This window comes from Ciconia boyciana, chromosome 3, assembly GCF_034638445.1.
Source record: "Ciconia boyciana chromosome 3, ASM3463844v1, whole genome shotgun sequence".
Taxonomy (NCBI): Eukaryota; Metazoa; Chordata; class Aves; order Ciconiiformes; family Ciconiidae; genus Ciconia; species Ciconia boyciana.
This window is the reverse complement of record NC_132936.1, coordinates 27,539,390-27,611,478: the sequence shown is the minus strand read 5'-3', so window position 1 is coordinate 27,611,478 and position 72,089 is coordinate 27,539,390. Positions and strand designations below refer to the sequence as shown.

Genomic DNA, 72,089 nt, shown 5'->3' with positions numbered 1-72,089 from the left:
TGACTGTTTTTAGAAAAAAAGAATAATAGTTTAGGAACTGCTAATGCAGTTGCTATGACCAAAGATTTGGCTCCTGAGGATATTGATCTGAGACTCTAAACACTGTCTTGAGATCCAGGATTATGAACTTTACAGTAAGTATAAATGCTACAATCTCTAGATGCCTGTTAACTTGTATTTTTTAATTTTTCCTAAAATGTTCTTCAGGAGGAGGAAGAGGGAATTATTTCTGATGTGTCTGAACATACTGCTTGTGCAAAGATATGGGCTTAAGGATACTGAAGGACACAAGTCCAGATAAAGGCAAGTGTTTGATACATCTTACCTGCTCAGGGCTTTGAGCAACCAGATCCAGTGAAAGATGTCCCTGCTCGTGGCAGGGAGGTTTAACTAGATGATCTTTAAAAGTCCTTTCCAACCCAAACCATTCTATGGTTCTGTGATTCAATGATGTGTGAGAAAAGATGTTTCAAATGCCGCAGGAGTTAATTTCCCAAATTTACCTTGGCCTCTGAATCCACGTTAAGCTTGAATTTGCACTCAGTTCCTTCAATTGTTGTATTTTAGGATGACAAGGACATCCTTTCTCACAGTAGTCTTTGCAGTTTACCATTTTGCTTATGATATGCTATGCAAAAAGGTGCACCCCTCTTCACTAAGTACCCTAAGCTGAGAATTAGCTTCTGTGCCAAAGTATACTTCCTAGGACTAGCAACTCCTTTATTCTATCTACAAAAATCTAAACAATCTAATACAAACATCTATTAAAAACATCTCTTGCTTTTACATAGAACTTTTCTAAAGTTGATTTCATGCTATTTGGATGCATCAGTTAGCATATTATATTATAGAAAAGACCTTGTTTGAGATGATAATCAAATTAAACTCTAGCTATTTTCTATTGAAAGGGCATTTTGATTCATCTTCTAGCTATCTTTCTGGAAGAAAGGAAGTATTCAAGAATGGGCAAAGAAGCAGCTTATCTGAGACAAGGATAGTATAACAAAACAAGTAAAGGACTTTAGGACTTTAGTCTGTTGTAAAAGATTTCAGTTATCGCTTTTGACTGTGGTAGTACCTGAGGACTCAAACAGAGTTAGACCGTAGACAAAAAGAGATACACAGAGATAAAGGATATGTCTAAACACCCAGATAAGCCGGGATTCAACCATTTTCCATTAATATCTCCTGACCTCCCACATTTTTTTGCACACAAATTCATAGGTAGGTACAGAGATTGACTCAAATCCAGAGGTCTCTGGAAAGTGAGAAGCTGAGAACACTTGGCACCCCATCACATATCTAATATTCCCCTTTGTAAGCAGATGGATCAAGCACAGGCAAGGTCAGCAGCTTTTCTGCCAGCAGCTACTCAAAATCAGCTCTTCACAGGCATAATGCTGGTTCTCTAGCACAAGAAGAGCAGAGTAAGTGTTTACATTCAAAGACTTAGGATGGATAAAGAGGGAGAAGATATATGAAGCTGAAAACACACGCTCACATATGAGTGGCAGGACTATTATTATTACATGGTGCACATCTCTTCCCACCCCTCCCTTGTTGACCCCCACAACTTCTGCATCTGGACAAGGTGAATTTTCTTACAGGAAAATAATATATTAAGGTTTTTTTCATGTTAGCTTGCTCATTGTTTAAATTATCTGACAAATGGTTTAACAAACAAGTTGCATAATGGTAAGTAGTCTTCATTATCCTACAGTATTCAGCATTTCAGAGATTTTACTTTAAAAGTCACATTTGTTTCCGTTATCAGTAAGATAAGAAATGTTATGGCTGCTCTCTTTGTGTTATCGTCATGACACACCTTGGCTTGAGTTTTATGGGCTTATGGCAATAAACAAAAATGAAGAACTGCTCAGTGTCTGTGTTGTTTCAGAAGTCTTCCTGTTGTATGCTTTCTGTCTTTCCTTTCTATTGGCAAAGCTGGACTGAGCTATCATACCAGATAGGGCAAACCTGTCTCAGATTGTGTTTACTATTTACAGTACAGGTTGTGTGAATAATACAGTTTGGGAACTATTTAATTCTAATTAAGGATGATATTTACACATTCTTTTCTGAGGCAGAACTCAGGATGAACCCACTCAAGAAAACAGTGTCTGCTAAGTTCAAGAAGACCTTTAGTAGGAACTAAAACTTTTAATATTAATGAAGGAATATGTTTTTCTGTGATGTCAGAAAATAAACTCCCTTCTTTAGCAGAGCAGGCCTGCAGGTAGGGGGAGATACATGTGTGCCAATGAATGACACTTCTTTCATCTGCAGTCGTAAACATGCCTGAGAAGTATTGCAAAGAGGTAACTTAGGTCAGATTTCATACCTCATGACTTAATTGAAGGCCTGTTCTTCATTCTACCCTAATCTTACATCTGTTTCCATGGAGATGCAGGTTTTGAATGCCTTCATCCCTGAATGACTTCCACTCCTTTGTTATTAGGCAGGTGTGCAGCATGCAAGACAACCACCCCAGAGAAATTCTGCATATTCACATTGCTCCAATGAATATGAACCTTTCTTGATATTTTGTAAGCTACACTTTCAGCTGAGTCAACAGGGAGTATCCTTAAATGGATAGCCATGCCCATAAACAAGAGCTTTGACTTACAGACTTCGTAGTCCCTATGGGGTGTGCCACCTCTGAGGACAGTCTAAAAAAGTTCAGAGTAGGTGAATAAAAAATGTAATTCTAGTGAAAATGCTTTTTAATGATTTTTTTGTTCTGCAGGCAAACTTTCCCTGCAACTGTGTCAGTGTCATTACTATGGACATGTTCTTGATTTTTGCCCTCCTTAGAGCTAAATATTTTGCACTAAGGAGAGTTCCAGGTCCCACTTTCTGACATAAATATAGAAATCTCCTAGGTCATTTCAGGGTAGATTCAGAGAAGAAATTTTAGAGAAGAATTGATCAATTCCACTTTGATATAGTTCGCATTCCCTTAACAGTTTATCTTGCCGATTAGTTATTTATTAGACTTGACTGACATTTGTGGTTGAGATCTGAACCAAGTGTTTTTAAGAGCAATACTGTCATTCAATATAAATCAGTGCAGCACTTTACAAAAAAGATCAAAGCTGAAAATTTAACAGCATGTACTGAATCTGTATTCAGAAACATGGAGATGCCATTACAGAGCACGCAAAATTTCCCAAACAGGAGTGATAAAATGAAGAGTCCCAGCACACAATGAGTCATATTTTATCTAGGTTTGAGATATGCACAACTGAGAAGAAAGCAAGAGTGTAACTAGGTTAGCTGTAATTCAAAGAGAAACATATTAACTAAAAGCTAGATCAGTGGAGCTCTGGCCTCTGCTCCCTCCCCAGACATCCATACCGCAAGGTGATCAAATTGAAACAGAAGCAGGTAAGGCTGTGAGCGGAAGGAACACTGAAGGAATCCTTGTTTGGACATTTGTAGCCAATTACCTGGGACCAACCAGATTTCTAAGGCCTAAAATCTGCCCATTGGCCCCAGGGAGTCCTTCGAGGCATTGGTCAGACTCACCAGTTGATAGCTTTAAGGTTTCTCAGCTTTAGTCCTACAAAACTATCTCACTACTACACATTTGACACCTAAACCTCAAAAATACTGAATAGGATTTTAATAATGGGTATTAAACGATTACATGTCCAACTTCACACAAAATAACAATATTAACAGCAATAAAAGAATATATACGGATTATGGCTGTGAGTAATGACTTCAGTGCGGGTGATCCTGACTTACATGATGGTACGGCAAATCTTCTGTAAGGCACAAACACACATGAGAATTCTGTCCAATCTCATACACTGAAATGCAGGAATATTACTGTGAAGGCCAGTGAATTTGTTCAGATGTAAAACTAGTGACAGAAGAAACAGTTTCCTCCAGATACGGTGATCATCATTAATTTGCAATATTCCTAAACACTTAATGCCTAGAAAACTTTGTACAATAGCTGCATGTTTAAGTATAATAAAATACTTTGTGTTCACTATTTGTCTTCTTTCCTGCATGCTGTCTGTAAGGGGTTACGAAGGGTTAACTACACAGTTAGGAGGCAAGGAGATGCAGGGAAATGTAACCAGCTTTTGAATGAAGCATCAAGACATGAGCAGGACCATTACTTGAGGCAGTTTCCCTGCCTAAAACAACAGGAAGCATCATCTACTAGATATTAATTTTTAACAGCAGACCTTTGAAGTGACTTCAAAGACATCAGGTGATTAAAACAGATAGAGGAAGCAAAGGGAGAGGCTGACCCTGGGCCATGGGAGAGGCTAGGACACAGAGAGGGATGGGCTGGGGGTTGCAGACAGGAGCCTGGCCAGCCGACCCACTTTCCATGTGCTAACACAACAGCCTCCCTCAAGGACTGTGCTATCGACTGCTTTCAGGCAATCAGTACATGCTGGTTTGTTTCATAGAGAAAAAAGTCCTTACTTGCTGATGGTCTCCACCTCGTGAGAGCAGCACCCTGTGACTTGCCCTGCTCTGAGGCCACGGGGGGAAGGAAGGATCCTGAGGCTCTCAGGAGCAGTAGCAGAGTGAACCAGGATTAGGAGAGGTTGCTCATCTACAGGAACTGCATCTGGGGCTAACTGCGAGTTTTCCGTGAGGGTATATTGATAAAACTCTAGCTGAGAGCAAAAAATATTCTTTGGGATAAGTCCACAACATATCCTTCACATCCCCTAAAACTTATTCTAAGACATCTTTCCACAGAATATTCTTAACACAGAGTGGAAAGCGAGCAATCATTTCCTTCTATTTCAGAAAACAAAATTTAATGCAGCTGCAGTATCGCAGTTGGCAATTACAGAAACATTATAGATACAATTAAAGGGATTTTCTGAAGGTTTTATCCATTATCTCACAAACTCATGAAAAATCTCGTTATTAGCATAGTTGGCATTAGCACGCTACACTTCTGAAAAAAAGCAGTGCTTAGAAATTTTAACTGTCCAAGTTGGTACTATGTTGTGGCTGGAATATCAATAAAGTGCAAAAAGCCTTTCAGAGCATCTAAAACTAAAGCTAAATTAATTTCATTTAACTGACATGTCAATTAACTTATTTAATTAAAGGACCATCTACTATTTGGAGGGAAAAAGAAAGGACTATCATCTCATGCAGTTTGAACACAATGCTATTCATTTCCAACACAGAACAGTCTAAACATTAAGTACCCATTTATTACCTAATTTCCCTCATTTTGCTTCATTTTGTGCTTGACTGCATAAGAAGGTTTTGGGGTTTTTTTTGGGGGGGGTGTCTGCAATCATTTTGTGGAACATCTTTGATGTTCTGTGGAGCAACAGCAGTTCACAGGCTGAATAATGCTAAACTAAATCAGGAAACACTAAATCTGTCAAAATAAGACCCCAGAGCAAACTTTGTACCCCCTGAGATGGCTTACATAGACATATTCTGCAGAAGATAAAACAAAGTTATAAAATGCACAGTGCAGCTTGCACGTTAAACCCAAAGGTTACCATAAATAAATATTGTGCATCCCTTGAGGATACTGTCTCAAGGAAGACAGATTGCCATGTGAGAAGAATAGCAACAACTCTACATGCAGCAGCAGAAGCTTCAGGCTTCATGCAGGAAGGGGGGAACTGAGATTTCCCTCTCCCCCCCCTGTATAACGCCTTTCTGCCTCCTGTGCCACATGCTGGGGACATGCCCAAAGCTGGGGGTTGCAGGCAGGAGCGGGAATGGGACACACCGTACTGGGCTGCTGCACAAAAGTGCAACTCCTAGAGCTCCAGCAGAGCCACAAAGATGCTGGAGGGCCATGCAGCAGCCAGCTGTTTGCAAGTGCCCGAAATCACAGTGCAATAGAAGGAGAGATGAGATCAGAGGAGTCAGGCCTAAGTGCTGGTAGGAAGGTGGAAAGGCAGCTCCTTTAGCCTTCCTGATAAACTAGGATGACAGGACAATTCAGGCTGGGAGAGATCCCAGGAGGTCCCCAGTCCAACCTCCTGCCCAAAGCAGGGCCAGTTGTGGTGTCAGGCCAGGTTGCTGAGAGCTTTATCCAGTTGGGTCTTGAAAACCCCCAAGGATGTACATGGCAAAACATCTCTGGGCAACCTGCTCTGCAGCTGGGCTGTCCTCTTGGAGAAAAAGTTTCTCCTTAGGCCTAGTCTGAACCTCTCTTTTTTCAGCTTATATCCTTCGTCCCTTGTCCTCCTTAGTTCACACATGTTGCTGTGTATCTAACCAGCAGTAACACTGTTCTCCTTTGGAAAGCAAAACAAGGAAGGTTTGATAGTAACACTGACGATAAATCTTCCTTCCTTAATCTGCATGGTTAATAACTGCTTTGTGTTTTTAACCTGTTCCACAGAGTAATGATACCAGAGCTGGGAAGGAAACCTGTTTTCCACCTCTGACTGCTTTTTTGAGAATTAGAGAGTAGATTCCAGTTCAAAACCAAAGACCAAAACTGGAATTTTTTTAGTAAAATAAGTTTCAAAATTGTATTTACAAAGTCATTCCAGTCAATCATGTTTGGCTGTTGTTTATGTTTAGACTTTTGTACATGCACTCTTATTTGAAAGCCAGTGTTCATTTTGAACTGGATGGGCTGGAATTTCCACTTCCAGAATGACTGAACACAGTGGTCAAGCTGCTTGGAAATTTTTTCTAAATCTTTTCAAGTTGAAAAATTCACAGAAGTAGCTCACCCTGGAGGGGCAAAATGGAAATGAGAAATGAAATGAAAAAGCTTTCATTTCAGGGCATTGGTATCTCCTTCCAAAAATTTTTCAGCTAAAAATCCCTGACTAGCTATAGTCTGTGCAGTTCATATTCAGTCCAGTTATGATCTTTTTTTTCTTTAAGGAGTGATTAGATCTTTTTTTTATTTTTTTAAATTACCAAGATGAAAGTTAAGAAGATTCACTTATGCAATGATGTATTGATAAAGATATAGGTGCATGGGAGTAGTTTAATGGCATGATAAACAATGAAAACAGACAAATAGTAAAACTGATAAATAAAAGCCAACACCAGTTTGATTTCGAGTATTTCTGGTCCTGTATAGCTATTGAGTTCAAAGTGCTTTAAAGAATGTTATAATCAGAGAGGTGCTTAGCACTTTATAAAAATCTCTCTCTTCTGAAGGGTTTCATACTGGTTGTCTTAAAATGCATCCCAGGGTACAACATGCAGATCTACAACCAAAAGAAATTTGTTACAAAGAAGGAAAAAGAAAGTAAAGTTTCTGATTTTGAAATAAGCTCCAGACTGATGGTCGCCTTTATCGGTGCTAGCCCAGCTCTTTGCAAGGGCGTGTAGCACATCGTTGTGTAGTCAAGTTTAGCCTCTGGCTTACAGCAGGTATTTCAATCGTTTGTTCAATTAGTGCAGCCACTCCCTCAGCACGGCTCAACAAAAACCTCCTTAAAACATTGGGAACTACTGGCAGAGGCTTGGTGATTAATTTTACATCTTTTGTGCAAATCTCAGTGAGGAGATGAGCTGTGGCTTCCAGAGGCTGGGGGTGCCAGGGTCCCTGGGGAGGGTTACCAGCTGTAGCCCCCATGCTGTCTGCATCCAGAAACGTCCGCATCCAGGTGCAGCTCAGCCGTCCTCACTGCTCAGGTCTCAGTCTCTTCACCAGTTATTTACAAGGATACCTTGGATTTGGCCCACCTGGGAGCCATTCCACAGAGGAATCTGCCTCTGTGGCCAGCGAGAGAACACGTAGCTGATGAAAGAGTACAGTGAAACACTCCCTGACTCTGTAGAAGGTGTGTATATCTTCCACCATCCTTTCTAGGTGGTTTGTCCGGGAGCCCCCATCACCCTGCTCACTTCCATGGGACGCACCAGCAGCCTGCCTCCTCCCTACAGCACAGCAGTTGCTTTGCTCTCAGTGCCATGAGAAGAAGCAGCCACATGGACCCTGGCATTTGTCAGTCCATTTTCCCATCTTGGCGGAAAATTGTGAGAAAAAAAATCAAAGAGCAGAGTGGAATTAATCCTACAAATGTTAAGCAACGTTGCTTAAAGAAGAAACAAACAAAGGATTACCCTTTTATTGCCACGGTATATTTCTTAAAGTAAAATCAAACGCTCTAATTTAAGAGCACTATTGAAACTAATACAATGATTGCAGAGCAAGTCACGTACAAACCTTCTTAGTTAAAATTTCAAAAAGCCAAATAAATTTATTTAGAGCTGTACTGCTGCAAGTGCTGTAAATTACAATGACTAATGTTAAAAGAGATTTACACAGCACAGTTGTTCCCGTCTTTTTCACAAGCCTACAAAGTTAGATCCAGCATATTCAAATAAACCTAGTTGTAAGTTATAGAAGTAGTTCAGCCAAATGATGAAGCAGGAGAAACTTATTCAGCACTCTGTCCTGAAGGTTATAATGCATATAACCAAGAAAATTAAAAAATGGATACATTAAGGGGCAATTTAGGATCTCTTACTGGGTAGACAGAAAGGAAATGAGACTGCAGCAGTCAGCTGTACAATGGGCACAGCGGAGATATTGTGACTTGTCCCTGGCAAGATAGAGACAGGTAAATGGAAGTGTTTTTTTTCTTTTCTTTTCACAGTGAGGTTACTATGTACTGGGAAGAGCAAAAATGGACCAGAAACCAGATCAGCAAAAGTACCACCTGCACAACACCCATTTTAGTCACATTGATCCAAATTTTTAAGCCTCAAAAGCCAGCCTTGTTTCTGTCTGACTGGGAAGTCACTGGAGCCCAGTCAGCTGTCAGTATTACAGTTTTCTGATCACTTAAGTTCTGCTTTTAGTCACCCTTAAGGGGCCTGGATCTTGCTGGCAGAGAGAGAATCATCATTGCTCTCACACCTATGTCTTTAAAGTTTCTCAGTTAAGCTTTCCTTCATTTATTGCACTCACAGTACCTGGTCCATCTATGCCTGGTCTGTGTGTGTCCCTGGTCGATGCAGAAGGTTCACACAAAGCTGAGGGGCAACCTGTAGCTCCTCAAAACTACCCCTGTAGGAGCACCACTGTTGAACAGAGCCATCAGGTAACAAAACACATAAGGACAAAAAAGAGGTGCCTGTTGATTGAGGCATTTATTCAGGCAAAGAAGGAATCCTGCCTTTTGGTCACTTCATCCAGCTCTGCTTCTTTATTTTAGCTTAGAGGACAAATGGAAGATACAGAAATGTGGTTGCACGGCTTGTTTAGAAATCAAGTCTTAGCTGGATACATAAGAAACCTGTGAAGAACTGCTGAATCTTAATCTCCCAAGTGGTAGTCCAGTCCTTCATTTAAAAATATTGCCCATCCTGAAAATCAGGACTTGGAACTGCCCTGTCTTGGGTGTAAATCAGCATGGAAATTGCCACAGTGTTATTTAGATGTAGCAGCTGTAGGCTCTAGTATTAGCTGGAAGTAATGAATACATTATTAACTGTGTTTTACAGCAAGCAGAACCCATTCATTCACACTACTTTTATTTTGATTCATCTGTAGTTTTTCATCTATACAGGGAATATGCATCATGTACATGAAAAAAGAAAAAGAAAAAGATATTTGAAAAAGTCTGTCATCAGGTTCCTCTTTTCTATACCCTTTCTTCTGATGATCATCCTTTTATGCCTGCATCATCATCATACTGAAAGCAAATTAATTATATGTTTCCTAAGTATCATTTCATATAATTGATTAGTAGCTAAAGTGAACCTCAAAGAATGCTCCATTCTTAATTTTGGAGGTCAGTAAGGAACCATCTGCAAACCCAGGGCTGTTTATTAATATGGCCTTTATTCTGAGGCATTTTAGTACCTTGTCAGGTCAAATGTATAAATATTAAATTTTTAAAAAACTTATTACAATAAATATTATATATACAAATATCACGGGATATAATCAGTTATCATATGAAGACTGCTATCATACCAATACATTGGTACCAAACCTCAGAAACTGTGGATGGCTTAAATGCCAGTTTCATCATCTCTTCTATGGCTGTGTGTATACTTTTGCCAACACAAAAGAATGGAGATATCTGAGCAGGCTTTGAACTATGGCACTTCAGATACTTTAGCAATCTCATTATAACTGCAAAATTGGCTGTTGCTTGAACATTTATCTGGAGTATCATTATGCAGTGATGCTGTTGCTATGCTGTACCCATAAATGCGTGGGTAGTAGCAGTGTGGGGAGGAAAGGAATTTCATTTGGGAAATGAGGAAAAAAGTGAAGACCAGGTCTTTTATCATCATTGCATCCATGAAATTTTCATCAGACGAGGAACACCGCAGACCAGACTTGCTTGAGACTTCTCTGAAGTTCTTACAGGATCAGAGCTATTAACTTACTGTACTGGTAAGGTCAGTACGTTTCTTATGGTTTTATGTAATTTTGTGTTTTCCATTGGAGAAGTGACAAATCACACCACTGGTCCCTTCTCCTGCCTCCTCTGCACTTCTCCCTGCCACAACAGTCTGCTCCCACCTGAAAAGGGACTTCAGAAATATCGGCGAGGGAAGACTTTTTCGCTTTTTCCCTTTCTGTGATATTTAGGAAGATGTTTCAGTTTCGCAAACTGCCCACCTGCCAGTAACAGAAATCTCACTAAGACCTGGCGTGGTCATTCATCAACATCAAGAGAAAAGATTTTGGGACTGGCTTTTCTAACTATTTAACCTGACAGTGCATGAACCAGAAGAGGATGCAGGTCTTCTACCTCTAGATTTGAGCTCCGCACTTGAAATAAATAAATAAAACAATTATAGGGAGGATAGGGGATACCTACAGAGTGTTTGGACAGGAGTTCATCCAGCTGCTGGGAAGCATTAAAAACACCAGGTGAGGTTCCCCCTCCGCTGCGCACTGAGCGCCATGCTGGCACAGCCTCTGCCTCACCTCGGTGGTGCTCGGCCTGGGCAAACTCAGCTCTCCGCTCATGTAGATAACACAGGGTTGTAGCTTTTGTAATTTTCTGAGACTCGTATTTAAAGACTAAAGATGCAGGTAAGCACGGTGCTCTGTGTGAAATGCTACCTGGGCTTTACAATATTTTTAGTTGTCACCTTATTTTGTTTGTCACTTCAAAGCGCTGCAAATTTGGCTTGCTGCTGGCAGGGAATTAAAATATGCCAATGTACATTTTGGCTGCCTCGGGCAGATGGAGGGACTAGTATCTCTTTTCTCTTCTCTGATTCTTTTTCCCATTTAATTAAGAGATTTATAGGCATGTATTCAAGTATTATGATATAAATGCTTTGACCCACATTTCCTCTCACCTTAAAACAATTTCTAAAGAGTTCAAAGGCATAATGGTTCTTGCTTCTCAAGTAAGAGGAAAAAAGTATTCAATTACTCGTGAAAGAACACAGTAAAATATGCTTCATGGTATACTTCTTGAAATTTGAGGTAGTTAAAGTTTGCAAGGTCATGTCTTTTGTGTTTCCTATAATTTTGGAACCCAAGGCAGCCGTGGTAATGAAGGGAGTTATTTAAAATTCAAAGGAAGAGGATTTATTAATTAATAAAAGGTGTTTGATCTTGGGGAAGGAAAAATTAAGATTTATTTAGAAAAAGAGAAACCAATACATTATTCCTGTGCTAACATATATTTATTTTTTATTTAATTTCTTTATTATTCAGACTTTCTAAGACTTGCCATCTAAAGACGCCTATACATTCCTGACGTTCTTCTGAAAATAAGCTCTCCAAGTTGTCCATGTGACCAAAATTCAGTATGTTATTCCCTAGAAAGATGCTCCCTCTAAAGTGCAGACTCAGGTGTGAACCCTGGGACTCTCATTATGTGACTGAAGGCATCCTTTCCAAAATCACACATGTAATTTGCAGGCTTTACAGATTTGACAAGTAGTCATCTCTCTCCCTTAAAAACCAGTAAGAGTTGAGCATGATGAGTCTTTTTAAGATATGCTTGTCTGCAAAATATAAGGAGTAAGTCCAGATATTGTGCTTAACACCCCCCAAAATAAAAACAAACAAAAAACCTATCATCTCAGTGATTTTGAAAATGTGACTTCAGTTTCCAAATCCCTGCCATGATTTTTAACATTTTGCTTCAAAACTGAGCATGAGAGATTTATAATATCTGCTGTTGTTTATTTCTTTCTGTTGCTACTAGGTCAGTAAAAGCAGGTGTGTATCAGACCTTATGCAAGTGTATATCCAAGTGTAATGCTCACTCTTTTTGATGAGGTTTAATAGTGCTTGCTCAAGGAAATGCAAACTAAGTAAATGTTGATTGAATTCAGACTGTCAACTATCAACTTCATTTACTATTAATCTCTCAAGGTCACGAGATAAACATTGTTATAAATAATTGATCTGCAAATAATTCAAACAAATTATTGGCTCGTGAACTGAATAAAATATTGCCTGTTAACCTAAAGATTATAGACTGTAAATTTTTATCTACTGAGAAAGTAATCTCTTTTGAATTGTAGATCATTGTTGAATACATTTGATGTCTTTAGAGCTGATCAAGCTGGAAAATAAGCATGTGTGTGTATATATATATGTATATATATATAACCTTCAAAATATTAGCCTTGTAACAAGTGATACTCCTCAGGAAAAATATATTTCAGTATAGATTTTGTTTTAAAAATCCCGCAGAAGGGTGAATGAAATAATGCGATAAACAGAGGGGTTAAACACAAATCTGTGAAAAGTGGGTTCGAAGACCAGCATAAGAGGTGCAACTTGAGCCCGTAGGTTTTCAGCGGAGAGCTAAAACCAATATGTAGTGCAGAAGCCCTGGTAGAAGAAAAAGTATGAACACGTATGAGACACAAAGGTGTCCTCTGGTTTACTCTCATTTTCATTGCTTTTTGCTCTCTGGCCACGTCTGTGGGGTGGGTGGGGAAAAGAACAAAAATGCTCCAGGCAAAACTTTCATGCTGTTTATAATCTCCTTAAGGTTCGATACTTTATTGTTTGGGCAGTTCTATTGTTTTACATCTGCACACTGTGTATGACAAAACCATAAGGAAATTAAGTTTAAAAAAGCTAGTTTGTGGAACATCCATTCTTGAAATCTGCAGAGGGAGGCTCACTCCTCTCTTGCAGTTTATGTCTTCCCAGCAAGTGAGAAGGACACTCTTTTAGATCCGTGATTTGTGATCCTGTCTGTGCCTGGTCATTTGAAGCATCGAAGGACGATGGCATGGTCCCTTGGACAACGGCAGAGAGGCTCCGCTGTGAGTTACTTGGCTGAAAAGAGATTGTGTACAGTAACATTTCTCCAGAATATTCCCCCCACCACTAAGAATTTGAAGTGCAGGGACCATCTGAGCCAGAGATGGGTGTCAGTGAAATAACTAAAAACCAGCAATATACTTTTTTAAATGTCAAGTAACCAGTGACAGATGTTGTCCTCCTAAAGGCTTTTTATGTGGGGTGTGAGAAAAAAATCTGCTGACAAACAGGTTTCTGATCTTCCCAAATCTTTTTTCCTCTAGCTCCTCGTGTTTTTTTCCCAAAGCCCTTGCCCTGCTCAGAAGAGGAACAGAGGATATGAATCTTGAGGTGTTCATAACACCTCTACAGCACTTCTCCAGCTGACAGGCTTATCAGTGTGAGAATAAGCATATGGCAACCACCTGCATCCCTATGGCTTATATTGTTCTCTGTAATACTTTTAATTAAAGAAAACATCATGAGGAGTTTCCAAGAGCACCCTGACCCCTAGCCCTGGCTGACTCTGACTTGTCCATTTAAAGACCGTGTCCTCAGCTTCACTTGGATGCAGGCATCCACAGACTTCCACAAAGCTGTACCAAACTGTAAGAGTTGACTGTCTGTCGCACCTTGAAAAGCACTGAGATATTTTTATTTTGAGGAGCAAGTCAAACAGAACAATTGAGAAGACTGTGGCTGATGGGTTTGAAACTGGCCATTGCACACAAAGAGTAATGGTTAATCTTGTTTGCTATTTAAGTGTTGACTATGTACTGACCTTTATCACCATATAGTGCCCCAAGTACCACTAGCCACTCCTTCGAGATTAAAAATAGCTGTGTGTCTCAAATACAGTGTGAAAGTTGGTCATTTTTGAGATACATAGGGAAAAGCTGTTTATTATATACAAAGATCTGCAATATCAGAAGTGACAATTTTACATGCACTTAATAGAAGCAAGATTTTTCGGTTAGTATGTGCTTGTACTAAACAAGACCCAGTTTACACACCTGGAAATGGACTCTCCAAGTCACTCATATTATTGGTAAATTCAAGGCAGTGGAACTGGGTGGAGGTAAACCAAGGAGACACCCGTGTCTGCACCCACAGTTGCTCTGGCGTGCGAGAGCAGTGCAGCCTTGGGCTCCCCATCCACCGAAAGTGGATGACAGCTCTAACTCAGCTACAAGGAATTATTTGAGATTGAAGTAATTCTGCCATAATTCACTCTAATTATTCTAGCTTTCAACAATGTTTTGCCAAAAATTGGCACATTTTAACTTTCAGCATGCAAGTACTTTCCTGTCAGAAATCCCCAATGCATGTGGCCATCAGTCTTGTCTTCATTTGGCCACAGGCATAGCTTCCTACTCAATCCAATTGATACGTCCACAAAATTTCCCTGCTCATTGCAGGGGGTTGGACTAGATGACCTTTAAAGGTCCCTTCCAACCCAAACTATTCTACGATTCTATGAAAATTAAAGGGTTTGTGGTTTTTTTAATATTTACCTAGTGATGCTGAAATGCTGCAGACAGAGTTGCTGGCAGGGTAAGTTTAGGCTGGACCTAAGTGAGGAAAACAGGAAGGAAAGGAGAAGAGATGGGAATTATAATGACTTCTTGTGTGTGGGAACTGAGAAAAGGCTTGAGCTCAATTAAGTGAGATGAATTTTACTTATATTACTATGTAAGTAGAAGTTCCTGTACAAGTAAGAGCCTTGGTATTATGCATATGGGTACATGCATGTGTGCCTGCATACACACTGCCACAACCCCAACCATTGGAGTTTTCATACGCGGTAACTGAGTAACCATCTCACTTTTATAACCTTTGTCTTTTTAACTTTTCACTTCCTCTCGTCCTCTTCATTTCCTTCCGCCATTAAGCCTAAATATAGACCGCAAGCTGTTCAGAAATGCAACTATGTTTCCTGCTGGTTTTTCAAAGGCACTGAGCAAATATTCAGGATTCAAAATCAATTTCGTATTAGCCATTCAGTAATAGCATGCACTCATGCATGGAGTTGTCTGAAGCTAATTCTCTCAAGCAATGTGATGTAAGCGATTTTTTCCAGTAGCATTTACAAGGCAAGAGGTAGGCAAACAGACTTCTGAAGGATGTTTCATGTAAATAGGAAAGAGGAAATTAAGGTGGAGATGGAAGGAGGACACAGAAAAGACTACTGAACCTGACATTGCTAGCAAGGCAGAATTAGCAGGAAGGCAAACAAATCCAAAATATCAGAGCAAGGAAGTGATACAAGGCTCTGAAAGTAAACATGGGGTGCTAACATAGTTGACCTTACCCTGTTTAATTTTTGATCCAGCTTATTGATACCTACACTTTATTCCAGAAATTTTACATTAAAGTGAATGTCAGCTTTGGTCTTTTCTCTGTTGTTTGGTTGGACTCTTGGTCCTGTAGAAGGTGCAGCAGTTATGCAAAGAGCGATGCTGCCACAAAGCAGCTTTGAGACCTCAGTTTACAACATTTCACTCCACATTTCTGATGTCAGCATTTCTTAAAAAGATCTTCTAAATTTTGAAATGAAAAATGTTAATAACAGTATGAGCCAGTGAAAACAAGAACACAGGAATGAGCTGAGCTTTAACAGAAACATTTTATTTGGTAAAAAATAAAAGTAATAAATTATTTCAAGACATTTTTTGGTTTGTATCTGTATATACACAGTATATCCATAACATAGCTGCTATGTAATCCAGGAATTCCATCTGAGAAAAAGGATTTACATATCAAGTAACAATTTTAAATGAAACCAGCAGTCTTCTACATCTGTCAGTATTGAAACCAACTTAATGGAATCCTGCCCCCCCCGCCCCCCCCAAATTACCCAGTAATATCTGTTCTGGGTCTTGTGTGTTTGTAGCACCCCTCATGCTTGTTTTGCATCATCTAGATCAGTGTTTCTCAGCTTTTTTTAATCAAAGAGCACCTGATCATTACTTTTTTTTTTTCCCTGCAGCATTGGTGTACCAGCTTTCATTTTCAACTGGTAAAAAGTACATTATGAATGTTCACTTATGACTTTATCTTCTGATTTTACTTGCCTCCTTTGCTGTTAAGTGGAAATACGCACAAATGCTTTTCTGTTTTGTCTGGTTGCGTTTTTTCAGTCACCTGAATTCAATTCCATGTCACCTTTTGAAATCTTGTGGATCACCAGGGATCCACAGACCCTGCACTAAGAAATATTGATCTAAACCCTGAAACCAGAATAATTATATTTTAACACCAGCATATGTGACATTTGGAAGAAACATGCCAGACATGGTGTCGAAATGTGGTGTTGCCGTAGGTCAAAATTAGACATGGCCCAAAGAAAAGAATGAAACCATATACTCAACAGTCTTCTAAAATACATCAGCTAGGACTACACTGAGATTTTTTTTACACCAAAATCTAACAAACACATATGCCTGGTGTTACGCTTTATCCTGGGACTGCCTAGTTTAAAAAGCTAAGCGTGTGTTTAATGCCTTGTTGGATTGGTTCTTCAGAGTATTATTCAAGGGCTTGGGAAGCTGTAGACAATCAGTCTGAATTTTGAGCACGTTGATTGCTAAATGAGGCAAGAACAAACAACGTACAACAGTCCTGTGTTTGAATGCTAATAAATGAGTTGCATTCATTTCTCAAACACAATAAAATAGTGCCAGTGGTGCGTAGTCTTTAAAATATTTTTACTTCAACTGTCATAAATTTTGTCTGATTCGCAGAGAAAAGAAGCATTTTTTTCTCCCAGCTGTGTTTACATACGGAAGCAACACTATCAAAATAAATGTGTTTCATGGGCTTTTTATCAGAAGTGATTATTTTTCCCCAAAAATGTCTTTTGCACTTATCCGTGGAATTTTTACTTAGAGTAACACACATGGTGGGAGAAAGATACAGTCTTCACAACAGCTTCTTGTGAAGAGATGTCCAGTCATTTTTAGTAAACCAGATTGTCTTCCAGAAATATGCAAAGATATTTTCAAGATATACAAAGATTGACTTGGGAATCTAACACCCTATATCGCCCCTGCCTTTTCAGAAATAGGACTTGACCACTTTCTAAAGTGTTACATATATGAAAATTGCTTTTAAATACTGACCTGGGAGGAACCATTCTAAGCAAGAAGGAGGTTAAGGGGATTAAAACTTAACTAGTCACTGTCACTAAAGTAGAAATCCGCACTACTAGCTTTGCTTAACAGCAAAGCAGCTCTGTTCTGAGCTGTCCAAGAGCAGATGTTTTCTTCCATCCTGTTTCTCAATACAGAAAACAGTTCTGATAACATGCAACATGTCTTTGGCATCATGTCAAAATGTGAAAAATGGAGACCTAACTGTAACTCTTAGCTTTGAGTTGAAAACGATGAAAAATTTCAGGCTCTATAGAAAGGTACCAAGACATCTGTAAGCGCCTATATGAAATAAAGAATGAAATGGCAAGACAGCCTTCCAAGCATTGCAGTCTCCTTTCTTGTCACCGGGGTGCTAATGGAATATGTACTCATGCAAGTGAAGACAAAATCGGAGTAACATGTCTCAATTACCTGTGAACAGCTGCAGATTTATGTTGCTCTAACTCTCCTGACTTAAATGAAAACAAACTAAAAAAACCCCAAATATTGTACTGTGCAGTACAATATTGATATGGGGAATAAACTACAATAAGTACCATAATAACTTTACTGATCTCTCTGCATTGCAGCTTACCCCACATAATGCTACAAATGAAAAAAATATATATTTATCATACAGCTTAGTGGAACCATTTTAAATTTTATTTTTACATTGTCTTGCAACAGATTTTGGTATTATTTTTCTTATGACTTCTTTTATAAACCACAACATTTTCTAATACATTTCAGAAAGCTGAAAAATGATCAAACAGTTTTTTCTCTGAATAGTAATTTTTCACCTATCAATGCACAAACATCTATTGCTTGATAAGCTTTTTGTTTCTCTCAAGGTTTGTAACAAATACTACTACCCTCATGTATTAGGCAGCTGGGAATGTATTTTTTCTTAATTTTTAACCTTTCTTTACATCTAGTTCATGTTTGTTAGCATGAATAAAGAGTGCAGCGCAAGCTCATTAATAAGAGAACAATGAACATTTTGCAATCTGAGAGGCGGTAAAAACTGTTTATTACAAGGCTGAAGAAATGAAGCAATTTATTCACTGGGTATTATGACCATATGCAGGGGTGGTTTATTTACGTGAATTGAATGGGCACCGTATGAGGAGCCTGTATCTCCCAGCTGCACTGCCCTCCGCTGCTGACGGTGCTCCCAAAGGCCACGCTCAGCATTGCATAACTCTGATCAGCTTTTGCACAGCCACTCTCCTAGATCTATTATGGTGCTAATGGAGTTTTATTTATTGTGGAAATGACACGTCATTTTTTATGGGTTTCACAACTCCCAAGCCATTTGGCCAGATGACCGTCATGCATGGCAACAGCTATTACTTCACAGCCTTACAAAACTGGGAGTGCATTGGGTGTGTGCGGGGTGTAACAAACTTACAATGTACAGAGCACATTTAGGACACGTTGCACGAAATGCATCTCCTTTGAAAAGCAGAAACATTAAGATAAACTTTGGGAAAAATGAATTTCAAAAATATAAACTATTTTTCCCTCCAAAAATGCGCATATCCCTTTTCTTGGCTGATGCAAAGAGCAGGTATCTTTTTTTTTTCATACTTTTCCTTTCTATTTTGTGAAACAGCTAGGTTCCCAGACAGACAAGAGGCAAATCAGACAGGACTGGGTGAGCATTGTTTTCTCACCTTTAACACCCAGTTCTGGAAGGAACGAAATAACAGCTGGTCCTTGCACCACCTGTGGAGCTCCCCAGTGTGCTCCCCCACCTTCAGAGCCCGAGCTCTGGCAGGGCATGGGGCTGCTGTCCCTGTGGTATCAGAGCCTCATGCTCCCCAAGCAGCATTTGGTCTTGTAACATTTCTAAAATAGTGGTGTCAGTACATTAAGTGTCTGATCCTACTTCCACTGAGGTCCACGGTGGTCTTTTGCATTCATTTCAATTAATCTTGGATCAGGCCTTAATGTAGCACCATTCCTATGCGGGGTTTCTGAGGAGAGATCTGAAAATGAAAAAAAAGCTAGTTCTACTGTGATTTTTTTTTTTTCATTATTAAGTCCATGAGCAGGCTCTTCACTGAAGGCTCTTAATCTTCTGTGTAGGTACAAAATAGTAGTATATACCTATAAACATAGATGACTTGGTAAATTAAAATATCTGCCTTCTCAGGACCCTCTAATTAGCAATCTACTTTGAAAACTACAGTAAAATATTTCCAAACTGTGTCAAAATAGATTTCCCAAAGTTTACTACAACATGGAAAGCACTGTCACTTTAAAACTTGCCCCAAGACCCTTGTTCTTCCTCTCTCATTTCCTTCCAAATATGGTACTGCCTACAAGTGTATGTCGGAGCTCATAAGAGTACAAGGGAAAACTAAAGATCCTCCTAAAAACTACCCACATCCTTTTTAGCACCACCTGCATCTTGGTTAAGTTCCTTTGCTGTACTGTTAATTCAGGCACCATCCTGAATAACTGTCTGCTCTGCTAAAAATAGTAAGAGTTGTAAGTAAGAGTTGTGGAAGTATGTTGTGCCTATATTGAAAATACGCCTGGAGCACCAAGGAGACACTCCTTGCCTTGGGTCTGAAAATGTTCCCTCTGTCGGGACAAAACATTTCAGTATAAACGTTCATTTGGGAAAAATACCAACTTTCGCATTTCAGCAAGGAGTGAACAAAGTGACCACTTTTCATCAAGAAATTCATAGACTCTCTTCCATGTTCACAGATAAAGGGGAGACCTAAACTTTCAGCAGAGGATTGAGATGCAAGACTTTGCCACTCTCATAGATAAATACCATCCCCACAGTGAAACAGTTATGGCTATTATGCATTAACCTAATAAGGTTGCCTGAGAAACAGTTTGAACAAAAAGCTGACACTGCTTCACTGAAATCACTGACAATAACTATGGTGTGTTCACAGGAGCTAGAGCAGATTATTGGTGAGAACTAGATTTCCATATAAAATCTCTTCCCAGGGTCACAGGTAGAAGAGACAAATGAACTCGATCTAGCTGGCGCATGAAATGCCTTTTTGGCGTTTCTTTCTAAAGAATAAAGCCAAAACCTTCCTGGTGGGACTCCTCCATCGAATGCTGTAGGACCTTTCAGATCTAAGAGTGAAGCAGTCTCCTAAAACATGCTCCTGAAACATGAAGACCCTGTATAAGGATTATAAGCTTTCACTAATGAATTTTCCCAAATTTCTGAATTTGGAACAAAATCGTTGCAGAGCATCTTGCAGCTAAATGGTTATGGCATTCTCCTAAGAGACAAACTCCACATCCAGGAGGACGTGAGCCATCTAGATGTTCTGGCTGCACATTGCAGATGAGAAGTGGATGCCATGCTCCTGCCCAAACACCCTGCCTGTGTTCTTTGTAAGCACTAACCTGGCATACGCACTTAATATCAGGAAATTTTTTATGACTGAGAGGCTTGGATATACAAAAATGTGTCCCTTAGACTACAGTTAGGTGCCTAAATACCTTCATTAAGGTTAAACACTTGCTACTATCACCCTTCACTGACACTTTCTTTGGCTTAGGAGAGGTGCCTTATTGTTTGATGTGGTGACTTTTATGAATCTCATTTTTAGATGCCTAATTGCTCCTGGCCTTGTAATATTCATCCTGACATAAGGCAGCATTGCAGGGTTGAGCTTGCAATCTCCCTCATATGCCTAGTCTAAACACTTGCAACCTTATTAAAAAAACCTAGGTTATTAAAGCCAGAGTTGCAAATATACCTGGCAACATTTAAAACATGTTGCATGTGAAACTCAAAAACTTACCTGAGAAATAGAAGTCCATGGACAATTTTTTTTTGAAACACCAAATAGAAAAATGTAACAAAAGGCTATTTTTAGAATACATTACAGAATACTGGCATGCTATACCAATGTAATTAAGCCACTGAAATTTAAACTAGTTGTAAGTTATTTTCAAGGCACCTTATTTTATAAATAGTTTTTTTTAACGCTCATCCTACATTCACACTAGTTTAACCATGTAAACAAGTCTGTGAAAGCTCAGATTAAGGTCACTTTAAGATCTGTGTGCCAAATACTTCAGAAAAATATCATATTAAAAATTCAATAAAGTAAGATAGATCCATCTGCTGCCCAAACAGTTCAATAGATGCTATAGGGTAAATTATTAATAAGATGAAGCCTAAAAGAGGTTTTCAAAAATTAGTTTAAAGATAAGTAACATGCAATGCATTAACATTTGTGTTTATCATTTGAAAGTGTACATAAATGCTGAAAAAATGCAAGCCACTATTCCTAGTGCTATCCTATTTTTAAAGGGCAAATCTTTGGAAACAGTATTATTTGAAGTTTAAAAACATCCTCCATCTTTTTTTCCCCACACTTAGTCTTACAATATGCTAGTACGTACTTTCTTCACAAGGAAAATGTATAAAATTAATCTTACAATATAAACATTATAAACAGCCCTTGAGACATCTTTTGGACACAGAATTTCTGTAAAGACTTAAGTATAACAATTCTAGGATAATTATGTAAAAATATGTACATTTATTCCAATGCCCTAGACCCAAGAAGAAACCCAAGTAAGCTCTACAAAAGTTGCCTGTCGGTCTTGTCCAGTTAAGATTATGTCCAGCTCTGCTACTCTTGCTGTATTTCAACATAAGCAACAAAAGTTTTACTTGCTTTTGTGTAGGAAGTTCCCAAACTTTTGCATAAAACCTCTCAGCTTGTTTTCATTAGGCTGCAACGGATGGTAAGCAGTTGAGTTGTAGCTGACCATATGATTACTCCTGCCGTAATTATTCCCAAAGGTCTTGCTTTTGATATCTGAGAGATGTGAACTGCTGTTTGGTGCATTTCCTGCAGGTTGGCTAGCATTTTCCATCCTGCAGAACGGCTCAAAGCGGCTATAAACACGCCTTTCACTCAAACGAGACCTTAGCTCCTCTTGGCGTTTTGAGCTTGCCAGCTGTGGTGTCATTGAACTTGCTCTTTGAAGAGCAGAAACAGGGGCACTTTCGGGAGTAGTATTTGTGGTGATTTCCTTTACGTCTTGATACTGAATCTGTTCTGTATTAAATCTTGGGGTAGATGCATCTCCTGCGGTTTCTATGAACTTACTTTCAAGGGGGCACAAGAGAGGACACTTTTTATTGCTTTCATCAGATGGAGGTTTTTGAGGTTTTGGTGACTTCGGAGACTTTGGAGATTTTGTTGGGCTCCCAGTGACATCTTCTTTACTTCTGTTCAAGCTACCTTGAGAATTTGATGGTGTGTTTCTCTTTCTCCTTGGGGAAGAATCTGTCTTATTCTCAGAAATCTTTGGTTTTTGATTCTCTTCTTCAGAAACCAACGTGTCAGAACTACTACAAATTCTGTAAAAGGCAGGACCTTTGTTTTTTGACAGGTTTTCCTTCTTGTCTGGTGTGAGATTAAGAAGTGACCGCAATTTCTGGGATCCTTTCTTCAGAAAACTTGGGGAATTCTTACTTTCCTTCTTTGATGTACAATCCTTACAAGACTCCTCCTTGCTAGCTTCAGTGAGAGCAGCCATAGAGATTGCCTTGCTAGCAGTCGGGCTCTTTAGCTCTCCTTTGAGGTTCTTTTCCTTCTGTGGCAAGTGGTTGGTCACGCTGTGCAAACTTTTAGAGCTCTTCAGCATGTCTTCTGGAAGTTTTGGACTAACTGGCTGCTTAAGTCTATGCCTAGTCAACGTGCTGTAAACGTAACTGGATGCATGTTTGTTGGCACCAGGGTCTAATATGGACTTTGAATTAAACATGGGAAAACTTCTCCTTTTTAGCATATTTTCATTTTGAAGGTTCTTCAAATTTTCTGCATGTTTGTCTGCACACAGTGTTGTGTACAAGTAGAGAGATGAGTCACCCACTGCATTTGGATTTAAACTAGGTTTTGTGTTGTCTGCAATATGAATGCTGTGGTTTTTTGGTGCATCTGATTTAAGTGGGACGTTTTTGCTAAGCTCTTCTAAAATACTATCTGTTCCATTTTCCACACTTGGAGCATGATTAGATGTCCCTTTAGGTGTTGCACTTCCCTCTGACCCAATTATAGTTGAATTTGAAGAACTTGCACAGCTGCTTACTTCCTGCTGTTCAGGTAAAGTTGGCTGAAACACCAATGATGATCGTAAGCGAGAATGAGAATATAATGCATGAGCTTTAATATTTTCAGCTGTGTCATAGCTATCATATCTGTCACCCAAGGCCGACCCATTAGACTCTACTGGATAATCTGATTGATCATTCAAATATGACTTAATTCGCCAGTTACGTAGAAATGATTTAGTTGTGTGTTCGAGGGTTGGCATCCTTTGCTGCAGATGACGGATATGATTATCTGTCCCATTAAAAGACCTCCGTACAATTGAATTTCTTTCTGCGAGATTTACTTTTGGTCGTGAAAACTGATCGGCAAAACTTTGCTGGGGTGTGTTGTAGTTATTTGCATATCCTCCTCGTAATGAAGAAACAATACTAAGGCTATCAGATGGCATTTTCCAAGTATTTGATGGATTGTTGGCTCTGTTAATAGCTCTGTTGAGCAATAGGTAAGGTGTCCTTTCTGGCTTCTCCCCAGCATAACTATGTCTCTTCCAGTGCTCATTTTTTTCACTAGGTTGATACTGCTGGATTGGATTTTGCATATTAAAACCTGGATGAAATGGTTGTTTATTATAGGCTTGATTTCTCAAGCCATATTTATCTATTTCATTTACTGCATATCTTCCACGAGTTTTCCAACAAACAGGATCTATCTTGTGAACCTTGTCCTGCCTGCCAAAAAGGTTTCTTTGGCTAGAAACTGAAGCCAAGGAAGACACTGAGTGTTGGTATGTATCATTATCCCACAGTGTCCTGCGACTGTTTACCCGCACTAAATCTGGGGCAAATGAACTAGGAACAGAAGAACGGGCGTACAGTGTCCTGAACTCTTCATCAAAGGATTCAACCAGCTGTCCTGTGATAACTTGAACCATACTGAGGTTGGTTTTTTCAAATGACCACATAAAGCTGAAAGAAGAATAAATGACCATTAGAAACAGTTCTTTCGAACTAAAGCATTACACTGGTCCTTCTTGATAAGAAAGCTTTCACACAAACCTGGGTTTTGTACAAATACTTTCTAAAAAAAAAAAAAAAAAATTGTGGGCATGGTTCATGGAATTTGGATTTGGAAGATCTAATCTAATACCAGTCAAACTCAGCTGGAGACTTTCTACTGCTTTCAGTGGGAGCAGGAATGAGTCTGTAACTACTCAATTGCCATTATAAAAAGTGGATATTGCAAAAAAGTATTCACAAATGTAGAACAGTGGAGCACAAATACCCACTGGAGCAAAATTACCTCTACAAAGACTATGCCAGGATTGACTAGACCCACTGTATTTAGTCCTGAGTCAGAGGATGTTAATGTATGGTTATGTTGTGAAAAAAATACGTCTGAAATAATATGCAGAACTGCTTCAACAGTTCTGAATGTACTTCACTCTAAACACATTTTCAAAACGATGCACCTCAGAATTGTTAAAAAGTTTACATTTTCTCTTATGCACACCAGATTGGATATGAGCATTTCTTTTAATTGCAATTATGATATTCTGATTAAGGAAATTTTCCTCTTTTCTATTGTACTTAGAAAGGCTAAACACATGCTCAAAGCTAAGTAGCTATAGCTACTTTACAGCTACAAAATGAGATAAAATACATTAACATGTACATTAGGGATGTTTCAATAAGCCTAATATAATGGTGTCAAATTAATGCAATTTGTAGATTACAACAAAGAAAAAATCTGTTTTGCAATCCTATTTTCATTTTTAAAAAAGTGAAAAAATTAAATCAATGAACTGGTTTTATTTGCATTTGTCTTCTGGATGTTAGAAAATAGGTTTGTTGTATTCAAGTAAATAGCTTGCTGATTTCATTTTATTTGTTTTGTTAGTTTTGTGTTTTTCAGGAAATAATAGTGTGTTGCGATTAAATCAAATCATGCTGCATAAGTTTTTTCTATTAATTTTCACAATTAAGAATAATATATTTTGTAATATTGGAAAAGAACCTAAACTTTAGTTTTTTTCCAGAGAGCAAGAATTCAGAAAGACTCATCTTTCCTGTTATAAATCACTAGATTCTTTTACAAAGCAAGTTTAATTTCTACAGAAATTGATGATTCCAGCCCCTGTGGTGCTAGGTCTTAAAGCAGTGTTATTTTTCAAAATTAAATGAGAAAAATATCACATTCTCACAGACTCTAACACTGTGTGTAGATATCAAAGCAGGCAGACTCTCCCTGGACTCTCTTACATGGATTCATTTATGAACTTGTCACTTACCTCACTACCATTTATATACATCAGTCTGAATTTGGGGCTGGCCAAGTCTCAGAGGAAATAAAAAGCCAAATTTTCAAAAGCTTACAGTGGTGGAAATCTATGAAAGTCAGTGTCTCTGGATCTGGCACCCCAGCACTATACTGGCAGAGACTAATTCAGTAGGCCAAAGGAGAGAAGTGTAGCATGAAAAGAAGGAAAATATTTAATAATGTGTGAGATAAAACTGTCCCTCCTTTAACCTAGTTTTTTTCCAGCTCTGCAAAATTATAAGTTCTTCCAGCCTATGCTTTGCACACATACACTGGAAATAAAATTGAAAGTAAAATAAAGAAACTTAGCCAAATATAAAGAGAGACTATGTCAACTTAACTTGGGCAATTCAGAATTTGACCATGATACACTACAGAGTGCCAAAGAACAGGTCTATAATGTTAGCTTTAGAAGATTATTATGAGGAGGAACTATCCAAGAGAGCTTATGAAATAACTTTGGCAGCCTTTTCTGGAGTGAGTGTTAAACAAGAATAATTCAGACAATATAAGACAAATCAGGATTATTCTTTCTTTTTAGCAAGTCTCCAGCTGTAGTGAAAGCTATATCCTTTATTTCTTATTTGTGAAAAACTAACAGAGGATCTCAAAATTTGGCTCTGTGTTAGGCTAGTTAGCAATAAGTATCTATGATAACTTGTTAAATTACAGAAAAGATAATTAAATTTGCCCATGGAGTTCCCTGGAAGAATTTTCAGAAATAGAAAAAAAACCAAATTTGCAATAGGAGAGGTACTGAGATGACAGGTTTTCTGCGGACACCTCAGTGACTGATCTTACCTGTAAGAACCATATATGACTTTCTTACAGTCAACAAGAATAAATTTTTGTTCCATTTTTCCATGAAATTTTGCTCCTGTTTTAGAATAGTAATCTTGTCCTCTTACTGTCCGCACCCTCATGTTCTGAAAAAGACAATTGAAATACTTTAGTTGGTATACTATATTCCATATTTAGCATCCAGGGGTTTAAAAGTCAGAGATACAGTAGGAGAAGAGTTATATTACTGCATATTAATAAACTCTGCAGGAAAGTAAACTCTGATCAAACTTGTCCCCTAGGGACCCAAAATGGCAAGTTATTGCTTTGTCTTCAAGATTGGTAAGATTCCCTAGGCCACAGAAAATGAAATTCCGCTTTTCCATAGCCACCGCTCCCTAGCAATGAGGTTCTGGGACAAGAAGTCTTCGACAAGAGAAAGAGGTTTTGTACTGTAAAAAACCCCCATTCTTTTCATCATCTGATGTACAATAATTAGAAGATTTCCAAGCATCTCAACTAATGAGAGACAACATCTAAAGAGCCAGGATCGCTTTTCTTTTAACTGAACAAGGCTGCTATATCCACAAACACAGATACCCCACTCTGAGATGATCCATTGAATGATACCACCTGGCGCCAGAATCCCTTGCAGTTTTACCACCAGTAAGATTTCTCAACCAGCTTTGCGCCATGGAATCAATCACATTTCTAAATTTAGAGATGCTACCACAACATGCCTAGGCAGCACGAACTCTATGCAGCAGTTAAGTTTGAATTCTATTAAGAAGCTTTATGTTTTACTCATGTCAACTCAGTAAATTGCACTTGGGAAATCTTCCATGTTGGATCTCAAAAATTTGGTCAATTTTTCTCCCAGACTGTGGATGAAATTGATTCAGCTAAGCCAGTGTCTTTTTTTTTCCTCTCTACTGCCACTTGTTTTTTTAAGCTTCTAGAAATAAAAAATTCAAAAGAAATGTTACAACACCTTCTGGACTGTACTAATAATTTTCAAAAAGTTGTTACATGGATGTAGAAAAAATATAAAAGCATTTATCAGAAATTGTTACAAAAAGGTGCTTATTTATAGAAAAAATAAAATTTATATTCAATGCAAACCAACCTACAGCATCTACCTCATGTGGCTGTGAGATACAAAATGCTTCACAAGACATAAAAATACCTTGGAATATAGCTGTGAACGATCGCAATATTTACTGTAGATTCTAGCCTTGCAATATTTGTTCTAGCAATGCTAATTTGTGGTAATTTACAAGTATTCCAGTGGGAGTGAAATCTGTAGTTTAGCATTGGCAGTAAGAAAACAGAATCTATATGACTATTACATAGACTGTATATATGGAAATAGTGGAAAATAAGACTTGTGAATACAGCAGAATGTCTTGCTTCATGGGACTCCTACAAGGACAGGTTGAAAATCACAGCAGACGTGCTCTGTAAAGGACAGGTACAGATGGATTAGGGCTGTTCATGAAGCAAAATAGGTAAGATTGTGTACAGGGTAAATTCAGCAAGATCAGGGGGATAAAATAAATGGAATGGAATGGAATGGAATGGAATGGAATGGAATGGAATGGAATAGAATAGAATAGAATAGAATAGAATAGAATAGAATAGAATAGAATAGAATAGAATAGACCATTTCAGTTGGAAGGGACCTACAACAACCACCTAGTCCAACTGCCTGACCACTTCAGGGCTGACCGTAAGTTAAAGCATGTTATTGAGGAATTGTCCAAACACCTCTTGAACACTGACAGGCTTGGGGCATTGACCACCTCTCTAGGAAGCCTGTTCCAGTGTCTGACCACCCTCTCAGTAAAGAAATGCTTCCTAATGTCCAGTCTAAACCTCCCCTGGTGCAGCTTTGAACCATTCCCACATGTCCTATCACTGGATACCAGGGAGAAGAGAACAGCACCTCCCTCTCCACTTCCCCTCCTCAGGAAACTGTAGAGATGTTTAAACTTACAAAAGTATTTAAGATTCCAGTCTATAAAGTATGACTGAGTTTGCAATACAGTTACATAAACCTTTATTGTCTATGGGAGCACTTACACATTTACCTAAAACACACAAAGTTCTAATAGATAGAGGTGTAGGAGTTTTAATAATAGCGTCAACTACAAACCAATGAACTTTATCTTTCCAAACAGAAAATTCAAAAAATTAGGAGAAAATCTCCATTAAATAAAAGCACATTTCCAAATAACACATGCTTTCTAAAGCAGTATATATTTCACTGTTGGTATCCTGAAACTTTTATCAAAGGAAAACTTAAATCAAAGAAGCAAGAATTACACTTAAAAGCTGCTGAGTTGGCAAATTATGTTTTAACTCAAGCTATCCAAGTTCTTTAAATTTTATTTATTTATTAGGTGGGTTTTTACTTAGCATTTTTGTCAAGCTGTGTTGGAACAAAAATGTAACTCGGTTAAAATGTACAAAGACAGCATTTAAAAATTACTTTTGTTTGTGACCTAAATGTCTTGCAAATGTGCTAGAAACATAAAACATAAAGTTTATCTCTTAATTAGATAAACAAAAGAAGTATTATCTAGAAGTGCTGTAAAATTTTAAAAAGTAAAAATTTTAAAAGTGAAAATACAGGTGGATGCTTAGGTCTACTTTCAGAAACAGCTAAAAAAGAGTCAGTAACATTAACAACCCAATTTGCATTATTGAATGGGAGGTTAACATAATTTTGCCTCTCTACCTGCTAATCACTTTTGACAATCTAGCATTGTGTCTTTCAAGCTTTCTGCACTCCGATTAGAAGTTTTCTTATCAATGAAAGTCAATTTTCCTGCTTTTCCAGTGTGGTTTTTGTTGAACTTTGAACAAGCCAATCCCACTGAAGAAAATTATTATTTCTCCGGCAGCTACTCAAGCTTTAAGTAAAAGTAATTAAATAAAATATTTTATTTGAAAGTTAAATAGTGTGGAAAAAAGTAATTCCTGAAAATGAAAAAAAGAAAATACTGGAATTTACCCATTCTAAAGATTATCACAATAGTAAGCCCTTATTTACTATAAAGTAACATTTCATGAATTAGTCATGAAATTTGCATTTATTTCAGTGACTGTTTTACCCAATTCTATATACCATGTAATAATATTTGTACATCAGATTTATATTTAACTATATTAAATTATATTTATGTCATTATAATTTGAAAAATGTAACTTGAGAGGCAGCTTATACATTTTCAAATAACCATAACAAGTAATGCTGGCCTAAAGACATGCCAGTTGAACATATCAAATCTTACTAAGATAATGCCTGATCGGTATTGGACAGGATATCGCTTGGGAATCTGGAATGCTGGAGGCACAAGCAAGGCTAATGGCTTGCAAATTACCATACGATGTAAAAAAAAGCTTTGCCTTAGGTACTCATAAGTTGAAATATAATTTCAAGTAGGCATATCTAAAAAAGGAATAAAATTTACATTAAATTGCTGTTTTTTTAAAAAAAATCATTGTCACTGCTTCCTCTGTTCTCCTTTTTCTCTTCCTTCTCTTCAGTATTATTTCTCCTGCAGCTTTTCTATCCTGCTTCCTTAATCCTCCCAACTCTCCCTGTTTCAGTAGGTCATCCACTCAAAGACAGGAACATGGCAGCATTGAAAAGGCACGTGCCAGAGATCATGCTTACCTTTCTCACATAACATTTCCTTTTCCTCCACAGTTCATCTGGCATTCTTCACCTACTTCAAACCCTCTAATTAGGCGCCAGGGATGCATACTTTGAGTAATTGCCCAAAATACAGACAATATTTGAGGATATATAATAACAATGTGTTCCACTTAGGATTAGAAGCAGTAAATATACACGTACTGAATTGCAAGCCCCATTTGGTATGCAATGCTGGGCTTCACCTTCCTACATGGTTTCATCCTCAGATTACAGGACTCCCCTGCTAACAGCGCTAACAGTAGCGTGTCACTGATCACTGCAGAAGTGTTATGCATCATTGTGGGTAAAGCAATAATGCCTTCATGAATCCTGAGAGGAAAATCATGGGCAAACCATAAACCACACATCATGAAGGACTCCAGCTGGCCCGACAGGACACACGAAAGTATGTAAATTGGCCATAGCGAGTCAAACGTAGTGTCTGTCTGGTCCTGTAACCTGTTTTTTGTCAGTGACTGCTAGTGGATGCATATAGAAGAATAATTTAATCAAGGACTTGATGTTTTAGGAGGTTTTTGAAGCCAGACACAGGATCTTCTCCCTCCTCCAAAAGCAGGGTGTAGGACACTCAGGGACATTTAAAACATCCAGTGGCTGCAGTTTAAGGATGGCCATCAGGGCTATCCAGTTAAATGACTCCCAAATGATGACCAGGAAACAAGCTCTAACCTCTTTTTATGTACGATTGCACCGCTATCTTCCCAGAGAGAGCCACATAAGCATGATTTAAAATTTTGAAGTATAATTCAACATTACACATTTATTTTCATCAGTAAAAACCCTCCAATGAGATAGATAAGTACAGTGAACATACTGGTCTCAAACATTTCATCTCAGCACTTTTTATTTGTAGAGTCTGTTTTTATCAGTGTTCAATTACTCACCCTGTACTTGCTGTCAAGAAAATGCACACAGAAGAAAATAGATGTCTACCTAATACTTAGCCTAACAGTTTTAAAGGAAAAAAAGTAACATTTCTCATATTGTTCATCATTACCAATATTATTTATTATCTTGGGCCTCTCTTCTTACTAAGAGATAACAGTTGGTGTATAAATGCTAAGTAGTTTTCAAGTTCACGTCTATTCTGACCCTCGAATCTGATTCAATGACCACTGAAGACAAAATCTCAATGACTTCACTGAAGTCTGGAGTCCCTTAGCACAGAAGTTTGCTCACAGATACATCGTGCTGTGCACACCTATTTAATAACCAAATTTGACTTAGACTTGGAAGTACTGGAAAACTTTTGATGATTTTGATAACACTGGTGAGAAATAACAGGCAGCAATCAGGTCTAAAGAGCAGCTCCTACTATGCATTTAAGCATGCATATCTGGGAATAGACTTCACAAAAGGAAAGTAAAATCAATTCATTAGTGGTTCTATTTTCTCATTCATGCAATTCATTAAAAATACTGAGAGGAGTATCAGGCAATAAACAGTTCCTGACAGATTGCTTTCAATATCCTCCTGTAGCAAGATGATTCTTCATTATTGCCAGAAAAGTAAAAATAGGTTTCTGCAGAGCATGGAGCCTCTGCCACATGCCTAACCTCATATCAAATAAAACACAAAGATCTGGCATCAGCTCAGGAGCTTGATTGACTTCTTAGGCATTAAACAACATTGCCTATACTGGTTCATTGTTTCTAACCCAAAATTAAGTTACTGCATTGAGCATTTTGGTGGTTCTGGGGATTGTTGTTTCGGTGCTGCATTTTGCAGTGCAAATCTATTCCATAGTTTGCTGCATCACCTGTCAGTGACAGAAAAAAAGGCATCTCTCAAAAAATTTAGCTAGTAGTTTTTGAAAAATCACCTGACAAAAGTCAGAATCTGTAATGATTCTTCATCTTTCTATGCAAAGGAATTGCTGACTGAACAACAAGTCAGACTGGAGAAAAAGTTAATCAAAAGAAGCTTAGATAGAGATGAGAAAAAAAGAGAAACATTAATTAATGGGGAAAATTGTAGGACAGTTAGGAAACAGATAAATGAAAGTGGGGAAAGAGAAATTGGAAAGTATAAAAAAGGAATTGTTTATTTGAGTTGAGTTCCACTGGTGATGTTAAGGTGAACATTAAGTAAAAACCAACCCACAAGAAGAAATGCTGTAGGAAAGAATGAAAAAGCTCCCAGTAAACCCCTGATTTCATATTCTCCTTTACAGAATCCACATAATAATCACAGAATATATAGTCACTCCATTTTTTCAGTTATATTTTTCAATAGCAGGAAACATGTCCTGATATGCAGTCAGACTACAGATGAGAAAAGCTGTCTGCACAGACATTTAATGTAGATTTATGAATAAAATCCTCTTTCTTTTCCATACAGACTACTGAACTGTAAATCTGAATTCAAAAATACAGTCTCACTGATCACGGCATGTCATTTTTTACTGATCCAAAGGAAGAGAAAAAGAGCCAGAGAAGGCATTGAGTCAGAAAAGCTTTACAGAAACCCCTCATCATGAGTGCACGGCATGAGGAGCGTCCGCCATACTCCTGCAAGATTGAACCAAATCATGCCAGAGAATAACAAGACCAGTGCTGCTGGTGCTACATCCTGAGGAAAAGAAACAGATCCATACATCTCTGTCCTCCTCCTGCTTTCACTGAACAGAAGGGGAGGACCAAGAGCCAGGAGTTAATAAAAAGTTAAAGATGGCTTGTTTTTTATGAACCTTGAGACAATGGGAAAAAAGGAAAGGGAGAAAACTTCTCCAAAGTACTGACTGTTCTTACATAGTCACCATCAGTTTCTCTTCATCCTCAAGAAAGGCACAGGAGAATTACTGTGGGAGTAGTAAGCTTCTATTCCCAGGGCAACAGTCACTGGGAGTAGCACTTGGATGAGAAGACCATTAATTTGAACAGCTTTATTACAAGCTAAACTGGAAACCCAGCACACAACACTCTTTGGCATATATTTTTCATTTTCTGATCAACCTTGAAGTATTCTAAGTAAACCTTGCAGAGTAAAGATGTATTTTATTTCTCCCATCGTTACGAAACAGAAACATGTAATATATAATGTCACTGAAGAGGCCAAGTCCAAACCTCTCCAATCCACACTAATCCGTACAAAATCCACTCTAATGTATGTACATTAGTTCTTTCAACCACAGTATAAATGCCTGTAGGTCTATAAAACCATATTAAAAAGACAACCTTGAACCCACCCAAAAGAAGTTAAGCTTTCGAAACAGCTGTAGATACACATTGCAGAGAATTGATTTGCAAATGCATACTATGGCATTTTTTGAGATATCACTTGAAATGCATGCTCCTTATTTCTTTTATTTTGGGAGGATAAAACACATGCCATAAAAAGACATACACCATTTTTGGCAACCTCTATGGCATAGTTAACCCAAGTAATCAGCAAATGGTGATATCTCAAGCTGCAGAGTATGGAAATATTGCTAAATACTGACTTCATGAAGGCAATCATGACCAGTGTTTACAGACCCACAACATATTTTTAATGTTTTCTTTCCAAAAGTTCCCATATCTGTGTATTAGGCCACCAGAGGGCCATCCCACACACTCATCCACAAGAAACAAGCATGGAAAGTGGTGTGGGAGCACTTTTAAGAACCTACGTCAACACTCCAGAGCAAAAACTGGTATAAAATACAGGTTTGCTCCAAAATTCTAGCAAAAAGACTTCTTTATCCTCACAAATACACCACACCTCTATCTGATCTTTGGACTGGGTTCTTAAAATGCATGCTGCTAAGAAAAGCTTTCATAGTATTTTTGCCAGGAGCAAACATAGCCTAACTAGTTACGGAAACAAGGAATTGCAAATGGAACTAAATGGAAGTTCAGCCAAAGCAGTGCTCAGAGCTTTGCAAAGAAACTCTGACAATGTCCTTGGAACTTCTTCAGTGCTATCTACAGTACAGTAAATCTAGAAGTATTTATGAAACATTCATATCAGGTCAGTGCAGCTCATGGTTTGTATTCTAATCCCTGTTAAATATTAGGGCGGCACAGGACATCTTGCGAAAAATGCAAATGTTAGTCTTCTTGTTATCTTTCTTAGAGGATAAAATTACATATTTCATGTATAAAAGTAATACTCTGAGACATGATGCAGACAGACATGATAATATAGATTTCAGGAAAACAGTAATAAAATAGAATCTTGGGCTTTTAAAAGTATTTTAATAGAAAATAACTTTAAATAAAAAGATCATAAAATGAAGTATGCAATTAATTTACATGAGCTTTATGACTATTTGCAGGCTACTTTAAGAGGAAGCAAAATGAAGCTGTTTTTCAAACATGTAGTATTCCTAAATACATAATAATGGAAAATTATTTTATAAATAATATATGAAAAATTATGTCATTCTATCAAATACTCTTGTTTTGACACAGGAAAAAGATAACAATCTTTCTAAAGAGAAAAACATTTGTAGAGAAGGTTCTGCTGAGAGCTTACCTATTTATACCTCTTAGTTAATTTGAAAAAGCAGTATTTGATAATCACTTTTTGAATAATAGTCCCTTTTCAGTAGGTTGTGGAGGAATGAGTAGTGAATGTTCACGCACAGGCACACAGGAAGCCTTACCCTGAGCCTCTGAACTTGACAGCCTTGTTTCTCCGTCATTTTCAGAAAGTGACTGAAGTTTGACTCATCAAGCAGGAGATACACTGCAATCCCTCTAGCAGATGCTTCCACAATTTCTCTAAAGATATCCACATCTGTAAACATATCCATAACAATGGCAATGACCTGAATAAAACAGAAGAGACACAAATTATTGTATTGTATAAACTTATATATAAAACTCCTCACTGAACCTTGCAACTGGGCAGCTAACTAATATTTTTTACACATCAAAAAGTTATAATATTTTCCATGTGGTACCACTTAACCTGGAAGGCTTTTCAAGACCACTGGATCTTCTTTTTGAAAAGTCAGGTGATTGCTTGTGTGACATTTGTCATAAGTACCAAAGTCTGTCAAAAAGATTGGTTATCCAAGGAAAAGGAAATCCAGTGGAAGAGAAGGGAAGGGGAAACAGCAATATGAATACAGTGGAAAATTAAACCATCAAAATATAACTGCAGTGTGCATTAAAAAAAATCAGATAACATTTTTGTACAAGGGAGTTCTTCATCTTTCATCATCTTCTCTAAAGATAATGGCTCAAAAGCTTGAAGGAGTCAATAAGCAGGCATTGAAGAGCTGGAGGAGTTGAGGACTTCAGGTTCCATACTGATTCAGCACTCTTACTGGGATAAAATCCCTCAGCTGGTGAGAGCTTGGTTCAAGAAGATTAGAGTGCTGGACACCAGCTACCGATGCCCTTCAGCCTATGGGGATAAAGTAAGTCCTTCTGATTGGGAAAAGCAATGTCCCGCTTATGGTATTTTGGAGATGATAAACTACTGACATCTCATTAGCAATTTGGGAAGAACTACTATTGAAGTGTTAGAGGAAATAACAGAGGGAGAACAGGTATCTGTGTAACTTTTAAAGATAATATTCTTATCCACTAGAGTCTTCATGAAAAGTTCCAATAAGATGTCTCAGGTGCAAATTCAGCTCAAATAAAGCCTTTCACAGGTATCAGAGCAGGCTTGATAGTGAGCATGCTTTACTGTTTTCACTAATCTTTAAACTCTCTGTACCTCAATTTTAATGGTGTAACTGTTAAGTTACAATCACTCATCTTATTCCAGAACTGAAACATTTACCTCACTCACTAAATTCGGTAAATGCTTTTTGCACACAGCCAGGTAAAAGTTATGTCTCCAGTCAGTTGTCTGAATGTGCTGGTTTTGGCCGGGATAGAGATAATTTTCTCCATAGTAGCTACTATAGGGCTATGTTTTGGATTTGTGCTGAAAACAGTGTTGATAATACAGGGATGTTTTAGCTATTGCTGAGCAGTGCTTGCACAGAGTCAAGGCCTTTTCTGCTTCTCACCCCACCCCACCAGCCAGTAGGCTGGAGGTACACAAGAAGCTGGGAGGGGACACAGCTGGGACAGCTGACCCCAACTGACCAAAGGGCTATTCCATACCATATGGTGTCATGCTCAGCATATAAAGCTGGGGAAGAAGAAGGAAGGGGGGGACATTCGGAGTGATGGCATTTTGTCTTCCCAAGTAATGAGTGATGGAGCCCTGCTTTCCTGGAGATGGCTGAACACCTGCCTGCCCATGGGAAGGAGTGAATGAATTCCTTGTTTTGCCTTGCTTGCGTGTGCGGCTTTTGCTTTCCCTATTAAACTGTCTTTATCTCAGACCATGAGTTTTCTCACTTTTCCTCTTCTGATTCTCTCCCCCATCCCACCGGGGGGGAGTGAGCGAGCGGCTGGGTGGGGCTTAGCTGCCGGCTGGGGTTAAACCACAACACTGAATTACCTTTTTGAATCCTACCTGCTTAGAACTAAAAGACCCATTTATGCCAAACATACTTAAAACACTAGAAATATTAATGAGAGGTGACCTACAAAAATAAAAGTAAAATAACAATGTCATTAGGAAAAATAAAAAACCAGCTCCTGAAGTAGCAAAAAGGACGTGGCCTTACCATAACATGTAACCTGGCAATAAAAAGAGTGTTTACAAATCCACCAGTCAGAGAGGAACTGAATAGCATGAAATAATTCAATTCTTTCAAAAATCTTAGGTAATATGCCCAGGTACTACCTCATTCATTTTATTGACTTTTTGAAAATAAAACCTAAATGTGATTTTTAACAGTACAAATTATATTTCTTTATCTAAATTTGAAAGGAAAGACTGAAAACCACAGAAGTCTATCTTGACTCTAAGGACCTCATCACTTTCAGACTGCACCTTCTGCTTGGTCTTATTTCTGAGATGCACAACATTAACTGAACACAGCACCCCTATTTATTCATCTGTCTTGTTTTACTTATGCCTGAGCAGAAATCTGCCAAGACAGATCAAGTGTCTTAGGTAAAAAGACCAAAGAAGAAAATCTGTTCTCAAATATTCTGTTGCATTACCTGTGTCCCCCTCCCTCTGAACTCCCTAATTTCTTCTTAACCTTTCCTTTTCTTCAGATCTTTTAAAAATAGTGCTCATTACATTCAAGGATCTATTTAAATGTAAGAGAGAAATCCTGAATGCATTCATTAGCATACACTAACATGAATATATGAAACATTCAAAAGCAACAGTAGAGCCTTCAAAAATCATTCTAACATTTTCCTACAGCAGATATCGAATTTGTTTGCAGCATCTGTGGCTGCAAAGGTTGATATACTGGAAATATACAGAAAAGAAAAAACAGGAATGAGTAATAAAAACTAAAAACCAACACTGACTAGAATGGCTATATCTATCTTTATGAAGAGGGAAGGAGAGAAATAAACACATAAGCAAGCAGGCCTGTAAGTTGGTGGCATGAGAGGGATGCATGTGCACTCCTGTGCAGATATATCGTAACTTGGGAATGAACAAATCCTCTTTGTCTTCACTAGTAGAATTGTTCTTAAACCATTTAGCTTATTAATTTTGGAGTTAATTCTGCAAAGCATCAAAGTAGTCTTGCAAGAAAAAGTAGGTTTCACTTCCAGAGTTGGAATAGGGATTACATTTTGAAACCTAAAGCTTGTGCTAGCTGAAAAATCCTCACCAGATTTAAAGACATGTACACAAAGCTACAGCTGTGATCTGACAACCAACTGGACATCCATTTCTGCATTCCCCGGAAATCAAAGATGACTCTTGTTGTATGGCCTCATTAGCCTGCCCATTGACTCTTAGCAACACTCAATCTAGTCAACCCAAACATAATTAGGCTCAATTGCTGGAGGGAGAAGAGTGAGAAATTTGAACAATGCATATGATATACATTCATAAGTAAAAAGTCATTCACGGTGATAAGGTCACTTCTGTATACTGATTTCTATAAATCAGACTAGTTGTTTGATCATAAACTGTAGATTTTGATGCAGAAAGAGTAAATTCCATAAATGTCATAGAATATTCTGTCTTTTAAATGTATCAAACTTCCTTTAATTTTTTTTTGGGGGGGAGGGGGTACACTTCCCCATACATTTGCCTACTTTACAGCAGAAGGGAGTATTAAGCTTGGGGAAAGAAAAAGCCAATACGGTATACAGGGTCCCAAGTTTTGATTAATTAAGGAGACCAAGAATAGGCAGTTACTTCAAAAGAATTATTCTATAATGTGTATCTACCTTTAATTAAAGCTGTATAACAGCTGCAGGATCAGTTACTTGCTGCATCACGTTGGAAAAAAAGATTTCACTACTGTGTTTTTACATTTGTTTTTGCAATTGCAGAACTAATTTCCACCCTGATACTTATAAGAAGAAGCCACATAACAGTGAAATCCAGCAAGGAAGAAGAAACTGATAGAATTCAAATTGCAGAAAATAGGTCAGAAAATTGCCTGTTCCACAAATTCTGTTTCGTTTGGGCATAACAACACTATCCTGTGTCAAGAAAATGCCCCAAGGCAGAACACTCCGGTGTCGTACAGGAGGCTTCCTTATAAAATGCCATTTTCTTTCCAAAGCATATTTTTTTTCCAAAATGCAGAGGTCTTTTCAAAAACAAGCACCAATGCTTTTATAGGAAATACAAAGGCCATCCAACCATGCAGGGGACATTGGATGGGTGCAGCAGTTTTGTCCTGAAAGCACCAGAATTCTGGGAGAACTTTCCAAACCTTGAGAAACAGATTATCACCCTGACCAAAAATGACCCTCAGTTGGGAATAATTAAGCATTTTACACTTTCAGGGCGGAGAAAATAGTTGGCGGAGCAGATACTTGCTGTGCATAATATCAGATAACACTGATGCGCACAGCAAGAGTGAACTACCACCACCTGATTCGGTATTAGATAGAAGAACACATTTCAATGATCAACTAAAAGTGAAGACAGTGCAGAAAACAATTTTTATACTAGTCTTCTTCCCCCCCAAATAAATTTAAATAATCTTAGATTGTTGCTACTAATCTTTTCATCTTATCTGCCAATTCTTTTCTTAAAGTGGTAAATGCTTTTTAAGGTTAAAATTTTGTTTCAATGGCATCCTTACAGAAGAAGAAAATCTGCTGAAGTTAATAAAGACAAAATTACTCCTAATAAAGCCGATAGTTTAATCAATTTAAATGAAGGCACCAGTAGAGTCATATTCTATTATTCTTACCACTATCTTGACACTAAGACTACGGTTTGCAATAGAAAAGTAAAGCTTCACACATTACTTTAACATTTTAGAAACACGTAAGTATAGGAGAGAAAAGTATAATTTTGTTGAATAGCACTATTTTTATGCAAAATTTTAAAACACATTTTTTCGGTAAGCTGATGTATTTTATTTAATTTGCACAGTATTGAGTAAAGTAACATTTTACAACTCATTATCTCTAAACGATCAGATCATTTTAATATATAGTTCTTTTAATTCTTTAAAAGTTTTTAATAATCTCCAAGTTCAGGAAATCACTCACTCCTACATAAAATACTAGTGACAAGATTAATGAAAGACAGACACACACATATTTTGAAGGTTAAAATAAACAGCTATAGCTGAAATTTCCTGCAAAATTATGCAGATTCTTGCAAAACAGGAGCTTAAGTACATGGTAACATGACACCACACTGGATATTATGAGACTGTAAATGGAGGCTGATGCTCAGTTCCGTTATCTGTCATGCTACAGGGCCAGTCGTTGCTCCTAGGAGTTGCTAGTTTGGGCCCATTCACATGCATTATACTTGATTAAATGGTTCTCACCTTCAGAAACTAACTCTATTCAAAGGCTTATATAGAAAGAAGTTGCCAATCCCAACAGTACAAATATCACTAAATATCTCCTGAGCATGTCCAGGGGAGGGACACCAAGATGTTCAGATGTTGGCCCTGTTCAGATATTGGCCTGTTCAGATGTTGGCCCACCAAGATGTTCAGATGTTCAGATGGGGAGGTCCACCAAGATGGCTGGAGCACTTGCCCTGTGAAGAGTACATGAAGGAGCTGGGTTTGCTCAGGCCGGAGCAAAGGTGGCTTCAGAGAATCTTACAGCAGTCCCCAGTGCCTTACAGGGAAGGCCTTGAGGAGATGAAGCCAGGTTCTTCACAGCAGTGGCAGGACACGAGACAATGGTCAAACTTGAAACAAGAACAGTTCTGACTGGATATAGGGAAAAACTCTTATTTCCACAAGGACAGCCCAGCAGTAGAGCAGGTTGCCCAGAGAGGTTGTCCAGTCACCATCCTTGGAGGTTTTCAAGACCCAATGGGATCAAGCCCTGAGCAACCTGGTCAGATCCTATCGCTAGCCCTGCTTTAAGCAGGAGGTTGGACTGGAGACCTCCTGAGGTCCCTTCTAACTGACCAAGTCTGAAATTCAATGGTTCTGAGATCTCCACTCCCATCATTGTCAAAATCCAAGCAAATTTTGCCATGTTTGGTAGTAATTATACACTTTGCTGTGAGGCTTAAAGAAAACAGAGACTATTTCCTGCAGGAAGCAACTGCTTCCGGGTCAGGTTTCACTAAAGAGACACCTACCACTCTATCAAGAACCTAGTAGGGAATAACACTAAAGACCTACCCTACACTGCAGGAGTATTGATTTCTTGTAACCTACATGAAGCTTACTTTGGGCATGCTATGTCAAAAATCCATATTGCTGTGCAGTGCTTTTGACTGCCACCACCCTTCCTCACCCCAGGACCGAAGAACCACATTTCAGATAGAAATGTTAACTCTGTTTTCATTGACCTTTTCCCTGGTACTCCAGTCAAATTCCTTTTCACAGATCTCTGTTTTGGGGAGCATCTCCTTGTGGCACAGGCTCGGTGCTGTCTGAATCTGGCCTTTCTCAGACAGCAGGCAGACCACGACGCTTGCAACAGTGCAGGAAGAAGATATGGTACTGCATACCTTGCTGCTAGTAACAGGAGGCAGGCAGCACACTGACTGGGTAGGTTTCAGGCACCATAAAAGAAAGAGAGGCAAATTTTGTGATCAGTGCAAACAGCCTTCCCATTAGTAAGCTATATAATACGTCCCACAAATTATTGCGTTTTTTTTAAATTGTGTTATGCTGTTGTTTATAGTTGAGGGTCTAGATCCAGTTTATGCTTGCTGCAATTTGTATTAGCAGCATCCTAATAAATCACCTGGTGTCATTACTTTCTGGCACTGTTGCTAACACCAGAGTGCTTCTAAGATGACAGTCCATTAATTTCATATTAATTTTCAAAATGGAACACAGCACTGAAACGCTTTGCACAACACATCCTTCCATTGCAAAACATACTTTGAAACCATCGTGAGTTGCACCTGAATATTCCAGGTCACCTTTGGGCTGGCTGAATTGCTGAGGTCTTACATAGCAAATGTAGTAGATCAGAAGTCTTGAAATAAAGTGCCAAACAGCAGTATAATGGGGGGAGCCCTGCTCTGTAAATAAAGCCTAGATATAATAATACAAATGATAATCAAACATCATGATCCATTCTCCTACAATTTCTGTGGCAATGTAATGGAACAAATACTCAGATGATTTACACTTATGCAACTTCCATGAAGTTAGTGTCACTACTTGTAGTATATTATCACCAACATCGGCTCCCTGAGATCATATTTATTTAACTTGGCTCTGCATTCAGAGAGCAACAGACCATAACCATACAGTGTACTTCGAAATGTTCTTCCATTATCACATTCTTTAAAAGCAATTTAATTAACTACAGGGTGAAGTCTGGCACTTCACTGTAACAGGCAGCTACATAACCTCAGAGGAACCTCTCCTAACCCTCACTATTCTCTTTTCCTCCTCCTGCTCCAACAGAACGTTTCCACCATCAATTTGAGGACACTCAAAGTGTACAGCTCAGAACCAAATACATCTTCTGTTCTGATCACCAAGCCTCAGTTTATCATGACACATATCACCTACACAATGTAAGCATTTTAAGGTGAAAACTAAGTTTAAATGGAATAAAAATTAACTTCGACATGTACATTAGCAGCCTTCAATAACCTCAACAGCTTCTCTCTGTAACAAGATGTTAGACATGCTCAACATCAATGAACATTCATAAGAAAAAAGTCACTGTCCAGAAAACAAAAGGTAAACTAAAATTCTAGAAATCTCCTGCAAAACAATATGGAAAACCAATGCAAACTATTCTCAGAAAATTATGAATGCAGGCAACCACATAAAGCACTACATAAATAGTTTAACTGTGCTTAACTATGTAGCCCACATGGTAAAGCCTCACCTGTTCTGTCCAAGACATATAAGAAAGATGTGTGGTGGGGGAACTTTCTAGCTATCAGTAACGGGGAAAAATGTTCTGATTCTGCCAGCAAAGAATGATATGGAAGTGAAAACAGCAGCTCTGAAGAAGGATGTGATTTAACTTTGAAATACACCGGGAAAATCCATTTTTTACAATGTACCATCTTCTAATAACTACCTGACAATTCTGCCTTTTGCTCAATTCGGCAACTTTTGTGCAGCTTACCATGTCTCTAAAAAGCAGATCAGAAGATCAGGATTAGCTCTTCTACAAATGAAACTAAAACCAACACAAAAGAAAAGTTCTCTGAAGCACAGATAAGATTGTTTTCTCTGAAGAGTGAATGTACAGTAGCCTTCTGCACTACCTTTCAGAAGGCTACTGCAGGCTGAGCTAGCAAGTCATACATGTACTGTCTTAAAATGACACCTTCAGTGCTACCTCTTCAAATTCACGCAACTGGAATTTTACAGGTGAATATCTTGCAAAACATATGGGAGTGAGCTACATTAATTCTATAAATGTGATCTGTATCTATGGGTTTGGTAGTTGTTGTTCTGGCTGAAGGATTAGTAAGAACTCAGCTTGAGCTGACTGAATTACAGGAGACACCACCTTGCTGCAGTCGGCAGCAGAGGTGATAATTCCTCTGAATCTTTACTTCCACACATGCAGAATCGAGTTTCAGCAAGTCACAGGGATGAGAGGAGGGAAGGGGATATTCTGGGGATGCTTCATGGGGACTTTCCAAGAAGCATTTATAAACCTAACCCTTGGAAGAAAGGATCTGCAAAGAAATGGCTGCTGCCCAGTGGCTGGTGCACCATAGACAAGAAAGGATTTACCTAAATCTGCAAAGAACAGTCACGCATGATTAAAGCAACAAGCATTCCTAATGTTCAGTTTTAACACTTTCCTTTCTGCTTGCAATGCTCCCATCAATAACTAAAGTGCTTTTGGTATTTAACAAGCAAGCTGTGTTCTGTCACTGTGAACAGAAGCGGGCAGACGTCCTACAGAGAAGCTCATAAGACAGCAGAGAAAATCCTTGGCATGATAGAGGGAACATGTTTGGGAGCTTACTCTGCCCTTTCTTCTCTTGCCACTGATGTCGTTGCTCTATTCTCAGTGCCATGTGGGCTGCAGCTGGTTGGGTAGCAGGATTTTAATATTTGTGTTTAGCTCTTCAGATTGTTCTTATTCAGTCGTTATTCTGGGAAGCTGCCAAGCTTTTTCCTGAGAAAAGCAAACAGAAGGGAAATGCCAGGATTTCTGACAGCCTACAACTCAGCTACACCAGAATGGAAATTCATGACAAAAATAAAAGGTACTTCTCTGGCCTCCGGCTTTCTCTATGATGAATTTCAAAGACTTGCTGCTTCAGAAATAATTTTTTATTTAAAAGAGTATTAACAGCTTTAATATGTGGGTTTTCTTATCCCTTAATATTTAGGGAATGCTCCCTAAGGATTAAGGGATCCCTTAATATTTAGGGAATGCTCAGGCTACTTGAATTAATATTATAATGTTATACTTGTTATTTTAAATTTGTTTGTAAGTAGAAGTACTCATTTATTGATGTGTGCATTACTTAGTGACTGCCCCAAAACAAACAATGCACAACCATGTGATAAGCCTTAATTATTTTTTTTTTAAGTGCCAATAGTAATTAGAACTAAACTCTTAATAAATTTTACTTTTTGATCTGCTGTGCAGGATTGAAAACCTCATATGACAACCTCAGAGACCAGTCTCAGTTTTGAGACTTCCGCCAAATAATTGGAGTACTAGTAAGAGCAGTAGATGCTCCTGGCTAGCTTCTACCTGGCCAAGGGAAGTATGAGTCGACTAGCATACGGTTAAGAACTCTTTCAATAGTTGAAACTATGAATGGCTGCCATAAATTGCCGTACACAGCTAAGAACATGGGAAAAGACCACCTCAAACTCGGGGTGGGGAGGGAAAGCAAAAGGACAAAAACATTTTTAAAAATGTACTAAAATTGTCCATTTAAATTGCTCCTGCTTACGAATATTCTTCATGCCAAGGTAAACTAGACGAGATGCCAACACTTCTGAGGGCTCTTTCTGAGATTTTATTCAAGAAATCTTAAAATAATTTGCTGCTTATCAAAGAGTCAAAGTAAATGTCTGAGATTTCAGCTAATCTAGATAAAAATTCTTGAAAAGATTTTGGGCTTTTGCCACCTTTAAGAGTACATTTTGGTGGGGTTTCTCAGACCAGGAATAGAATGAAGTTCCAAGTCAGTCTGCCTTCCCACTGCTCCATTCAGTTTCCTCTAGAATCCTGTATAAACACATCGCCAATACTGAACCCCATTTCCTGAGAGTTTACATATTTAAAAACACTAGACAATGTATAGAAAACCACAATATTAATGAACACTTACAGGCTGTAGACTTTAAACTATAAAAACAAGCAACATTTCTTTAAGTAGACAACTTTGTTGGCATTTGTTAATTAGACACTTGGAAACAATGAAAGATTCTCTTAGTCAAAGGCAGATTTATAGGAAGAAGAGATGATTCAGACCCACTTTTCTAGACTAGGAAGAATAATTTTGCTTTTAAGTTTGCTTATGCAAGATCTGTGCACTGTTTGTCATCTTTGAGACCTTAATAGTAAACACATGTTCCTGAAATAAAATGAAATGGGAAAAGCTGAATATCTAATATTCATATTTTATAAATAAACAACATATTTAAAATTTCCTGCACAGGGTTCAATACTGCTGCTAGTATATATATATTTCAGACAAAAAAATTCCAATAAAACATAACTATATTGTTCAATTGTATAATACTGCCTGAAATCTCTTGTTGTTACTTACAGGAATGAATATGTACTACAGGTACATTAAGCACATAAGAAAAGAATCAAAAAAGAAAGGCAAGGACTTAAGACAGAGGTGGAAACAGAGCTTCCATAGTAGACACTGGAAAATAATGGATGTAGATGAAAATAAGTGTTTCAAAAGCAGAAAACACTTATTTTCTGTTTCTAAGCACAGGAAGATTTTGGTGGATCCAAGTCAGCACACAAACCTGATGTGTTTCAGAGCTGCTTATGATTCAGAAAGACAGACATTCGAATGCCTATATGCAGTATGTTAACCATAGTCCACAAGGATGACCTATCAAACATTTTTAGTATGCAGAAAAATAAAAACATACAGGTGTGGAGGACTGGTAAACCATGTACTGGTAAGTCCATGAGCCTTATAACAGGGTCACCTTGCAGCAAGTAACAGAACTTCATTAGAAGATCATTATTTTCTAACATAAGAGACATTGCATCCTAGAGAAAACAAATCTATTTTGGATGGCAGTGCCCAATTAAAAAATATATTAAATTGCCAGATTTCAAACTAGTGGAAGCCTACAGACCAACAAGCATGACCTGATTACACTTAATTCTGAGAAACAAGCCCTAATTATACAATTAGTTTAGTTTAGAGGAGGTTAGTCCTCTACAGACACTCAAAACTTCTTCCAAAAGGTAGATTTCATAATCCTAAGGAACACTGCTAGTGAAAGTGTCTCAGAGATAAATGTAGAAGAAAAAGAGGAATAAAAAAATGGAAGTCCTTGCAGAAGACATCGTTAGATGTCCACAGAACCCCAACCAAGACTAGAACGAATTCTGGTTAAAAACCTCCCCTAGCTCATGGTATAGCAAAGGTAATACCAAAGTGGAAAAAGCAGTCCTCAATAGAGGCTCCTGTTAGTCTTTGGAAAGAAGTGGGATAATCTCCTTGTCTCATAAGGTTAAGAAGGAACATTACAGTCCATCACAACAGCGTAATAATTTTTACAACTGCCATTAGCAGACCTGGACAGTTTACATCTAAGACAGCGAAGGAATTCCCTGCTCTGCTGTTGGTCAGTTTTAATTAAACTTTTGAGTATCAGGGAAATAACACCTATGCGCAATATTCAAAAAAAAGCTTGATGGCCAAGTTGGTTGCTCAGCCTGACTTCTGAAAGGAAAATCAACACAAGAGTACAGAAATAAAGGCTAATCATGTATTTAAGGAAGGGTAAGTGGGAAAAAAACATCTTTTCAAATATTGCTTATTTCATCCTTTTTCAAGATTACAGCTTTTGTATTCAGCTTCATACATGTGATTAAGAGTCAGTAATAGACACATGAGGTACACACACTTAAGGACTGGTTAATGGCCAGATGTTTAAAGCAGCTGTCCCGTGAAAACATTTTGATTGCGTGTGAGTATTTCTAGCAGCCTGTGGGGCTCAATGGTATTAAAGATTTTCATATTGCTGTCACAAAAGTGCAAGCAAACCCACCATAATTTACAGATTATTATTGCCTACTTCTGTCACCCTCCTCCCTCCCTTCTCTCACTGCCTTCCCCTTCCTTCCTTCTCTCCTCCCTCCTTTCCCTCTCCCCCTTCACTCCCTTACTTCTTTCTTCTCCCTTCCTGTCCCTCCCTTCCTCCCTCCCTCTTTCAAGAACTTTGAACTCAGTTAAATTTGAGATTGGAAAAAAAAAATCTTATTTTGGATACTGAATATGGGCTTAAAATGGGTTCCTATGCATTTTACGCAAACTTTAAAACACATCACTTTTTATTGCACATTTTATGACCATATTGTTATGATATTACAATAAAGTTTTTGCTTCCTGCTACAGATGCTATTTACTTCACTGCCACTAATTTCAAACCCTATAGATGTACCTAATTCGGTTTAAGGAGCTCAATTCAAGCAGTAATATGGTTAGGGTAAACCAGAAAAATACAGAATCCAGGCTGTTTAAAATTCCTGGTCACAGGTCAGTGATGGGTCAGTATGAAGGAAAGCCAACGATCCTCCTGTATAAACAGAAGAGTGTGAATAATGAGAAGTTTCCTCAGGGTTTAACTCTGACAAATTCTTTGTTCACCTTATACATATATCTTTAAAATTTTTCCACTTCAGCTACATGGCATAGTAAAATGCATTTGTAAGAAAAAATGCCATGCCTGGACAAATACCTGTAGTAACATTTATGTTGCTAAAAAAAGCAACAGCAATGATGTCAGACCAGTATTCTGCAATATGTATTACAGACATAACATATGCCTGCATATGTCCATATGGCACATAATTACATCTGAATGCCAGGTAAACAACCCAACCAGAGGATTTTAACTATTTATTTGTTTAAACACGGTGCCACTTGGGCAGGAACCTTCCCTGATACTCAGGAGAAGTGGATTACACCACCTGCTTATAGAGCAGCTACAGTTAATGGTGCAACATGTTGCTAATGACTGTGTGCTGGCAGGCTGCATTTCAATTTCACCTATTTTAAAGACAGGTTGTGAAACTAATTAATTAATTATTGTCTGCAAATCATCTTGAGATCCTCAGGTGAAATCCATTACTCTGGCATGCTCGATTATTTATTACAGATTAGATGAAAAAGGAAAAAACAATTGCTGACTAGTCTGAAAGCATCAGCAGAATGTCCTAAAGAAAAGATTAATGTAGTTAATAAGTAATTATGTGCAGCTTTTCAGGAAGAAAACAAATTCAAATTTTTATGCACATTACCATATGGAGCAAGATGTCTGAAATAGCAGGGAAGCAATTAAAAAAACCCTGCTCAAACCTCCTGTGAAGCAAACTGAAATGAAGCAGATAAGTAATTCTACAATTCTTGTAGACCCCAGTGGAGTGGATAGTGAATTGGAACTAAATAAGGTAGTAAACAAAATTTAATTCCTGGATCAAGTGCAGCACTTAAAAAAAATAAAACAAGAGAGGAGTTACAAATAAAATTATTACTAGTTGAAAGAGTTATAATTTCAGTAGCAATGCTATGCTTTAAAATATTGTATTTTAAAAAAAATATTTCAATTTTGAAGCCTTCTAAAAGCTTTTTAAGATAAACCTGACAGTTCTTGTTCAAAGGTTAATCTTCCACAGATAGTGAGGTATTCAAGGGAGTAGCAAGTCAATAGATAAGAAAGGAAATTAATAGAAACAAATTCAAAAAATTAAAAGAAACATTTCTTTCTTATTTCTTTCTGCCAGGTTTTTGCTAAACTGATCTTGTAGTCTCTATGTCAGCTGAATTTTTAATAACCATCTTTGTCAGGTAACAAGCCACACAGCTTAAGAATGATCTTGGTGACACTTTATTTTTTTGTACATGCAGTTAGCATCAGCTTTCACTGATCTGCATACAGCTCCTCAACAAGGCCACAGGAGAAGTATTAATTCATCATTTGCAATTTGATCCTGCAATTATGCAAAATCACAGGAAAGATTATTTGGTCTTTGCGATAAAGTTAGATGAGATAATCATAATGCTCCATCTTCGATATCTACTAGTCTTCCCATTGAAATGTAAAAGTTTATTTTTAATGTTTAATACAAATTTATTCAGTGTATTCACAATATTTTCTTAAATCAGAGTCCTAGGCCACTTGCAGGATGCGTCTGGGGAGGAGCAGACACACAGCCAGGCTGCAGGACAGAGTTCTGCAATCTGGACTCCATCGCCTCAGTCACAGAGGGGCACTGTCATCCTACGCTCATGGTCTGCTCCTCTCGTTTTTCTCATCCTCACAAGGATAATGTGAAGCATTCATTCATGAATGAATAAAACGAACAGATATTCAAATAAATGAGTTATCAGTGTGCAAGTAACTTTATACTCAATTGAGCTAGTGACCAACATGCCAAATTAATAGGGTTTTATTAATGGGTAGAAGAGAAACATGCTATCACAAGTCTTCCATTGTACAACTTCATGTATGTGAGATCATTCCCCTTTCTACAAAATATTCCTCCTGATGTGCATTGCATGCCAGTTCACACCCCCCCACACCATTTGGGTAATGATAATCAGAGATCTCATCATGAAGCTTGCTGAAAACCAGCAAGAAATGCAAAGCTCCTGCTAGGGCAAGGGGGTTTCTCCCAAAACATCACAGCAGGCACCTGGATTTAAGAATGGAGGAAGAAAAAATTCAGTCTAAGGGGCAGCTACTGCAGCTCTTCAGGAGCTTTTGTTGAGAGATTCACTGCCTTTTTGTGCTAGTGAGGCCTTGCAGCCACAAAACATTCCCATGCTGAATAGATGTATACCTCAGGGGTATATATGCTAGAAAACGCGAGGGGTCGAGAGGAAAATTCACTTGTTTTGCCATCAAGAACAGAACCTGTCTAATTGTAAGGAACAAAAGGCAGAAACACCACTGACCAAAACACCCATGGACTTACATTAAGCCACATTCTGTTGGAAAATTTGCTCTTGAGAAATGTACCAAGCATGCTAATAGCTTAATATACTAGATGACTTGAGTTGCTTGAAATAAGGATGGAGTTGAGAACCTGCAATACCTCTGTGGAGGAGAGGTGAACATTTTATTCCAAGAACACTGTGGAAAATAACTGCTTTTTGATGCAAACTAGTGCCTTTCAAATAAACATTTGTTCTTACGAAGCACCTGTCTGATCTCAGGAAAGATCTTCCCTTGAGTAACCTGCCCACTCCAAATTCATGCCGATAAGGCTCTCCACACCAGACTGCTATGCATCCTGTACATGTGTGCGTACCTAGAAACTACGGTTTCTGTAGCACAGTGTGTACACGTGCATGTAGAGGATTGCACACACATGCATGCACACTGACTGAAAAAGAAATATTCTAATATTTGCCTCTTTCCTTTAGATAAAAAATTTCAAACCAGCATTGTATTGACAAAAATGTGGAATAAACAGCACTTGTTTCAGATGTAATAACAGGACAGTTTTTATCCTTTTTTCTTGCTCACTTAAAAATGCATGTATCTTTTGCTGTTCTTCAGAGTCTTTCCTTGTAATTCTGAACCTGCTCTCAGATGTCGGTGCAGTCCGCACTCACTAGAGATGAGGTCCAGCTGTCAGGAAGGAATTTTTCAGGGAGTTTATAATTTTTGGTCAACTGTGACCAGTACTTGGTAATTAAAAGATACTCCAGTCTCTTATCAATCATAAAAAATACAATATACATCATCTTAATTGATACGGGAACAAATTTCACCATGAAACAAGAGTCAGATATGCAAAGGTAAGACTTTCATGACATTTACGTGGGGACTGAGTATTCACTGAAATGCAACCTAAATCAGAAACAGTACTTCAAGTGAACAACAAAAAAGATATTTTCTTGTTTCTCACAGCTGCGTAGAGGAATACTGTGAGAAAAAAGTAACGGCAGAACACAAGCAGATGATGGGGAAGCGAACAACTCTCTGCTTCGTATTTGGGTATGACTGAAATATTTATGTTTGAATGCTCTAAAGCAAACAATCTCTTGGACAAGAACAAATACACAAAAGGTTGATGCAAAGTTGTAAACCATTAGAAGCACCTGGAAAGGTCGAGTGCAGTTTAAGCTCTTGAAACTGTGTTCACTACCCCTAGCACATGAGTACCCCAAACTACATATATGTCTTCACAAATCACTCTGAGCTAATACTCACATTCATAGATAAGGAGTGGGTGTTCTACGAGGAATTTGTACACAAGTCTTCCAAGTCCTGGACCAATGCTTTTAATCACAAGACTTTTATATTCAGCAAAAATAAAAGGATACAAAGAATAACTTTTTTTTTTTTTTAAAGGATGTAAAAGGTCTTTGAATCAATACAAATACATGGAACTAGAAAAGCATGTGAATCACTCCAAAAGAGCATTTTAGCTAGTTCTAGAAGATATTAGCATAGAAATATATTTTTAATAGACTAATGTTATTTATGGCCTTCTAAATTATCTATGTCATAACTAAAAATTAAAACTTACTGAAGTCTGCTACTTCTCTGTCGTAAAAGACTCAGAAAAATTACCAGAAAAAATAAGCAGCTTTTTAAATTCCTCTTAAATTACTTAAAATAACACTTAAGTGCATACAGAAAGCTTTCCATATGTAAAGCGCAAACCATTTCATAAATGTGGGAATAACATTATTGCATGTATTTTTATCTGGGAAGCTGAAAATATATAGGGTGTGTCCATGCGTGTCATACCACTATCCTGTGCAGGGACATCTGAGTCAGTCCATCGCTAATTAGTTTTGTTACTGGAAACAGTCTAGTCACGCTAACGTGATGCTCTGGGAAGGTGAAAATGCCCTGCTCCTTGTGAATCTCCTCGCTGCATGTTACCGTGCCATGTGAACAGATCCTCAGAGGCTAATGGCCTGTATTTACAGAGACACTGAGCACCCCAAAGTCCCTCTGAAAGCAATCCCTGCAGCTATGCAGCAGCCCGAGCCTCACCTCGCCCTCCAGTCCTGCATTTAAAATTCTCTGCACCTTCTCTTTTGGCTGGCTGTCATGTTGAGTGATGAGATACACAAGCAGAAAGCTCAGGCAGGCTTGGTCTGGGCGTGCAAAATAGGTTTCTTCAAGCAAATTCCATCATTTAGAGAAAAGTGATTGTCCAAAAAAAAAATATCTGATCTCCTGAGCAATTATGAATTAGTTACCCAGAAGTGCTGACTGTAAGACTAGCACCCAAATGTTTTAAGGTCAGATTTATGCTTAGTATCAACTCTTTGAAGGTGCAACACTGTCAGGCTTGTGCTGTGCAGGGAGTCAGATTTCATTATCATAATGGTCCCTTCTGGCATCAAAATCTGTGAATCTCTCGGTTTTGGCAACATCTGCTGATTTTACAGTCTGGATGTGGCTGCAAAGATTAATAGGGAGGGCCCTGAAAACTGGTAACAAACTACGAGTTTTTAAAGGATACAAACATTTAGTACGGGTTCATGTTTACCCAGCTCTTTCTCAAAACAACTTCCAATAAAATCAATTAGAAAATCATATCTGAAAAGGAAAGCAATGACAGGGCCCATGGAGAAGACTCGTGAGCACAGTAGAAGCAGCAGCTTATAATCAAGAAGTAGACTGACTTATACAAAAAATCGTATTCATTAAAATATCAGAATCACTACTAGTCGGGGGGGGGGGGAGATCATATCTCTATGAACGAGCTCAAAACTAAAGCCTTGCCACCGGGATTTTGAGGGGAATGAACCTGGAGCATAGGAAGTCTCACTGGATGCAGTGCAGAAGACTCATTGCCTTCAAAATCCCAGGCACAAAGCACCCAAAAGCATGCCTGAAAACAACCAAGCAAGCATGATTAATGATTCTCTGAAACACTGAAGAATATTTGGCAACATGAAAACAAATGAAACATTTAATCTGAGATTTTCTTGGGTTTGTGGTGTTGAGCAAATTTGAGAAAGGAAGGAAAAAGAGGAAAAAGAACATTAACATCCTTCCCAGACAACTTGCTGACCTTCAAAAGCCAGTCATGACTTTGAAATGAATTAAAATGTCCTAAGTGAAATGCCATTCTCAATTTTCATAATCTGTTAATTTAGTTAAATATGTTAATAATTACCATGAAAGATTTTTTCACATAGATCATACTCATAGGTGTTCTGTATTTCAGCCTGTGTGGTGCAATATTTACCGTGGCAGCTGCTGACAGCAAGCTTTTCAATGAAATTCCAGAGTGTGTGTGTGCATATTTATTTCTATAAATATTATGTAACCTGTTTAGACAGATCATTTGAAAATTATTTAATGTCACTTTTTTTTCCTTTTTTATAGGTAAAGAGATTTCCCCTATTGGGTTTATATAGTTTATAGTCATAAGATTGACTAAGCAGGATGCTTTACGTTTTACTGTTTCAGGCTAAAATCCCATCCAGAGCCACAGATAAGCAATTTAAAAACAAAACCAGAACAGATCAACACTTATTACTTACATTGTAATTGCTATGGACTTTATGCATAGGTGTTGAAAAATAGATATACTATGATGCAAAAATATAATTCAGTGTATTTTTGCTATAACTCGGCACTGTAGGATTTAGGGACAACGGAAGACACTAATTCAGAAAAAAAAAATGAAGTACTGGATTATTTTTCATTTGTATGTTACAATGCTTCCCATATTTCCAAAATTCTCTTCACTAGAGAAATAACTTAAAGCCTGGTCAAAGCGATTTCTTGCATAATTTCCAAATTTCCAAACAGGAGAATATTTAGCATAATTATCAGTAACATCTCCACTGTTAGGACAGCAATGCCTCCAATAGGCATCAGCAAGAAGTTTTTTGTACTTCTGTGCCATATCAGGGATTTTTTTCCTAAACTTTGTGACACACATTCAGCCAAGACTGAGCAAAGAGTCTGCCCAAATTTGGATCTACTGAGCAAGGGAAAACTATGCTTAAACCTATGTCCATTTCTTTTTGCCTGCATTATAGTATGGATCCCCATACAAACTCTATGAAAACAAGCAGCCTTGAGTAAGTTCCATTCGGGTTTTTAAAACTAGAAACACCATGTGAACATCAGGGTGAACTGAAATGCAGCCAACAATGTTACCGTTACTTCTTTGAAACAAGACAGAGAGATTTCTGTATTTTGAATTAAAATGCCACAACTTCTTGTTTCTGATTCAGTATAGTATTTCCACAACAGATATTGCTATATAACTGTGCTGCTAGAATGTTTCAGTCAATGTACTTTGCCGGAAATCCCCAAAAATCTTTAAACACGTAGCTTTTTGTGTTCTTTTTAAACTAATTACATTCTATGGAAAAAAGTCTGTCAAAGATCATCTTCTAATGCTGATTTCAGATACACTACTCAGCTTGGTAACTTCAATGCCTGCACTTAAGTACTATTATTACATATTTCAGAAATTAGATCTTTTCCCCTTTCTAAATATCTGTATTGTTGTTATGCGTAGTCTACTACCTTAAAAAGAGACAGCTGGGTTATGAACTAGAGAGTAACATATTAAACTGAAATGCTTTCTTCTTTTACTTTATATCTCAAGAGGGACTACTTTGTATAATTAAATGTAGCGAGTCACCTCCTCAGAAAGTGTAAGCAACGTCTCTCCATAGAATTTAGCAGATTATGAAATTCTGATCCCTAGGATTTTTTGAAACACCATTAACAAAATTCAAAATAAGTATGTTACCTGTGTACACACAATTTTGTATCAGCATAGTGTCATAATTGTCCAGAAACTATTTCTCAAGGTGGTTTTGGTTTTTTTTTTTAAATTTAAGAATACGAAGCATTGAAAAAACAAAATCCATAAACTATTTCGGACAGTTCTACCATAATAACTAAATTCCAGATGTTCACTTCTTACTGTTTTTTCTTTTGTTTTGCTTGCTTGTATGCCAGCATGCATGAAACAGTGCACGTGTGCTTTTAATATATATTTTGCAATCATTTCAAAAGCCTTAGAGTACAAATTGAGAAACTTCTCTATGGAATTTTCCTTGCACTGTATATGAGCTCAGTAAGCACGTGTAATGTGGCAGAAGATAATGAAGCCTCTATCCCATGTACAAAGTCTTAAGGTTTGCTAGCAGAGGACTCAATCATTTTGGTTGAGGCCATTTCTACGAAGTTAGAGAAAAAATGTTCTTTGACAGACATTCTTATGTTGGCAAAAACTATTCTTGCTCTTTATGTATCAACACAGTAAATTAGTCTTGTTCTTGAATTTCTTTTTAAGGGACCAGCCTATCTTCTATAACATTCATATGTGCGCCCATTCCTTTGGGTTAGACTTATGTGGGACCTGGGTCTGCACATGCATGCTGGGATCAGTAAAGGAGAACTGAGTGGTGGAATAGCATCTGGGGAAGGGATAACCTTCCACTAGTTTCAATGCCTTGCTTGGGTTTCAGATATTCAGTTATTCAACACAGTTTTTATTCAGAATAAAAAAGTTACAGCAGTCTGCTTGGACACACGTTATTCTTTTTTTAGTAGCTCATAGTGGATGCAATTAACTGAAGATATATGCTCATTTTGTACTACAAGTGTACTGTGGCACGATTTAAGAGAAAGAGATTAATTAAATATTTAAAATCAGATTCTTAATGATACATGGTCATATCCCTAGACATCAATCCTGCAAACACATATGCACATTAAGTTAATGGAACCTCTCGTGTACACAAATTAAAGTATTTAAACCCTCTCATGATTAGGGATCTAATTTTGTTTGAAGAAGAAAAAAAGTGTCTTCTTTGAGCAGGTATTATATTTTTCTCTCTCTGCCCTTTACTAAATAGCTAAAAAAATTCTTTTCAAGTTTTATTAAACGTATTGTTTGACAAAATGAGATGAAAATCAGTTGTGTATAAAGTCATTTTTGTAATTAAATAGCCTATTGTAATTTCTGATACACAACTGCTCTATCTCTAAACTTCACCCTTGTTGCCAAAAACTTCAGTTTATTGCAAAATAAAGCAGAGGGCAAATAAGACAGTCCTATTCAGAAAATATACCTCCCCTAATATTTAATCTGTTAGATCTACAATTGATAATAAATACCAGAACCCTGCCAATAAAACTGAGTGATTTGACCAGTAATTTAAAAGCATTGGTGTATTTTTAACATCATGTTGATGTTTTACCACTTCTCACTGGGAGAGACAGAGGATAGGGAAAAGACTCAAACCCCCCACTGCAAGCACTTGCTTCAGGTGTGCTGACTGGCATCCTCCAAGGCACCCATGTTTCTTTATTGACCTAAGAGGGGGCTCACATTCCCAGATGTCATGCCTGGAACTGCATTCAGGAAAGATGCCCAAAGTACCTAGAGCAGGCAGTAAATGATCACCTCTGGCTGAGGTGCACGATGAAAGGAGAAAAGGCGGAGGAGAGAGGGCTGTCCAAGGGGAAGAGCTGGAGTGGGGGGCAAAGAGAGAGGGGAAGGAAAGAGGAACTACAACTGAAAATGTATAGGTTTCCTATCGTACTGTAAGTATGGTCACTTCAGGGGGTGAGAGCAGAAATGCCTACATATTACAGACACTATGCACAACTTCCGTGCCTTACTTCCATTCATTTGATACCGATTCTCATGGAGTTACTTCCGATCGACGCACAACAGCACAGAGCAGAGCCTGGCTGAATTGAACACTGGTCCATCTGTGTTTGTCCTAAGTTGTCCCCTTCCACATGATGCTGTAAATCTTAGTAATCCCAAACTGCCAGCATTTTCACCCTGGATGCAGGCTCCAGAGTGTTATGGTCCCTCAGGAGGTCTAAACAGCATTTAGTTGCTGCATTGGTTTGTAATAGGAAGCCTTCCAGCAACTGAAAGGACTAGCAGAGATCCCTGCTCCTCTGATATGCCTCTTTCCCGACTGCCAAGAACAGCATGTCTTTTCCTTCCTTTTTGTTCCTCCAAAAAGCGTTTGGAGCCCTGGCTTTGCAAGGCTCTAACGTTTACACAGAAGAGCTTCCTGGGCTCTCAAGAGCTCATTGCAAAGACACTGTTGAACACTCCTCCGAACTTCAAGTCAAAGTACCGAGCCTTTACTTGGGACAGAAATCCTGTAACAGGAGATTGCAATTCTCTATCACAGCACTTCAGATCTGGACTGCACTTCCATCATTAAATTTAACTTATGCATAAGAAATCAAATCATCTGACTAATTAGATTTCTGACACAAGTGGCTTACTGTCATTCAATAAGCCTAGAATTCATGAACAAAATAGATGATGTTATTACTACAATCACATAGTGCATCATAAAATCTATCATAAAATATAATGATATTACTGGTGATCATATAGTGCTAAAACATGAAATAAGGTGATAGCAAATAAATAAACAATAGAAGAATCAGTCATAATTCCCAGTTTCATCTCTACGCTTAGTCTTCTCATTGCAAAAGTATCACCTTTGAGCAAAATAATACAGGTTTTGTTACATTTTTAAAGCAGCTTTCTATAGACTTGTAACAGTACATACTACTGTAAGAGTTGGACCCGTTGATGGTTGATATTTTTAGGCCCATCCTCAGCAAAGACAGGTTACAGATCTCTATCAAACAGATACTGTGCAGCCACATATACCTGCCTATTATTTAAAAGAAACCCACACCCCTGACAGTGACTTTTCAGGCAATTATTGCATGCCTGTGCTAATCCACCATTAAGCAGTGCCAAGAAATTATCAGAACAGCAGATAGCTTCAGATATTATTGTGCTCTGTCATGCTGGATGGAGACCTGATTGCTTTGACAGGCTGTATCCCTCTGGCATTTGAGGGAAATCAGATTTGCTGGCTGACACTGTCACTTCTGTTTGCTGCCTCTGATGTCTCTGATCAGGAGGTACCGCTCACTAGCAGTGAATTCTGCACAGCTTAAAAAGGGCTGTCCCTTGGTGGGCATTTCTTGAGAAAGGTGCCACAGAGCAGGCACTTGCTCTTCTTCTGTGCTGGTTACTTCATCTCATCCTCATTACTATTTCTGGCTTATTGAGCATCAAAAGCCTAGCAGGAAAACACTAACTACAGTACCTTCTGTGGGCTGATGCCACTCAGATTCACCTAGATTAGAAGGTGATGTCTAGTGCTTTACCTAGTGCTTAAGCCATAAAGGGAGTTTATTGAGCTGAAGTGCAGCCTGCTTGGCAAAGAGTGCCTGCAGCTCCAGGAAACAGCATGAAAATAAGGCTGAGATGTTACATCTGCCGTTTGAACTGAAGGCACACCCATTTGGCTACCTGAACACACAATCCCGTGCTACCGTTCGAGCCCGATTGCTAGTGGATGAAGCAGATATCAAAGTTTTCTTTTCATCTCTAAGAGATACAGTGCATAACTTCTCATATTATCCTATCGCCCGGCTCTATCTCTTACAGCAGGATCGCTGGCAGAAGTGAAAAGGCCTGAGGAGGTCTGGTGCTGCAGTTAGCAAAAACCCCTGGATAAAAGACGCACCACAGAAGTTTTCTGAAGGCAGCTTCGTGCCCACACGCCTTGCTGGGGAGAGCAGGGGTCACCATAGACCCTGTTTTTGAGGAATCTGTTCTGGTTTCCTCACATCTTACATCTTCTGGTCAGTCAGTGCAATCACTCCAGACCAAGAGACAGAACTGGTTAAGATAATCCGCTCTTAGCTAAGGTATGAGAACACCCTGAGTATGTCTTGAAGATACAACCTCTTTATCTGAAGATAAGAAAGGACTTTGTGCCTTTACAAATATTTTTGAAGAGTAAGCACTACAAAGCTACAGTTATATACTAATGCAAACTTTTTTGGAGAAGTACTGATGTTCCTCAGAAATTAGTTTTTGTAACTATAACACTAAATGCACGACTATGATTTTTTTATCAACTAAAACCATAAAGACAAGAAAATAAAAACTTGTTATCTGGCCCCTACTTGCTCTGAGTACTGTTTGCTAATGTATAATACTCTCAGGCTTTTGGTTTATAATTGTATCTCTTTTTTAATTGTGATATATATTAATTTAATGCTTTTGTGCTTACTATTCCCATCTATAAAACTGCACACACTTTGGTCATGTTCTTTGATGGCTAAGGATAAAGGAGAGCGTATAAATTCTGAATCTACTGTTTATACTGCAGTAGTGGTATGTCTGTACTGGCTGGCACCAATCAGGAAGACTAAGACGCCAGTAAACTATATGATATACAGACATGCAGCGAAACATAATGATGTTTACAGCTTCAGAAAACAAACAGCCAGGATATGGGAAAAGATGTCAAACAAAGGCAAGGAAAGCAGAGATGTCTAGTTTGGTTGCTTCCACTTCTATATTTATGATGTAAATAACACTACTCTAAATTCAACTGGCTTACTGATCGGTGGACTGTATACTGAAAAATTATTAACTTTGTTGACAAAGCAAGCCATAGCCAGATCTTGCAATTATTTATTTTGAACAGCTCCATTGAGGTGAGTCATTTTATGGATGTCTGCAGATCCTACTACAAAGTAGCAAGCTCAGTGCCAGTTACACCCTGTTACTCTTGCGATGGCCACTGCTTCTTTCCTCCCAAAGGTAAATTATGGTAGGATTTTAAAGAGTCTGAGGTCTCAGGCATGCTGACAGCATTCTTGAAAATGTGGAATTTAACTTTTATTGTACAGAATAGAACCTCTTTATTAGAAAATGGTTATAGACATACCTTATCAACAGGCTAAAAGGAAAGGCGTGATTGCACTGGTATCAATGGCAAGGTCTGCACTTCTTTTAGAAAGGTAAATACTAAAGTGTACTTTGACTCCTCTATCACCTGTGCTGGAATACTTGCAGTACTCCTCGGGGAAAATAACACAGCGTTAAGCAACTTGTTCTGAAATAATTACAAGTGAAGTAGATACTTGCACTCAGATCTGATATATGAGGAAACTTAATACATGTAACTTGGTGGCATTCAATCCCGCTCCTTCCAAACAGGAGAATGGGAAATTCTGAACTGGCAGATCTCCTTGGATTTTTGTGCTTTTTGTTTTGCTCCATGTCAGCAGTTCTCCACTTTCCATGTAGTTTCTATCATACTGTATTACACAAATACTGCTGCAGTATTGCAGGTCTGTGTATATCAAGCTATGCTCATTTAAAATTCTATCACAGATAGTATAACATTTTAGTTTCCAAATTCTGACACATAACAAACAAATTTAAAGTTTAAAATCACCCAAAATGTGTCCCCCATCCCTCAGAGATCACTGGCTATGTTGGAAAGCTACTAGAGATCAAAAGCTATGCTAAAACTGCAAAAGATCAAAGAAGGCCTATGGCAATATAAATGTGAAGTGATTAAGCCTATAGTTCTTCAGGCAAGATTGTTCCCTGGCTGAAAAAAATTAGAAAAACTCAGATCTCTCGAGGATAGGAATTCAGAAGAACAAAAATAGGACTTCAACATTATCAGGTTTTTTTGACAAGCAAGAAAAGGAGAGGGACGAAACCCAAATACACTGGACTAGGCACTGAAAGAAGCATTCTGCCTGGGCAAAATTATTTTAAATCAATGATTTTGTATTTATAGCATATTTTGACCCATAATTGCTTCAGCATATTGTAGTACAAAGTTATTGTTGAATATGATAAAGAACATTTTAATCTACTGAATGTGCGAAAAGCATAAATGACTTTTTAATAGCACTTTTCTTTTGACTGACAAAGATTTATGTCAATGAGAAAAGGTTTTAATGAAAAAATATTGCTACAAAGCATATGTGTATGCTTACTTCTTATATATATGTGAATGAGACAGACATTAACAAAGAAATACAGCTGGCTGTTACAGGCAGCTGGTCTTCAATTTTCCCTATTTCATTTTTAAATCCATCACGGAGTTGTGATATTTTGATAACACATTAGCACAGTTGTGACATAAAAATGGCAATACCTATAAATTAGTTAATTATATCTTTTAATATAAAATACGAGTATCAAAGATGTCAAAATAGTCTTGCAAACCTTTGACCTGATAGAAATCTGCGAGTAAAAAACCACCTCAACTGATTAAAAATTATTTTATCAGATTCCCACTCCCCAGGCTAGCCCTAGCCTCTGCTTGCTTTTCAGTTTTGGATCCCTCCCACCTAATGGGAGGGCTACCAGGAAAAATTGTGGGTTTCATGTTTAGAGCAAATGCGTATAAGAAATGCATTTCACAGAAGTCCTAGGCTTTCCAGATTATAACAGTGCTTGCAGACATGTCCCATCAATGGCAGTTCTCTCTGTATGCATTGTAAGTGCACTGCTGTGACTACTCTGGGACTACTCTTACACAGAGGAAGCAGAATGGCAGGGGGAGAAGGTGACAGGCAAGTAAAATAGTGTGAAGACTCCAAAGGCAAATCCAAGCAGATAAAATACCTGAAATAATTACTTGCTGTGAGCAGATGACAAAAAATTGATACCAGGTCACAATAATAGCACCAAGAGCAAGACACGTGTCCTCTTCCAATGTACGGCGTGTGCCCTGGGTGATTACAAAAGCTGGGACACGACCTCACTCTCTCTAATAAATCTATCAAAAGCTAAAAATCATGTTTCACCTGGAAACCATATGCATGATCGCCATGCTGGTTTTAAACTATCAGGAAGTCATTTAATAGAAGGTGAGTGGAAGTGAATGATGAACGCACACTTCGGTGTAGCAGCTGAACCAAAAAGCACCTGCTGAAATCCTTGTGGGGTAGAATATTTGACAGGGAAAATGTTGCCTATACATCTCCAGCTGGGAACTGAGTCTTTCTACGTGTTACTCTCAGCTTTAAAAAGATAACCACTGTTTATCAGACACTCTACAGATAATATAGAAAACTTTTGAGTGGGATGACTATTGCATTTATTTATTCTCTCTCCCTGAATTCAGCAGATTGTTCTAGCTTTTATGAACAAAAAAATGCAGCCCCTCTCTCTCATCTGCTTGGACTGCTGCAATTAATGAGCTAAGAGAAGCATTGCCACAAGCATGATTCATTATCATTGTTCCAGTCTGTGTTCAAATTATATTTAAAATAGTTGGCAAAGAGTATTGTTGAGAGAGTGAAAAAAGATTGCTCAACACACCCATATTCTACAAGTTTCTTTCTGTATATAAACATCACTCTTCATATAGGCATGTAAAGAATTTGATTTCCTTTCATATTAGACTGCAGCCAGTACTAGATTATTATTATTGTATTATAGACACAACCAAACGAGATCAATAGTGAATAATCATTTTTGCTGTAATACAAAGCCTCTCACTCTTGCACGAAACAAAACAAAACAAAATGAAAAAAAACCCCAAACTATAAGAAAATATTTTCCTTTCTATATGACTGCAAAATGAGTCAACTGTTTTTATTTGACTAGTTCCACTGCTCTAGAAGACAACATGAGCATCAGATTTTGTACATAACTCTCCCTCACAAGAATTCAAAGAAAGTGCTTTTTGACTTACTGAAGGCCTACCTACAGTGGGTCCAGCAAGACTCAATAACAAGTTACACTTGTTTACAGTGTAACTTAATTCCTTCCCAAGGGTCCAAGTTTTGCAACCCTTTCTCACATTAAAAAGCCCAATCATGGGTAATTCAGCAAAAACAACTGCCTTTTTTGATTTTCCAAAATGATAATACACTAACCCCTAAATTTCTATTTAGGCTTTTAAACAATTAACTTTTTTAAAGTGTCTTACAACTATCACTGATTTTATGAACCCAGGCTTAAGACTGCTAGTCTATTTGAATAAAATAAAATCAGTGAAAAGTATTGCATTTTTATTGAATAGCGTGCAACTTCATACATTCCATCAGAAATCCCAAAAGTATGTCAGGGAAGTCTTTCAGTGTTTTCTGGCTTGTGCTGCAAACCAGCAATCCTTGGTTTTTCTAAACAACATGGTTCTTTAAAAATCAGGTTTGAATTCTCTCCAGGAAGAGCCGATCCTTATTTGGATATCAATCTAAAAGACTCAGAGCTATGCATTCTCTCTAAAACTGTGTAGCAATGTCTCAGTGGTGGAGAGAGGAATCCAGTTAATGAAGTAAGAGAAAAACACACTGCCAGAAGGACCCTTTGGTGCTCTGTCCTCTCTTTTCCCTGTTGCCTCACCCTGTCAATCACACCTGAGAAGATAGTGCGAGCTGTTTCTTGCACACATGTACAAGCCTCATAACTGACGGTTTTGAGGCAACTCTTATGAAAAGTCATACAGGGAGAGGACACTTCATTATTGAAGTCCCTGTGTTATTTTTTGGTAAGAGAAGGATGTTTCTCGTTAACCTGACACAGATGAGTAATCATCTTGATACCATTTCCCAGATGAATAATCTTCTCAGGAAAAACTGCTAAACATTATCAGCTGTGGTTCAGACAGCCCAGCCGGGATGAGTCAGGCTGTAGGAGCACCTCAAGCTTCAGGGAAGCCGGAAACCTGCCAATGATTAAAGGTAGAAGCCTCGAAAACACACGAGAAATAAGGCTACTGGCTTGTTTGCAAAAGTCTGTCCGTCATTAAGGTCAGACAGACCTTGTAGTGCTTTTTCCCCACATGGTTATATCAACATCTCAAAAAGACTCGTGTCTCCCCAGCTGACACAGTCACGCCAAACAGCCTCCTTGTATGTACACAGGTTATGTTGACAGAGGAAGGTGGTTGGCAAGCTGTATCATTTGGAGATGAGGTCTAGTTACACCAACAGTAAACCCATTTTGTGGACATGTTAGGTTTGACTTAAGGCACTCTGCTAACATCACACCTATCCTGCAGAAGTGCTGTAGTATAGACTGCAATGTAATGCCCACCTACGTACAATACAGTTCCCCTGCTCTAATGTAAGTTCAGAAACAAATATCACAAGCATGGATTTATCCCCTTAAAATGGTTAACTCATTTTTCTAGGATTTAATAATATTGACCCTTTTCTGTAAGAAAAACTCTATCATTATATTGCCTGTACTTACCATGAAGGTGATGTGCATAATTTTCATGCAGATTATGCATTTAAGAAACACATGACAAGATTTTCTAATGACACTTTTTCATAGTCACTGTTTTTAGTCTAGTGTAGCATAGCCTTACAAATTATTTTCCTCTTTAGTCAGGAAAAATCACTGTCAGCAAGCAAGTTGCTTAATGTTGTTTACAACATGTCTTCTTAAGGTCAAAATTAACATACATAATGATCATTTTAAGGAGTGACACTGTGATGCATCAAGCATGAAAGAGGTCAAGAGTAAGTCCACTAATAATGTCATCTTATCCTTATATATCTCCCAATATTCAAAAGAATCTAGGTTTCAACTAGCTGTGTCCTTCATGAATTTTTGGGCTAGTATATACATATAAATATATATCCAATGGATTCCTTCATGGGGTGAATCAGTGCAGAAACATTCTCTGCCTTGCCCTTGTAGGAGCTGGTTTCCTACTGCTGGGTGTTCAGGTAGCACAGGGAAATCAGTGCCTGAACTCAGGCACTCAGGTTTAGTGCCTGTTAGGTGGTATGAATATGCCTACCTCCAACAGTCTGTTTATTTTCCCACAGAAGTTTGCTGAAATTCCCATAGATTTTGCTTAGAGTGATATTGGTTTAACGTGATTTGCTGAAGAACTTGTTTATTCTTTACAGGTTTCTGTTTTTCATGTGTAACCTTTTCCTATTTCCTTTGAATATTCTCATAAGACTACACATCTCTACTACTCATAACAAAGAACCCTGTTTAATATAACTATATTTTTATAAGTGGTTTAGGAGAAGTAGATTAGCCTGTTTACAAAGTGTTTGCCTGCTGTAAGCATGTTTTAAATACTTTACCTTACTTAGAAATCCTTTAAACTTTTCTATGCATCTGCAGACAGAAGAGGCTGAACAACACTATGTCTTTTAGATTTAATTGCTGCTTCCTGAAGCAACCAACCCATATCATTGTATCAAAAGTGTCATGGTTGTTGCTGTTGAGGTTGTGCTGATCAACTAAACAAACCTTTCAGCTGTCAGATTTGACAGTGACACATACATAACATCCTCTTTATAAAGTGGAAGCACCACAAGCACATTGGAGCGCCACTATACTATGCACTCAACCTTTTCCCAAAGTGGGGTAAGAATCACACCTAATTTTTCTCCACAGCTGCATTCAAAGGAGGCATGCTCCTTAAAATGGTGTTTTACAAGGCAGTACCACCAGCTAAGAGAGCCATCGGAAAGGGACTGGATTGCATGCAGCCAGCCAGCTAGGCACAAATAGCATGGCAACTAACAGGAAACAGCCTTTCTTCATGGCGTTTCAAAACCTTGTAGCAAAACTGAACTAGTCTTGGCAATAGAGTTGACTGTGTTTTTGTGGTTTTCCTTACAGTGGATACATTGGTAGCTCAAGAGCTGCAGTTGAAAAAGATCACGGAGTATCTTGGGCAAGTCATGGTCAAGCCTCACTACATACAAAGGCAGAAAACACCAAATCTCACTCTGAAAGGGACAAAGAGGGAGAGAAGTAATTAATTCTCCTCTTCCTTGAGCATACAGTCATTCTAGACTGTAAACTGCAGGATAAAAGGCCTAGTGATAACTCTATCATAGCAACAAATTATACGCTTTATCTAAATAGGGGACAGACATAGTAAAAAGATGCTGTCCTTCTCTTCCCCACCCTTTTCAGTCTGTTTCTATTGCACACGTTTACACGCACATTTCAGCCACTGAAGTGTTTACGGATGCACTCAAGCTAGAGCCCGTCCTACCGATTTAAAGCCCGTAGAGTCATGCAGAACCCAATTTATTTCACAGTGAAGAAAGGGGAGCGTGACATACTTGCTAGGAATACTTCTGAAACCTTGTCACATCTGTTTAAGAGGTAATGTGGCCCAGGATTAAACAGATCTGCATGCTAATACATTTTTTGGTGTTTTTTAAAAATTGACACTGGAAAGCAAAGGGTGGTTTGTACATACAGCACCCTGTCACTGAGCTGTAAGCTGAGTGTGCCTCTGGAAACTCAAGATGCAAGTGCCCCTAAATGGAGACAAGTACATTTGGAGAGGTGTCCACATTTCTTATAAATTAGTCATTAGTCAGAAATGAAGGTAAAGGTACCCAACTAAAATCTATTTCCTTGTTGCCTAAACCTCTTTTTTTTTTCTTCTGAGCTCTCTTTAATACTTTCTGACTAATTTCTGCAATGACAGGCATGCAAAATCACAAAACCTGAGACTCTAAAGGTACACAAGTCGGATGTACACCAAGGTGTTATTTTCTTGTAACAACTGGCTACCATGCCAAACCAATGCATATTCCCACTGATGCAAGAAAGAAACCTTACAATACATCCTGAAGTTAGACAGAATTGTATCACTTGAGGTATATTCAACCAAGGCCAAAGAAAAGGCGTGCTGATTATCTACAAATTTTTCACAGACTGGTCAGCATTACAGTAAAATGGTAATTATGCTTCATTAATCCCTCCAATTAATCCCTGATCCCTTGTAAATAAGGTTAATAACATTGGTGCATGTGATCTCAGTCTGGGAAAACCTTTCCATTTGAATTGTTAGCAGCCAGAGTGTTTTTTCCTGCCAGAACAAAAAAAAAACCTCTAGTAAAACACCAACTAGATTATTATTGCCACATTTTTTTTTCAATAATATTTTTCATGGTTACCTTTCTTGCATCTCGTATCATCTTCCGAATAGTTTCCTTTATGGTGTAAGGCTGTGCTCGTGGTGGATGAAAAAGCAGATCAATATTTGTGCCACCAGAAATTCCAGGCATCAGGTAGGGCCAACCTAAGTCAAGATTTGGAGCTTCCACATCTGATTCAATGGGCCAGTAGGTTCCCGAGGAAGAGGTGTCATCAATGGCATGGTTAGAGGAATAAACTGTGTTTTGGGGAAGTTTGTGAACATTATTCAAAATATAATCAATTTCCTCATCCGCTAGGAACTCTGAGCATCTCTCTTTGGAAAGAAATTCTTTGTAGGCTTCTAAACCTCCTTCAATTAGAGCATCAATAGCTACTCGGTACCACTCCTTGTAATGAGGTTCAATATAGTTGTCTGATCTGCATTCATCATGTAAGGACGATAGCAAAGATGAAGTTTCCATTTTCACATATATTTTGTATAAATTCTCTCAAATTTCCATTCATGAGCTGATGAAATGTATCTGTAAAGAGAAAAAAGTAAGAAAACAGAATATTTCTAGAGATCTATGACACGCACATAGATATTATTCCAAATACTTTTCTGGTAATGTTGCTCTAAGTTTTTCTAGCACCTTCCAAGAATTTAAAAATGTTTTGAAAAGGCTCAGGGATTAATATTGCCAAATGAATATTAAAGAGCTAGATAAAAAGCTTCTTCTACATAAGGCAAAACTAAACACATATTAAAGTGATTTGATGAAGTTCTTATATTAAATGCTACAAGACAGCTCATAATACACTGAAGATCTGTACCAGTAACACCAATACATACCCAACACATATTCCAATACGCTACCGTAGGTTGCATTTCAAAACTCTCTTTATAACAACTGACAGAGTATACTTCAGAAACCAATTATATTTCCTACTTTTTGATGCATTATTCTTCCTCTACAACGCATTCCTTTTCTTTGGCTTCTTTGAAGCAACAGTCATTCAGGTCCTTCTCCTTATCTATCTGCTCTCCTACGCTGATCTAATCCATTTGTTGCTCCCAAGCAGGACCAGCCTACCTCATTTCAGTGAGTTATGAGGAACTCCAGAAAGATCTCTCCTCCCACATCTGGGATCAAACTCTGAATCAGCAATCTAATGTCTAGTTTCCACCCTGCTCATTCCTTCTGCCAAAAGGAGTAGCTGCTTTAATCTTACCTTTTTTTCTTGCCCCAAAACATTAACAATAAGTTGTTTACTGCTGATGATTTATAAATTCATTCTTACCATCTTTTTATTTCATTTAACAAGAGCTGAGAGGGTTGGTTCTTGCTGAGACAATTTGGGATTTAAGGTAGAGAGAGGACAAATGGCCAACGTTTCTTCCTTCATGTTTGTGCAACCCTACAGGACTCCAGCAACTCCACCGCTCGCCTAAAACCTAAACTGCAATGAACTTCTGCACTGGGCAGGTAAGCCACAAAAAAAAAAAAAAGGGGGTGGTGGGGATTTTCATGAGAGGGGCATGAGCATGGCCATGTAAAATAGAAAGATGATACATGGTAGCACTGTTTCATCTTTCAGGGCCAGGGCATGAAGCTTAAGAGAAAGACAGCAGAAGTAGGAAGGACATCCAACAAAGGCAGATTAGTTATAAAAAGCATATATAAAGTATAGCTGAAAGTTAACACTGGGTTTCCCTGCAAGCCTAATTAATAGTACAGCAGCATAACAGCAAGGAATAGTCGTATGGAGTTCTGGTTGCATTTACTGGTGTATAAATGTAACACAATTCTCTCTTCACATCAAGACCTTTCAGATATTTTTGCAAACACTGCATTTGCTTTCCACTGTCTGCTGGGAACAGTTTAAATCTTCTTGAAAGGAAACATAAATTAGCTACATTAACCTAAAGGAATGAAAATCCAAATCTCCATACACTACTGATACTCCAAAGTCCAATTAATTCTTCAATTAAACCAAGATTTCTGAGGAACTTGGGAAGTCTGAGGAACTTGGGACGTCTTGAAAAAGACCAAGAAAGAAAAATCCAGATCTGAGGCTGGCATCAGCATGTCATATGAAATAATTCCATTTGAATCCTGTCTCTCAGCCAAGTAGCAGGGTAGATCTTCCCAGATAGGATTGCTTTCGAGCCTGGGGGAAAGGAGTGTTTCTGGCTGCTTCCAGAGTAGCTCTTTGTGGTGAACGGGAAAGCAGCAAGCGAAAGGGATCCAACTGCTCCCCCCCCCACCCCCCGATCGAGAGTTACCTGTATTCCTGTGACAGATATCCAGGGCTTCTCTTACGCTGCCCTCACAGGTAGAAATAAAATATTATAAAATAGGAGTGATACCATTTCACTTTGCCCAGCTGCAGACACAGTCTGTGGTGTAACGCGACGCAGAACTGAGCACGCGGTACAGACAAGGCAGACCGATTCAAAGGTCAAACTCTTACCATATTGTAAAATTAAAACTTTCCCATCAGTGTCCCATGGAAGCCAATCATCTGGAAAGCCAATCAGTTGAGAAAGACATAAGTGTTTATTTCAAAAGCTTGTCTTAATCCCTTTTTTTTTCTTCTCACTCTTTCCTTTGAAAATAATATAAGGGAACAGGACTATACTTAATATGTAAAGTTGTGCAATATAAAATATTGAATGTTATGAACAAAGAAAAGGCAAAAAATGATTGCACGTGTGTGCTGGCTCACATGCGTTTCTTGTTTTGTTTGGTTCTTTTGATTTTTTTTTAATTGTATAATTTTTTTATATTTTATATTTGTATTTTGTAATTTTGTGTATTGTTTGACTTTTCATTGAAAACAATGAATTAATTAATTGTAGCATAGCTCATATGCGGTAACTTATGCTCAGACTTATGCTGAAAGCAGGGAATAAATATAATCTTGGAAATGTGAGACTTCTAGTGCAGTGTCTTTCAAACAAGAATAGTTATTTTACAGTGAACATCTTTGATGTTGATCTTTGATTTACTGTTTATGAAGTGCTGTTTATAAAAGATGCTTAAAGCAGTGCACATTTATTTAAGAAAGTAAATGGAAAATCTGTCAGCATGGAAATAAATCACAGAACAGATGAGAAAAATGAAAAAATTCAAATTCTGTTTTTTGGAATTAAGGACATCAGCATGCGATACATTTATGAAAAGAAACAAAAGAAAACTCCCAAATTAAAACAATGGCTTCAGGTATATTTGACAAAAGCTCTAGATGTCTTGACACAGGTATTTTCCTCCTTAGAAGGTAAGAGCTATTTTGTAGGAAATGTATCTATGAAACCAATATACTTTTGGATAGAGAGGCAGAGGTTTAGACAAAATTCTAAAATAAACTTTTTGGTATCTTCTTCAACCGTGTATAATGATTCCTGCATAATCAACTTGATTCTTCAAAGATCCTCCTCAGGTCAACAATTCTGTTAGCAAGGTTGTGCAGAATGAGGCCCATCTCTGGAGGCTTCCAGAGCTTTATCAGACTTCATGTGCATGATTACAAATTTTACCAGCACCAGGAAAGCTGTTGTTCATCCTCTGAGAAAGTACCTTGGCTGTTAATCCCAGGCCAGCGTATCAGCTATCTTCTCTGCTTGGACACAGGGATGAATTACTTAAAACTTTTTTATTAAGTGCCATTAATGGGCTTAAATTGAATTTAAACTCCAAGGCAGCTGCTAAAACTGAATCTCTTGCTGAAGAACACAAATTCTGAATCCTGCACTGATGTGATCATCTTGTCCTTCTATTAACAACATGCTCAGACCTTTCCGGTGCCATTATCAGGAGCCCAGCAAGAAGAGAGCTTTTTCTTTGAAAGAAAAGTAAATGTGCCTTTTTGCAGAAAGATACAGAGAGTATCCCAGCTTCCACAAAAGCAGCAGATGACAAATGCCCACTGAAGAAAATGATGCAACATTCTGTGCTGGTTCCAAGAGCACAGTCCTCCAGGCTAGAGCTAAAGACAAGTAACTTCCCTGCCTTACTAATATTCTCAGGATTTGAAAAAATTCATATTCAGCAGCTTTGGGGAGCAGCTCTAACCTCAGGCTCGCACAGCCGGTCCTTGGCAAGGCCCTGGCCGTGATGCTCTCCTCGGGATGTCCTTATCTCTTTTCCAAAGGAAATGTGATTGCTTTGACAGTTTCTGCATAAAGTTTCAACCTTGCCACCTCAGTTAAAGGGAATTTAAACCACGGGAACATCTCGTTGCAGGCCCCTCTCTCAGGTATGGCTTTTGGGGCATCCACCTGAGCACCTCTGACCCGCGGCTCTGCCGAGAAGCCTTCCCACCGCTTAAGGGCCTGGTGTGACCAGCCTTTAACACAATAAACAGGCGTTTTACGACAGCTGCCTTCCACCAATCTTTGTATTAAGGAATTGTATCAAGAACAAATAATAATTACCCACATTAAGCAGTGGCAGGCAATTACTTCATTATTAATGAAATTACAGTATTTTCCGTGGATGCAAAGAGCATCAAATTCAAGTGAAAAACAACACCCGCAAGCGTTCCTGCTTCTTTCTTTCTTCTCTTTTTTTAAACCAGAAAGTTAACTTTTCAGGCAAAACGGAGGCAACCAGCCCTCCGCCGGCACCGCGACGTGCTCGGACACGCCTCAGCCCTGAGGACACCGCACGTGTGTCACCCCCGGCCACGGCGGGGACGCAGCTCCCGCGCCCCCGCGGGACCCCGACCGCACGGCGGCCGGTTGCGCAACGCGGCCCCACGAGGGAGCGCGGCGTGGGAGCCCGTCCCCGCGGGCCGCCGCCCGGCCCTTCTCCCGCCGCCGCCCCCCTGCCGCTCGGCGCCGGCTCCCCTCAGGTGCCCGCGGCCGGAGCCGCGCCGCCGCCGCCGGCTCCGTTTCGCGATCCCCGCGGCCCCGTTTCAAACGCCCCGCGGCTCCGCAGCGAGCGGGCCGTTGGCGGGGCGGGGGGCGGCCGCCCCACCCGCCCGTCCGCAGCGCGGGGCCGGTGGGGGCAGAGCCTGCCCCCGCCCCTGCCCCTGCCCCTGCCCGTCCCGGGGGCGGCAGAGGGGAGCCCCACTTACTGCGCCGGTGCCCCGCGGTGGGGTCTCGCCTCCGGAGCGGCGGGGCGGCTCGACCCGGCTGCTGCGATCGCGGCGGCGGCGAGTCAAGGCGGCGCAGGGCTCATCGCAGGTACTTCCCGTCGCTCTCAGGCGCGGTGGGTGTGGAAACCAGTTACAACGTGTCAGGACGGTGTCGCACCAAACCCGCCGCCGCCGCGGGAGCGGGGCAAGGACTTGTCTGAACTGGGGAAGCCCGGCCCTCGCGCCGAGCGAAGGGCAGCGCCTTCCCAGGGGCGCGGCGGGGCCCCCCCGGCCCGGCCCGGCCCGGCCCGGCCCGCCCTGCCCGCCGGGCGGGCCGGCAGCCGCGGGCGCCCGCGGTCCCGCGGGGCAGGGGCCGGCCCGAGCCGCGCACATCGGCAGCCCCGCGGGGGGCACCTGGAAGCGGGGTGTGCGTGTGCGTGGGAGATAAAACTCAAAGCAAACGTTGGCTTGAAGAGAAAATAAACCCGTCAGCCTCGAGTCACGGTTTCCAGGTTAACTCCAGGGGAGAAAGTGACGGCAAGGGAGCGATACCCGTTTGAG

The 72,089-nt window shown here is 38.7% G+C and overlaps 1 protein-coding gene across 2 annotated transcripts; it reads right to left on the bottom strand.

Moving 5' to 3' along the window:
* Window positions 1–16,078: 16,078 nt before the first annotated feature.
* FAM83B (family with sequence similarity 83 member B) lies at window positions 16,079–71,670 on the bottom strand. 2 transcript variants are annotated; one of them, XM_072855184.1, is made up of 5 exons: window positions 71,529–71,670; window positions 66,485–66,988; window positions 34,775–34,939; window positions 26,484–26,608; window positions 16,079–24,331 (listed from the first exon to the last, which is right to left on the bottom strand). In XM_072855184.1, the coding sequence occupies exons 2-5, from the start codon at window positions 66,926–66,928 to the stop codon at window positions 21,973–21,975; spliced, it is 3,093 nt and encodes a 1,030-aa protein (XP_072711285.1). In that variant the 5' UTR covers window positions 66,929–66,988; window positions 71,529–71,670; the 3' UTR covers window positions 16,079–21,972. The 2 variants fall into 2 exon arrangements, with proteins under 2 accessions (XP_072711285.1, XP_072711286.1); XM_072855185.1 differs by lacking the exons at window positions 34,775–34,939; window positions 66,485–66,988; window positions 71,529–71,670 and adding an exon at window positions 30,145–30,259.
* Window positions 71,671–72,089: the final 419 nt, after the last annotated feature.

Excerpts from the sequence above, each read along its gene's own strand:
- FAM83B (XM_072855184.1), bottom strand. The coding sequence starts at position 66,928 with ATGGAAACTTCATCTTTGCTATCGTCCTTACATGATGAATGCAGATCA. Across the intron at positions 34,940-66,484 it reads TGATACGAGATGCAAGAAAG|GTCATTGCCATTGTTATGGA; the intron begins GTAACCATGAAA and ends TGTTTTATTCAG. Across the intron at positions 24,332-26,483 it reads GTCATATATGGTTCTTACAG|CTTTATGTGGTCATTTGAAA; the intron begins GTAAGATCAGTC and ends TTCTTCTTTCAG.